At 44.2% G+C, this 72,089-nt stretch overlaps 1 protein-coding gene across 2 annotated transcripts; it reads left to right on the forward strand.

Moving 5' to 3' along the window:
• The first annotated feature begins 5,182 nt into the window (after positions 1-5,182).
• LOC117237685 (LHFPL tetraspan subfamily member 6 protein-like) lies at positions 5,183-33,919 on the forward strand. Of its 2 annotated transcripts, none has more exons than XM_033501935.1 (5): positions 5,183-6,502; positions 14,588-14,706; positions 21,760-21,935; positions 29,249-29,344; positions 30,349-33,919. In XM_033501935.1, the coding sequence occupies exons 1-5, from the start codon at positions 6,413-6,415 to the stop codon at positions 30,480-30,482; spliced, it is 615 nt and encodes a 204-aa protein (XP_033357826.1). In that variant the 5' UTR covers positions 5,183-6,412; the 3' UTR covers positions 30,483-33,919. The 2 variants fall into 2 exon arrangements, with proteins under 2 accessions (XP_033357826.1, XP_033357825.1); XM_033501934.1 differs by having other exon boundaries at positions 5,188-6,502; positions 29,246-29,344.
• Positions 33,920-72,089: the final 38,170 nt, after the last annotated feature.

The following is a 72,089-nucleotide window of genomic DNA, read 5'->3' on the forward strand; positions in this document are numbered from 1 at the left end:
AACATTTAGCTCACCGCGAACCAGCCAGCTACCGCGTCGCTCGTAAATAATCCCTCGCAAGTCTCGTGAAATTTGTCTCTCTCTCTCTCTCCCTTTTATCGAAATTTGTCACCAAAAAGTACAAACTGTAAAAATTCTCTGATTAATCGATCTCAACTATCGAACTTTGTTGACCATTATCGCTAACGTATCTCGCACACATGTATCGTTAAACGTTTCGCTTTTTTCTTTCTTTCTCTCTCTCTCTCTCTTTCTGCTTTCGTCTACTCTCTTCCCCTCCTCTTTTTTCACTTGCTCTCTGAAAACGTTTCGTTTCGCGCTTTCTTGTTTGGTTTTTCATCAGCACCTGCACAGCAGCCAGTTCTCTACCAATTACATCGACACCGTTTCCACGCCGAATTTCGACACTCCAATCGCGAGGCGAAAAAGCTGTGACGCTGTTGGCCGCGCGTGGAACTCGAACCCCCTGTGTTTCGAAAATCCCGCGTAAAAGAGAAGAAAAAAAATACACAGCCGACCAACTTGGACTCGCAGAATAGGTTGCGCCTCTGGTAGGAATCGGTGTTCCACGAAAACTTCAGTTCATCGTCAAGGGGAATAGAGGTTGCACTTCGTATTTCTGTTTTGTCTACACGAACCATCGTCCACGTGCCTTGTGATTTTCCGATTCCAGCGGATCGAATTGCACGGAATATTTTCCTCGTTACTTTGCCTTTGGTCGCTAGTCGCGTGGAATTTCGTCGCGGAGCAAAGAAGTTTGCGCAAAATTCGTAACACTTTACGCGAGCGATAATATTTACCAGTGCGAACCGTAAATGAATTTTGGCGAATTTCAACGAGCGTAGAAAGAACGCCACTTTACTTTTTACACGATAGAACAGAAGAGATGTTTGTTCACAAAAACGTTTACGAATGTTAGGTAAAACGTTTCACGTGTCACGTTACACAGAGATGAAGTATTTGTTTATAAAAAATGTTCATTCACGATGCTAGTTACGCGATTCTCCATCTCGCGAATACGAGACTGTTTGCGTTTGCCCTGTTTATTTACTTATTTCTTATTCATTCCGGCGTATAGCGTGATTGCTCCGAATTGCTCTCAATTCCTCGAGCCACGTCGCAACGTTTCACATGACCCGGTCTAGTGGAGCGTGTGTCGTCTCGCTGCATCGCACCGACGACGTACACCGAGAAAATTCAATTTCATCTTCCCTGTATGCTCGACGAATATACTTCTCCGTTGGGCCACCGCTTCATTTTACACATCTTCAAGGACACGTTGCGCGTGCAGCAAGCAGGTCGACATCGTACGAAATTTTTAACTCCGACAGAGGACGACGGGGCGTTTGTTGGAAGCCGATTTCTGATCGTGAAACCAACGCGTTCGGTCTTTGTCGTTAAAAAGAAAGTTTTTGGCGCACGTGCCTTCCAGATGACTCGAGGCGAACACAGCGGGAGAGAAAAATGCACGTCTGCTTGTTGATAAATATTATCGTAGTCTCCGAGTGTTGGGAACAAGGATATTGCCAGGGGATAGTAGGAAAATAAGATGCTGCTCCATTTGTTCCATCCTCGTGCCCTTTACTTCTACGCAAACAGTTTAGAAGTTCAGACGTTATACGTATACAGCCAACAAATACAAATACGAATGCTATATGGGATCGAGACGTTTGTGGAAACTTAACGTATTTTAGATTCGCGTTAACGTATTTCAGCTTTTTAACCGAACTTCTGTTACGGAATTGTTGTTGTGAATTGTCAAAGCGAATGCGTCTCTTTTGTGTAATTTAATTTTGTCACCTTTGTGCAATTTAAGTCTTAACAGCTTGACAACAGATTCGGACAAACCGATAGAAACGTGCCGAATTAATCGGTTTATACGTATGAAATATTTCTCGGAAGGTTTGATTTTACGGGACGTTGCCAACTGTTAAAATCCTGTCACTCGATTATCAATTACACTGAAGAGGAATGAAGCTGTACATTGCATTCGTCGCGTCTACATTTTTAAGGAGATTCATGACGAAGGTATCGACATTTCGTTACTGATCGTCACCGACAATTAGACTATTGACGAATATCGGAGAAGTGTCGTGAAAATTGTTGCGAATATTTAACGTTTGCAGGAGATTAACATATTCTCTGTCGCCTTAGGTAATTTCTCAATGCGCAAGCTATTTCAAAAGAGTCTGCAAATGAAACACGAACTAACTTCGCTCCAAGAATTTTTTAATTCTAAAATCTACACGAATTAAAACGAAATAATCGTTACGAGTCTGGAACAACAAAGTTGTTTGATAATTGTAAAATTACATACACCGCGCGAAACGTATTTTATCAAATATACCTTTCCAACAAACTACGCGCAGTTAAAAATTCATCCGGAAAAGAACGACGCTACCGTTTCGTATGTTTCAGCTTAACGTTTACACGTTATAGTTTCTTCTTGAAAAATTCTACCAAATGTCCAAATAGGACAAATTATGAATGTAAACAACTAAATAAAAAAAAAAATCTTCTTGAACCACAGTTAAGTTGATATTTATCTTACGATCACAGCTCTATACCGCAATAGTATTAGTTTGTCCGAAAAGTGTCTTTCGTTTTATGAAGAAATAATAAACGCGCAACGTTCTTTGTTTTATATTATTTCGTCGAATTACGTGTACGATCCATTTTGTTCTGTTGAGATAAATACCGCGACGTTTCACAGACTTGGTTTCACGTTTGTTGCACTGTTGTAAAAAACACGTTTGTGAAAGAAAGACGCTTTTCGGACAACCGAATACTAAAAACTGGGATAAATTATTCTGCCACTTGTAACTTATTTCCTGTATCGCTGATAAAATTTGCACGTTTTTCCCAGTAAAGAAGTTAGTTCGTCAATGTTTCAGCCGTAAACGCATCTATTACATTTTTAGCACATCACGCACAGACGCGGGAAATTCAGTTAACCGTATTATTTCTGAATCTGAACGATGCGTGACATTCGCCTGGTCGGAAATAGCGAGGGCGTGACGTGTCGCGTTTAACGTAGCGCATCCCACCATCGTTAAACAATACAGTCATTAGCAACTGTAACGTTGACGCTAATTATTCGCCACAATTTCGGCTTTTTCATCCAACCTGGTGCAACGAATGTGCCGAAAGTACGCTCCGAGTGGCTGTTTAGATTACACCGCTGCACTCTGCACCCCTCTCGCATGAACGATTGCAAATTATGTAGCGAACGAACGACTGCGAATCAACGTTAACGAGTTGTTTCACCGAATTTTGTTAATAGCCGTTGCTAGCCTTTTGACCATACACCGTTGTAAATTCATCTAAATTTATCGTGCGAGTAAAATCGGCGAGATTCTACGGTTCGATGCAAGTCGAAAATAAAGTATAACGAAACTACATCGAAGGTTTCTCGTTTTTTAAGGAAACGCAGTCTAAAAATTTGTACAGTGATGGAATATATGGCCGTGGATTTGATTAATTCTCCATTGAATAACGGACAATCGATACGTTATTATGTACGAATATATAAAGGAAAAACATGATAACTCGCATTTCGTGTTTCCTTTTTACAAGAAAATATATTTAAAATTCAGCACGTTGTTAATTAATCCCATGTCCGTTTATTGGATTTTGGGGAAAAATTCTGCGAAACGTGAAAAACATAACGTTGCTTCTCGTAACACGAAAGTATTAAAAAATATTAAAATGTCGGGTTAAGCTTGGTTGGCTATGTCTCTGCTACTTTTAGCAGTTTTATATTCTTTGTGTTTAAATATTCCCTTTTAGTCATAAAGTACGATTAAAATAAAAGATTCAACAAAGACGCGCTTTTGTCATCTTCCTGTGAACTTCACACGTGAAAATAAGTCGTGAAACGTAATATAACATTTTCTCCTTTCGAGTCTCGTTTTTCAGAAAATCCACTTTCAAAGTTTGTCATGTATACGTGTATCGCCGACCTAATTCTCGATTAAACATATTTAACCTCCAGTTTCTTCAAAATGAAGTTTTAAACTGCAAGATTTTATTGTACGTTTTGGACTTGCTTTCGAATCCACTGCGTCGTGTAATAAGTTCGTTCATCTCGGCGTTACGTTCTGAAAGTATTATAGAAATATTCTGTTACGGAAAATATCGTTTGCAATTGAATAATTTGACGACAAGCGGAGCGAATATCGCGAGTATTTCATAAAAGAATCGTCCTTCGGTACCCAATAAATTAACTTGCAGATTTCTTTCGTAACAGGCCAGAAATTATTGCAATTTCATTCGAGTTTACGACATTGAAGATTATTGGAATATTATCTGCACCATCGATATCGAAACATCGGTTACTAAACATCGCGCAAAGAATATGAGAGAAAGTCAAGTACACAAATTGAAATTTTCTGACAAGATGATCACAGCCTTTGGAACGACGTAAAAATTACTTGATTCGTTTCCACAGAAGAATAGAACAAAATAACGCGTACACATCATTGATTATAAATAGTTCTTTTCTAAAAAGAAACGCGGACGAGAATAACTCGCTATCGATCCTTTTCTTCTGACGAGTTCGCAATTAAACTTAAACACGCTGGCTAACTTTTTCTCAGAAATGAAATCTCCGACTCAATTTCCTTATTTTTCATTCTCCCCCTGTTTCGAACCACACGCTCTCCCTGACTTTACTCGTACGAATTTAGACCTACGACGTATGGATCGCGAGAAACTGAACCCTCCAACCTCACAAATAAATTAAACTTTCCTAACAACGTAATTAGAGCGAAGATCGACGTTCGCAGGCACCGAGCGACACTGCCCTGAGGAAGTCGAACGAACAAAATCCGGCGGTGGTCTCACGGGATTTCAGGCTGGTGCAAATGAACCGGTGGATAACAAACGAAAAGTTTGTCGCGGTGATAATGCAAGAAAGCCATCAACAGGTAGCCAGAAGCAGAAGGCTAGATGGAACTAGTTGGCCACCTTAATTACAAATTTCTTCTTTTTTTTTTTTTTTTTCTACTTTGGAAAGTGTTAAGGAAAGGCGAAAGGAAGACGAAAGTACGGCGAAGAACGGGTATCGGTAGGGTTTGGCGGGGGTCGGAGGAGCCGCTGCGGTCACAGCACGCGCACACATGTTCGCCAGTCGGCATGGGGGCAGAGGGTGGACGAGTGGGAGAGCGGAGCGCGCGCCTTGGCACTCGGCGAGGCGGCGCGCACCGCGACAGACCGACAGAAGCGGTGGAAAGCGGAGCTCGGCTGAAGCGAGTCGAGGCTCAGTCGCAGTCACGAAGCGGCGCCGAGCACCTCCACTCGGTTGGCCAGTCGTCCCTCGCTATCCGCCTCTTTCCTGTCTCTCTTTCTCTCTGTTTCGTGTCGGCTTCCCTCGATAATTTCTCCAACGTGGAGAAAAAAAAACCACCAAGAGCCTGTCGCGTGTTTATAATTAAACGATTGCATCGACCAAAGTGTCCGCAAGAAACGTTACTCCCTTTTTACCTCTCCGTCGATCCTCTTTTTCCTATTTTTCTCTCGTCACGTTCCGTTCTTCTTTCATCCTGATACCCGAAGGCGGATCTCGCGCGCGCGCGCGCGACCTAACGACGCGATGAATTTCTCTCGAGAGCCGACGAACGCACGGCGTGGCTGCATGCGCTTCGCCGCGCCTCGCTCCGGCTATAATTAACAAAACCGCTCTCGTACTGCCGAGAGAAACTGTTCCCTTGTAACGTGCTGACGCTCGCGATCATGCCGCCTCCCGACGAACCTGTGCTTTAATCGTTTTTACTTTCCACCGATTCGACGACAAATCGATCAACAGTGTATCGTAGGTGGTGAGAGACTGTAGCCGAACAGATGGATCGTCGTTAGAAGCTGGGAAGAGAGGCGAAACTGTGTCCAGGGCACGCGAACGCGAGCAAACACGGCCACCGCGAACCTTGACCGTGAGTCTCTGTTCAGGTCTTTCCGTGGAACGACCGACCTATTAACCGATCTATTCTCATCTCTGGCGGCGTACTCGACGCGCGACCGCCTTCCAAACGCGACGTTTCTCCGCGTTCGCGTCTCTCAGTGTAAAAAGTGAGTTCGCGCGGCATCGGGAAGATCTTCGCCCAGCCTTTCTGCGATCAGGCTCGACAATTCCGTTGCCAGTGTACGCCAGGAAAGAGCGCAGCTGGAAGAACTGGCGAGGTTTCGAACAACCGTGACAAGTGGATTTCGCGAGTGTCGAGAAAGAACGAGCTTCGAAGACGTCGGTGTGTGAAGCGGAATCCTCTCCCGGATCGCGACGGCTGCCACGTTTCGAATAGCAGTTTCGTTGGCGATGCGCGAGTAGGATAGAGGAGAAGAGAGCGGCCGAGAGACGGAGAGAGACAGCGAGGAACCAGCGGCGAAGACAGAGGAGAGACGCTTTTAAACTGATGAGATGACAGTGCTGTGCGTGTTGTGGGCGACTCTGTCCACCGTAGCATCGATTCTCGCCTGCTCCGGATTTTACCTGCCTTACTGGATTCAGGTGAGTCGACGCCTTTTCCACCTCCGTCTTTGAGAGTTTTCCACGAGTCGCGAGGAAAAACCTAACTGTGTTTCAATCGCCAATCTCGCTTAACTGTGTTCATATAGTTCGCGTGATAGACGAACGCGTGTCAACGCAAAGAATTACAACGTTATAACTTGCGAAATGTTTGTTCATGTCAATTTACGAACTGAAGTTAGTTCAAGTTTGAAATTAGTTTCGTAAAATCTCGTGAAATATGTCGAGTCGTTCCATACGTAACGCGGTTTGTCTGACAGTTGAGTTTAAAATCGTAACGATGAGACTTTTATCGAGAAGAGAATAACAAACTGTCGATGGACAGATGATAAATAATCGTAGAAACGAAAGAAAGCATGCCTCTGATTAATTAGAAACGAACAGTCGTTTATTTCTTACCTAATGCACATAGCTGTTCATTTTATTTACGAGATGTCGCGATGTATGCTTTGGACGTTTGCTCGTTTTTACGATCCTACAAAGGACGAATGTCTTTTTCGTCGCAGTTATAAATTCGCAGAGCCGTTAATGTAGAATTTCCTATAAGCGTCAGACGCGTAAGTACGTCTGATGCAAATGCGCTAGTTGAAGATCGTTTACGCGTATGCTCGTTCCATGTATTATAACGTAAGCGTCTCACAACGACAGCAAATCTATACGTTTGTTCGGACTTACGCTTACAGAAAGATCCACTTTTAGCTCTTTGTTCCGTGTCGTAGCACTGAAAAGAGTCGACGATAATCTCCTTTCTTCCAGCTCTGCGACGGTTGGATCGCGGATATTTCTACAAATTAATATTCCAAATAGGCTTCTCGCGGTTCCATTCCCTCGCGATTCGCGTCTTACTGCTCGCTGCGGCGACAGACCGGCTACGAGGTGGCCAGCGACTCGTAACGCGATGACGGATCGATCATTTTCGCAAATTTATCGCCTTTCGGAACGAACCGAGTCCACGGAATCGTTTCGTCGCCTCGTAACTCACCGGCTAAGAGCCGAACAGTGTCCGTCAATGCTGCAAGTCAACGTTCCAAATTCTTCTTTCTCAGCCGTTGCGAGATTTACGCGATCGTCGATTGAACGTCGTCGCGATCGTCCGCAGCAAATAAACACGTAATTGCAGCGTCGAGCGAAAGAACGACCAGAGGATCGGTCATGATTTTGTCTCTGATAGGTTATCGAGTCGGCGAGATATCAGTTGCGTTCGACATCGATCGATTCGTATCGCTGACAACGGGTTTCGTAAATTAAACATCGTCGTTGAATTAATAAATACCGGCCCGGTAGATTGTCCCGCCGAGCGCAAAGTGAAACGAGCGTAATTCCGATTCATAACGTTGCGTCGCCAGTTATCGAGCAACCAGCTTCGTTTTCACACGCATCTCTATAATCCGATGTTGATAAACTTGGGTTTTCGACGACCCACGGTTTCGTTAGGTGTCGGTTCGTCGTGATACGACGCAACGCGATTGTAACTATTTATTGGAGACGCGAATGAATCACTTGCCCCGATATTTTATAGTAAGAACCGCGACACTCTGCCTCGTTATCGACATAGAATAAATCTTGATAGAAATTTCTTCAGCGTTACATCGAATTCCATGATCCGGAAGGTGACAACTCTTGACGAATAAGTACTTGTTAAACATCGTACACGCAGACGACTTAGAATAAAACCCTCGTCGAATTCCATCACCGAGACTCTAACGGGTGACGGTAAATAAATACGTACCTACTTGTAAACATCGCGTTTATATTTATTATTGTTATCGTTCCTCACGGTTGATCGTCGAAAACAGTTGCAGGAAGGACGTCCGCCGCATCCTGTCGTCTTGCTCGTTTTTTCTCTCTGTCGGTTGGTAGCAGGCGGTGTGCGAAGAACGCCGCCTGGAAAAAAGAAGAAGAACGCCTATTTAAAGCACCTGGGCGGAGGATACGAGCTTTCTGTCTCTGGTGAAAGAAGTCGTTAAAAAGACGTCGACGTTTGCCGATGTTCTTTGATACTATCGAGCTTTCATCGGACCGTTAGCTTTGCTACATAGTCACGAAAGCGTACAACGTCGTTTTTGTTCAACGACGAACGCGTCTCAACGAACAGAGAAAGAGAACGTTAGATTTTAATGTTCCACGATGCCGGACGTTGGATGACATATTTGTGGTTCTTCGGCTTCTCTTCATCCTGTTTTCGATAGTACGTTGCGCTTTCTTCTCGCGAACACTGCAACGTACCGTTGAAGTACTCGTAGCGTAGGTTGACTTTCTCACAGTTTGTTTACTATTTTCACGATACGTTGTTTGCTGTGTTATCTTTACGCCATTCAATGTTTGACAAGCCTAGTCTTACCGTGGTGAAGATATTCACCTTTAACGTTGAAATCTCAACGCGTAATCCTCGTTACGAGCCGCTGCAGAAATGACTTTTCGCATTTTTAATTTTCGCGTGTTGTTTTTTTAATTCCAACCATTTTACCGAAGAAAGTCTGCTTGTGAATCGGTTGATAACGTAAAAGATACGAACAGCCAAGAAATGAGCGAATCTCAGAAACGCGCGAGGGACGTAGCTTTCGAGTCTCGTGTCTTGCTTTCGCGCGATATCGTCGCTCTACGAATACCTCGAAACCTGATCGGTAAGCCGAACAATCACAAATACATCAGAGAAGGATTAGTCGCGTGTTTTCACGTACGAGAAAGTACGTCGAACGGCTCAGAAGACGTAACCGGTGGAAGTTAGGAAACGAAAATCATTCTGTCGATCGTGGGGGCATTAAATTGCCGCGTAGCTCTGACAATTTCGAGCTGCGAAACCTGCAGCACGCGACACGTCGAACTACCCGTCCAACTTGCTTGGGAACTCTATCGCTAGCGACAAGCCATATTAATGTCTCCGGGGATGCGAAGACGTTGCTCGGAAAACAAAGATCCAAAGAAACCGTAGTAGGTTCGCAACTTTTCTCTTCGCTGCTCTGTGGTGTTCTCGAGTTAGACACGCGAGCTTTCGTCGCGCATTAACGGTCCTCGACTTGTCCATCAGATGGTCTACTAAAAAGTTGTGACAGTTTTCGACGATTGTTCGTCGCGACCGACTGGGCTTCGTGTGGTGCAAATAGTAGCCGGGTACATCGAACGTTTAGGATCAATGTAATTAAACGATCTTATTCTTTGAATATTCGTTTAATCGCGTTTACGTTTATTTAGAGACACGCGTTTGATCCGATTTACGCGCGTGTTCCGAGTGTTTGTCCATCGTATGATGTTGAAAAACAGTTGGATAAATCGAACGTACCGGGCAAATACAGCGTGTTGGCAACGATCGCTTTGGCAAAGTTGCGATAGCGATTAAATTATTACGTTATTTGCCCTTTTGAACAAATACGATAAACGCGGATACGGATGGAGGCGGGGATTACACGTGTAACGCGACCGAAACTTTCTCGATATTACGTCGCTGTTAAATAGCGAGCAACTTTCCGCTTTCCGACTCGGGCGCGCCAAACGAAACGACGAAACTTGGAAACGCGAAATTCAAGACTTCCCGTCGAACCTCGTTAACCTCGGCCCGTCCCTTCTACGGTAAACGGTTCGCTAATTCTCTTCATTAGCTGTTGATTCTGCCGGTATAACGAAGTGCGATGCAATTATATGCCAGTCGATATAAATTTCGACGAACTGACACGAGTCGGACGATTCTCTGGCGAGAAAGCTTCGTCAAAACCGCATTCATCGGTGTTAGATAATAATAATTCTTACCGTGAAACGCTTAGCAAATAAAACTCGCTAGAGATAAACGCGACAAGTCCACTTTTCCAAGTCATTTTTATTTATTCGAAGTTTGACAGTTTTCTGTTCGTTGCTTTCTTTATTCGACACGCGCGAGCTTTCGTCTCTCATCGGCAGCCTTCCACGTGTCTGTCAAATTGTCTAGCGAAAAACAGCGGCAATTTGCTTTCGTTTAACGTTATTCCTCGTACATAGTTCGTAGCGGTAATACTCCTGCAGCCTTGAGATGCATAGTAAACGGAACACGTAAATTTGCTCGATGAAAATTTGCGAATAAAACCGATCTCCTCCTTTGGAAGATTAATCTGGACGAGGGAAGATGGTTGCTGCAGTCGATGCTGAATTCTCAAGCAAGTATTTTCAATTGAGAGTCTTGGCTGGACCGAAAGCCAAAAGCCGGGGGATACGTGTGCCAGCGGTGCATTAGCATACCGATGAGCTCCGAAATTGGCGAATTACAGATTTTGCACGAAATTGTTTAGCGGCGACGTTACGCGTGGGAGGAAAATGCTGTTCCCGGGCAACGTGATTACGAGATGTAACGAACCGTGTGGATGGGTTGACAACAAACGAGTTCAACAAGTGCACCAGATTCCTACTCGAACGATGGAATTTATTCGGTCGAAAGAAATGTAAATGCAGCGTGGATGGAATGTTTGATGCGAGCGCTCCGTGTCGTGTAATTTTATTACATCTTGTCTAATGAATCGTGCAACATTTATCGCGATAGCATGTAACGGACGAAACAAATTTCTACCCAGAATCTATTTCGTTGGTTATACGTTCGGTTATGCTGGTAAAAGTAAAACATTACGCAAACTTTACAGTTACACGAACATACGCGCCATTGATTTTAAGGAGACTACTCTACGTATGAAATATTCATTAGCTGGAGATATTGGCATCTGCAAAAGTGAGATAAGTCGTTCTGCGTCAGTGTCTAAGACACAGGTCAGACAAAAATGGTCCTAACATTTTTAAATAAAAAACCACCAAATATACAGGTCGACGAAATCGCCAATTTTTAAAGAAACGATTTACATCCGTTACTCGATGATTTAAGACATTAGTTTCTCCTTAATTTACACGTATTCTATTAACGTCCACGCGCAGTTACTGTAATCGATTGAAGCGTCGATGCGTGTGCTGGCCATAAAAATAATAAAAACTACTCGGAAGGATCAAGCAAACAGAGAAATCAGAAATGTTTGCTGGGACATATATGTTCTGCAGGGTCAAATGGGTTAAATCATAAAGTTTCTATGTTGCTCGGAGATACTGTGTCACGCGTTCGTGTACTAAAACCGACAAACTAACCCGCAAAGACCAAAGAGGGATGAAAACTCGCGAGGCACGGTTCGTTACGGGAGAAATGGGATTCGGGTCGGTGACGAGGCCACGGGTTGACTGTAGGTACCGGAACTTTGCAACTCGTAGGAATTGTTGGGCGTTACCTGGCCAATGCCAGACTCCTTTCAAGACGACTGAATTAGATTGCAAACGAACTCCCCTTGTCAGAGGGTCATGCGACGTCACCGGGATCTCGCGATCGCGTCCCAACGGGACGTAGACCGACTCCACTTAACTCGGCTACGGACGGAGGAACGACGCTTGTTTCGCAAATTGGGCTCGAGTACTGGCTCTTGAAAGGAGCTAGGGATATTCTTGCAGGCTCCCTGTGGCCCGGATTCGCCCAACTTTCCAGAAAAACTCGTTCGCGTCGACGTTTCTCTTTTAACGCTCCTGCGAGTCTCCCCTCTCCGTTTCTCGAATTTCTCGCCGAGTTTCTATCTTCTCCTTCTTCTTTGCTGCCAATTATTCCGTTCGTGGATATCCCGTGCAATTCTTTCGCCCCAGCGAAGAAACAGTCGAGACGCGTACAACTTGCCTCGCCGATGCTTTGGAACAAAATTACGAGAAAGATTGCTTTGTGAACCGTGCAATAAGTGAAGTAATAAAGCATTTTCCGAGCTGCCGTACAAACTTGCCGCGTGAACCGCACCCTTTCCCTCTCTTTCTGCTCTGATACACGGACTTCATCGGAAACGATCGTATCCACCTCGTATTTCTCTTGCCGGTTCTTACAACAGATTAACGTTACGGCGTTCCTTTCGGCTGAAAGTGTCCAAGTACAGTTCGTGGCTTCGATCAACCGAAGTTTCCACCGATTATCCGCGGTTTCCACCGATTTCGGTTATCCGGATCTTTGATCGTCCGACGTAGATGCCATACGCGATACAATCCTTTTTTGAGTCACCTGGTTAGTTCCTGAAGCGTTGGCGATAGTTTTTGAACGTACGAGAGAATACGGACAAAGAACCGGATAAGTCGCATTTTCCATGTTTTATAGGGGAAATTTCAAAATCCATTACGTTGAACAGTTTCGCGTTAACAAAATTGTTCGCTTTTTAAGGTTAAATACGTCGGTATTTCCATATTTTACAAAGGAATAACTTTAAAGTTCAATATATTGCCAATCAACTGCGTGTTATCAACATTGTTTTCCTCTTTGATTTCCAAGCCAAGCATGTGCTTGTCCACCCTCCTCGTAATTTTAAATACGTTGCTTGTTTTACCACATATACGTGTAGAAATATCGAAGGTATTAAAACATTCTTTTTTCTAGCATTTGTATCTTTGGTTCTTCTACGGTGAGCTAAGATTTTCAAAATTCATTTCCTGTAAAAATCTTTCAAGGCGACCGAACTGTGTCTCGAACTAAAAGGCCATTTTGGATTCTAAAATCGCCCTCGTCGAACACGAGAAACAAAAGACGCGACTTCTCCTGCACGCAGAATGTACACCAGACAGCAACGAGTTACAAGTTTCAGCTAACGTTGCGTGATTAACTGTAGCTCTGGATTTATCTCGAAGCCAGTTTTAATCGACGTTCCAGTGTACCCATTCGGTGTATGAATGAATGGAAAGTACAGGGCGAAATTGGAGCAAATTGTTCGTGAAATTAGCGGAGCTGCGCTAGGTCCGAGACGTTCTTCTCGAAGCGACTCGTCGTTAAGCCGACACGAGGAACGGCCGGAAAAAGCAGTCGATGAATAATTTCGACGTCAACATGCCGTGCACGAGTGTCCCTTCGAAACGTATATATCCTCCTTGAGCAGCGAAACGCAGAAGGAGGCTCTAAATGGCTTAGAAAATACTCGAGTAGCGAGATGAATAAATGCATAAGTGAATTTACATTTGCTTTGCTGCGCTCGCGTCTTCGCACGCAGTCGAAGAAGCAGTCGGATCTGTTCGTTTCAGCAGAAATCTCGCTAGACGAAGCGTGGCGAAGCGCGTGCGATTAGAAGACGGATCTGGCGCTTCGTTTCGCTTTTTGCGTTTTTCTGTAGCTGCAGAAAACACGATCTGACGAGACAATTCGTACACGTCGGTCGTTTTCGATGGCGCGAATTATCTTTGGTGCGAGGACCTCTAGAAGCTTTCTCTGTATCGTTGTGGACATTGAACGAAGGGCGTAAGGTCGAAGGGAGAAGTCGGTTCGAAGAGCCGCTTCACGGCGAACAATCGAATTTCCCACTGCTTCGACCAAGAATAATATCCCAGGAAATGCTGTCCGACTTTTAGCCGCTTGTTCCACTGCGAAGCGAAACGGCGCGCGGTTTTACGATGCTTCGCGAGGCAAGAAAAACGTCCAAGATACGACGCGCAGGACACCGCTGCAAAACTTAATCTCTCGCCGAAGAAACTACTTGGCACCGGGTCAACGATTTCGCTCGTGAATCGAGTTCTAATACAAAACCATGGCGAATCTCGTGTAAAGAGTAAGAGGGTATAAGTGTAAGAGTAACGATCTCTTCTGCGCTCCTTCTCCCTTGTCTCGGCGAGTTGTTTTCCTTCAGCGCCGAGCACCATTAACCCGGCCAAGATCCACTGGAAAATGCAAGCGCGAAAGTAACCGATTCGAAGTACGCGATTTTCTCGTGAAATTCAAACGCGCTACGTTGCCTCCACTTTGACTCGAAATCGGTCGTCGAGCCAACTCTTAAACGAGCTTCCGCGCGAGTAAAGTCTTCTGGAGACGAAAATAGTTGGAAATACGCGTGTGGCAGAACACGCAAACAGTATTCTCCGCGAAATTAGTAATATATTTGTGCGAGAACGTTTAACCTTGACGCCATTGCGTCGACCTCGCCTCTTTGGTACTCGTGGAAATTCGCGAAGATCGTAAAAGGGTCTGCAACGAATCACGAGATGCTTTAACATAGTTGAAGCGCCTCGCGTTCAAACTCTTGCTCGGCCTGTCTGTTTGTACGCGTGTGTTCCGCATTTCAGGGACGACTGCTAGGAAAGGCAGACGCGTACTTTAGTTCCTTTCGACGCTGCAACTATCCACGGCTCAGGACGACGAACGCCCCTCCCGAAATAGTTTACGAGTGCGCCAGATACTCCAGGTATGTATATATGTATACTTGATTCTTCCTCGAAGAAACCCACGCTTACGAAAATCTTTCGCAGACTGTTGATGTTCTGTGAAACGTTCGTCGTACGAAACACGGGCAACGGGGCTCGATATTAAACGCGTATGGAAAACTTGTAGAAAATCTTAAGGTTCCGTAATTGTTAATTATAAAATTGTAATAGCTACAGTATATTAATTAAGCATAATTATATACAGGGTGGTTGGTAACTGGTGGTACAAGCGGAAAGGGAGTGATTCTACGCGAAAAAATAAGTCGAAAATATAGAATAAAAACTTTTCGTTTGAGGCTTCGTTTTCGAGAAAATCGACTTTGAATTTTCGCTCGGTACGCGTGCGGTACGTTATAACGGATCTCACTGTAGATCGTTGTCTCGATGGAAAAATTAAAAAAGAAATTTTTATTCTATATTTTCGACTTCTTTCTTCGCGCAGAATCACCCCCTTTCCGCTTGTACCACCAGTTACCAACCACCCTGTATAAATAATAGTTTTGCATTCATAATGACTAGCCAAACATATTGGCAGAATTATTCGGTTTTCCCGAGAACGATAATTCACTGCCGAGTGCAGATGTTTTACAGCGTAACGACCTATTGACGGACACTAGGACACGATGAAAAGTAACCGTCAAACGTGGGCCAATGTTTTTCTTAATTAGTCACAGAGTTAAGTACGATACACGGTTTTTGTACGAATAGCCCATAACGGACGAGATAAACGTAGAGAACGAGTTATGCCTCGTATAAGCGCTTTTCGAGGTAAGTTTAGAGGGAATTTAGAGCGGCCGTATCTCTGAAACAAGAAGTTGGCTGGCCCGCGATTATTAAGCCTTTTTTATTGCTTCTGAAGTGCGCGATATAAATTCCCGGAGCCGCTTAAGGAATAGCCGGAATTTCGCGTGTTCTCATTCGCAACGAGCTACTTTTCGACGAAACGAGACCGGTGAAACTTCAAGTGGCCATATCTTGGAAACAAGAACTTGGCGGAGTTGTGTTTATTAAGAGGCGCTCGGGAGCACGGGCGATATGAATTCTCCGACGTCGGTCTTCGCGACCCTTCGCTCGTCGACCTCGTTCGAGTCTCTTTCGAGGTGTCGCGCCGCGGATTATTCGAACCCAGCCACGCGGAAAACTTCAATTTCCTCGCGAGTTCGAAGGTGTCACCCGATATCCCCGGCATCTCGCCAGCTCGCAGACACCGGCCAACAATCGGCGAGTTAATTTCGCTTGGCGAAGACGTAAGAGGTCGTATAATTCGCACCAGAGGGTTGGGATAATTCCGCGGGGCGACAACTTGGAAAAACTTTGTTCGCTAGAGCGTTAGGAGCTTAGCCTCCTGCTCGCCGCCTTTCGGCTAAATCGTTGACCCTGACAGCTCACGGAGACGCAACGCGGTTCGCTATTGAGGAGAGGAAAATTATAGGCGAAGCCGATCCGCCAAATCGTGGTAATTTAGGAATTTAAGATTTAACTCTTTATACCCTGCGTACCGAAACAACCAACACACCCTGAGAATTATTTTTACTCCTCGCGAAATATTTGCCAATTAATTTAATATGAAATATATTTTTTCGCTGGTCTGAGCTGAACACTGGCGCGATATTACAACGCTCGAACATCGCTAAAACGCTATTAAAATTCAGTAGTAGAAGTGTCAGTTGTTCGAAGAAGGAATATAACGCTATTTACAGATGTGAAAAGAGGATTGTCGACAAGCACTTTCGCATAAATTTACAAAGTACGAAATCTTACGTGTACTCTTATTCTTACGATTTCGTTTCACTGCAGCTCAATTCTTCCGTTTGTAATTTTTCTAGAATGAAATACTCCGTTATGCTGGTTCCGTAAGTACGAAAGAAGAATAAACTTGCTTTGTATCGTTTCTTTTTCCACTGAGTATAATCCTTTTTTTTCTTTTCTTTTTTTTCGAAAAAATAACATAAGTCGTTTCTTAGTTACGATATCAGATAACGACGTGCTGCGTCGCTCGTGATACGAGCGATAAACAGTTGTGAAAATTGAAAATGTTTGTGTGCTTTCGTCGTTATAACGCGTAGCCCGCTCGTTTTTATTTACTTATATGTATAAATTATTTATATTGCGCGATCAATTGCCACGTTCTTCAACGAATCGTTCTCGACGCGTTTTGCGGTCGATCGGTTACGAAACTGGGATTAAAACGTAATTTCCTGTAAATATGGTTGCGCTTGTTGCGGAGCGTTGCTTTCGTTATTTTCCTCGAATTTGCCAGCGAAATTTGTTTTTCAAATACACAGCGGAATTGTTGCTATGCTATTTACCAAATTTTCTCAACGTCGAATTCATCTAACTCGCTGTTTTTTTATGGTTCGCTACGAAGCTAACTCGGTAGCGTAACAATCGCTAGATACAGATCGACGCCCTTGAAACTAGTTTGTCATATTTTCATTATCGAGTGGTACGCGTTTGATGGAGAACATGACGAGGATCTGTAGCTCTCGACGATGTCAAAAATAATCATTTCTCATGGGATTTTTGGCGGATTCGTTGCCGCAACGAGCCAGCTAAACGTCGAAATCCAAATCGGTATAAATATCGTGCTCCACTTCAATCCGATATTTTTGTTCGTTCGTGATCCGAATACACGTGGCTGTTTCAAAAGGTCAAACTTCTTCAGCGTGTAACAGCATCTTCAGATTGTTTAGTTTTTATATCATAACGCAGATTAAGTAGAATTCCCGAAATCCAGAGGAAGATCCTCGGTGTCGATAGAACCAGTGATATTTAAAAATATCCAACGTGTATACGTACGTATCATACTTGACGAATAGTAAAACATTTTGCTACCCGTATTTTGACTAGATCATTCGGATTTCCAACGTGGTAATTAACGATTCATCGTTAATTTGAATGCTCTATGGGAAAATCCGCATGCTGTTATAATATCGAAAAGTTTCTTTCGTTTTATGAGGATACGGTAGACGCGCAACCTTTTTATTTTATATTATTTTGTCGAACTACGTACGATCCATTTTGCTCTGTTGAGACAAACACCGCGATATTTCACAGATTTGATTTCACGTTTGTACGAAGGTGCATTGTTGTAGAAAACACGTTTGCAAAAGGAAGACACTTTCCGGACAACCTAATACATCAAAGCAAATGAGAAGTTCGATGGAAAAGGACATCCAATCTGTAAAAACTATTCTAAATATTAATACGTTTGATGCTAATAAAATATATCTGTATTTACCTATCTCATTCCTGCAACTGCACATTCTTTTCACGAGAAATGCTGTTTTTATTTCTTTATTTAGAGATAGGATCATATTATTTTATTCTTTGGATAAATCTATCACATTGTTCTGAGCCGAAAAACCTTTGTTGCACCTTTTTACAAGGATAAAAACAAAAGAACGTCTTAAACTATCTTTGTTAAGTCTTACTGCGTACCCTCAATAGTCTTAGGGACCCATCGTAAATCTCAGGAATTTTCTAGCTAAGGTCCTTCAGACGGAACAAATATCTTTTTTCTAAAGATTATTGTCTACTACGGCTTGACGCGGGAAGTTAGTTTTTCTCGCGTACGATGCTACCCACTAGCAACTTTCTATCGAGGGCGGCTAAGACCCTGCCTAGTCTACCAACTTTCTTATTATCCAGTCAGAAGCAATGTCTGTCGCCCTCACTTTCCTAACCAAAATTGTCATCAACAAATCCGATGGTCCCGTGCGCTGGACATACCCATCATTGGCTTTCCTCCGACACAGCATCGTCACTGAACTTCACTTATTCTTCATCGTTAGAATAGTCAACGTGTCATTACCGGGTTTCTATCCTTAAATCAATCACTAACTTAACTTACACATACGCATCAGTGTAACTCTTAAGAGTTGGAAATATAAATTTTATAATTCTGTTAATCGTAGAGTTATACCACCTCAACCACTACTATTATGTCAACGGAAATCAGGGGATCGATTTATTCGCGGCGTCGATTATTATAATCGTAACGGAAATTTACGACTCCCGTTGACGTGTTTCTTAGTTACTATTTATTGTAATTAACGCATCTGCATATGGATTTGCGAATTCACGTTGTCATTTTCAACAAATGCCTTTAACACGTTGACTGCCACGCGTGTTTTCAAAGAAATCTCCGTCAGGCCACGCGTACAGCAGTACCAAGCGTTCTCTTCTAGGTGCTCCCATCGATATTTTAGTGATGCGAATCGCTCAAGTGCTGGTCTCAAGAATGATCTTTCGTTTCGTTTGTTCGCAACGTTAAAAGCACTAGCTGTTGTCGAATAGAACGAAGGAAAGTGTGCTATAGATTATTCCGACCAAATGGTTTCTTATGCCACCACAATTAGAAGAGGAATCAAATGGTACAGAGAACTTGGCATTCGATTCTTTCTGGGAATTTCTGTTGTAAACGCTTTGACGGTTTACAAAATTGCAACGAGAAAAAATATAAATATTAGAATATTTAGACAATTATTAGTTGCAAAATTATTAGGGTTGTCTGAATATACAAAGATCCTTGTCTTCGACGGAGTCAGCATAATATCGCCAATCGAGAAAATGATTCCGGAAGAAGCATTAGACGCGCATGCAAACTATGTTATGCAAATAAAAGACGCCGAATGGACGGAACAAAGGCACAAAAGAATTTGAAGAAAGCAACAACTTGTTGTCCAAATTGTCCCGGCCAACCTCAGTTATGTATAGAATGCTTTAAAGTGTTACATTCTAAATAATTTTTTTAATAAACCATTTCCGTATTTTTATTTTATAACAGTTCAACTATTATTACAATTAATTATTAACTAACAATTTATTATTATGGAATATCTGTTCAAATACCCACGACGATCCTTCGCAAGTAGTCAAATGACCAGAAACTTTGCTGGCACGCGAAAACGGGTGTCGTGGCGTTTAACGTGTTAATAAATCGATGAAAGTGCACGTAGATTTGTGACGGATATCGTTTGCCCTAAACGGAAGCAACGCCTCACCGATGAAAACATCTTACAACTTCGAAACTAATAATGTTTGCATCCGCGTTTATTACGGCTGTTTTGCTTGTTTTGCTGTTATTGCGCGCTTCTAAAGTTCAACCGCATCCTTTCGAAACACTTTTTAGAGAGGTTTGCGAATTACAAATGCGCATAGCGTACAATCCGTGCTAGTTTCCTGCAATCTCGTTTTCAAGCGGCAGAGAGGATGGGGAGAAAAATCACGAGCGAATTTTGCATCGCGATCGAACGAAAGCTCGTGCCGCTTCGGAAATTTTTCGAGTTCGAGATCGTTAATTAAAAGCTGCGCGAGCAGAGGGGAAGAGTTAGTAGGCGGTGCCGCATTTTGACGCGTTTTTCACCTACTGTTTACATTTTATCGGGAAAACCGCGCGTCCTGCGTTTCAGGTCAGTCAATTCAAGCGGAATGCTGCACGTTCAGTAGGCTTTAACGCGACCCAATGCATCGTGCACAATGCCGGAAGCACACGGAACTCGTTTTCCTTCATCGGCGATAGCACGGTCGTTCGTTCGCTCGAGTCGATGAAAGAAGACATTAGCCCGAAGCATTGCGTTTTAAGACGATTTCCCCACCTAAAAGAAGTCGTAATTTTTATCATTTTTTACTTCCAGGATGCGGCGATTATTTATGCGAGTTCGTATTGCTGCGAAAGTAAAGTAATTAAAAGGATGAGACCTGGACAGACGTTTGTTCCGTTTTAGATAAACGTTTTAAAGCACCGTGTGCCGGTGCGTTCTTCTTAAACTCTTGCACCGAGAAGAGAAATTATGCACGTCAGTTTTAATATGCTTCTAGGGCGCGTGTGACGTGCATAGCACGTTGACTGATTTTGAAATAAGTAAATATGGTAGCACTCGCTTAGCAGTAACTGGTTCGGAACGAGTGGGATATTTTTCTACGAGTATTCTACCTACAAAAGGTAAACAAACGAGTGAAAAACAGGTGCAAGGTACGTGCAAAACATAAAAACACAGTGAAAATGCCTGAAAGTGGAAGAAAGGTCTCGCTGCAATGTACCGTGTACTGCACCGTACGATGTTGATCAACAGTTTTTATTTGTCTACTTAGCTAAATACTGTGATTATTATTATACGATACATGTTTATAGCATCTATAGAGATTATATTACAATCAGATTCACCAATATCCGTGAATCAATTTCCCACGCAACGGAATAGTCTTTCCCTTTAGCCCGGTAATTGCATCTCGATTACACTTCGGTTAATTTATCGAAAAATTCAAATTTTATTTTACCAATCCTGATCTTACAGTATCGTGTCTTTTTTTTTTTATCAAAAAGATAGGAAAAAATGTATTTTAAAGTATTTCTACCATCGACTTACGGTCTATAGCAGATAGTTAATATTTATAACAAATGTCTACGACACTACCGTACCACGAAATATGTCGTGTGAATGAACAAGAAACAAAATTGTGGCGGATATTTCGAACCAGTCTACTCGTCGTCTACAGTCAATCGTCGCTTTTGTCGGAACCCATGTCTTTCAGCGCGAACGCAAAACAGAGCGGAAGTCAGTGCGAGCTTGCGACGCAACGCACGCGGGCAGAAATTCTCGCGATAGTTCGTCGACTTTGGCGTGGTTGGCTGGATAAGCTTTTTATCTCGTCCGGTTTCGAAATTTTAACATCCGTTCGCTTTGACCGGCCAATTTCACGAACGTTAGGTAACGGTAAAAAAATAATTGAACTCGTTTCCGCCAGCGATCTTCGTATCCTGAGGTCAGATTTGATCCGACAATTGCAATTAACGCGACGACAAATGAATGACCGCAACCGTGCATACTAGCGTTAGGGAAGGGGGGTGGTGAGGGTGGAGAAGGGGAAACCGGCGGGAAAATCGAGTTTAGCTTTAAATCAAAGTTACGCCCCCGGTGCTCGGCCCGTTAATTTACAACTTGAAATTCAATTTTCTCGGAATTTTGTCAACAATGCAGTTTAACGAGAACGCTGTGCAACGCTACAATAGAGACAATATTTGATTTTAGCTTTTGGGACATTCCGAGCGCCTGGTGGCAGGCGAGCACCGTCACCATGGGAATCGGTGTCGCGATCGCGCTGATCGGCGCGCTCACCCTGTTAGCCGCTGTCACCAGCTTCCTGCCGCACATACTGAAAACGCCTAAGCACACCAGAGTCCTGGGCTCCCTGCAGTTGCTCGCTGGTGAGTACGATCCGCGACTTTTCTTGCGTCTCGTTCTACCTTCTACCATTTTGCTCTCTGTCGCAGTCGAGACATGGACGCAGCATTGACATTAATCTTTAAAACTAGGTCGTCGCTTAAACCGGGAACCTTCCCACCGGAGAACATAGAGTTACGTAGAAATTACGTTTAGGGTAAATCGTAAAGATTTATGAAATTTCCACGAAGAGAAATTATTTCGTTACAACGACCAATAAGGAGACGCCACGATCGTTGGGTCATCGGTTTTGATAAAACTTTTCCTGCCGAATGTAAAGCAAAAATAAGCTGTCCCATATTCGGTGGTTTTTGTGAATATTCGTTATTTGGTAAAATATTTAACATTTTTTGATCTCTAAATTTCAAATGCCCTTCGTGACCGATAACTGTGTGCTGTTTTGTATTTTCTCGTTTTATTTGTTTTTTTATAGATCCATCTGTATATCTTTATAGAATATTTTTTTCAATCATTTTTTCATTGCTTTCATTAATTTTTCCCCTTTGTCTATTTTTTTTTAATCTGCTGTAATTGCGTTATATAATTTACGATATATAGAGTGCTACATATCGTAAAAATACGAAAAATACTAGTATTTTCAACAAAACGAACATTCGATGAAAGCGGACGAGTTACAAGAGCGCTATCTGGGAAATTTCAATTGAATTTTGTCGCGTATCAAGAATATTTAATCGTGTCTTTAAAAAATTCTGCAAATAACCGATGATGAATTAAAGAATGTATCTTTACTTGGCGGTGAAAGTAAGCGTCACAGGTTTACCAATAGCCAGTACAATATGGCGGAATAACGTTCAACGTCGATGTACAATTTCCATCGTGATTTATAAAAATTCTATTAAAGTAACCAAGATCTGTTTGTAATCGGAATTACTAGGAATTTATTGTTCCTACAACATAGACTGAATATATTTAATATCTTTGTTAAATAACTAGAATTTACCAAAAAAAAAAAAAAGAAAGAACGACAGAATACGGGTCGGCTTGTTTTTCCTCTAAATTCAATCAGAAAAAGGTTTATCAAAATCGATGACCCAACGATTGTGACATCTCCTCCTAAGTTTATCGCACGGATAATATATATAGATGGTCTAGAAGGCCTCTTACCTTCGATGACGTTGACGACCTTAAATACTGACAACGATATTGATCGTTCGAACGTTCCCATAAATGGAGATGCTTGGAATTTCGTATTTATTATACCGATACGAAGTGAACGCAAAAGAATCTATCATCCACAGCCAATCGTTCTACGCTGTTGCAGAATCATTCGCACCTAGACAGTCCTTGAAATCAACGAGAGGTAAGCGAAAATAAAGCAGGCAAACACTGTGCAACCGTGCAATTCGTGATAGATATGTAGCTCTAGCAGTTACGGTTGAACGAAACCCGTGTCCCGTTCGCTCCAGTTTCTCGAAACAATTCCACATTTATTCCCTCTCGTGAAGCATCTTCGCTTTCGTTTAGCCGACTATCGAGCGGAACGCGTCGTTGGAAGCGGTACGCGAGCGGTGGTCGCATCGGACGATTACGTTCCGCGCTCTTGAAGCGGCGGATAAAGCTTGCTCGAGTCGGCCGTTCGCCGTTTTCGCGGATCAATGGAAGCTGGAAAGTATTCGCGTGAAATTGAAAGCAACGTGTCGAGCGATGGAAACGGCCGAGAGCCGAGTCGTCTCGTGGACGATCGTTTCGAACGGTTGCAGGCGCGTGTAACACGTTCAGGGGCGGTTGTAGCGCGGCCGGTTCGCTTTCATTATCGTAAAACTCGCGCGGCCACCGCCAGTCGACCGGATGCTGGTTTTTAATCTCGAGCACCACCGCAACGAACAATGAACGGCGTTCTTTCCCGTGGACTTTATTGCCAGGAGTATCGGGCTCGACGCTGCGGAGGAAGCTCTTTCCGAGGGAAACCGAGCAAATATCTTTTCGCCGCGCGTCAAATATCTGCTGCGTTTCGAGAGCGTGAATCTTGCGATTCTGCCACGGGTAAATGAGTTTCCTCGATGAAGCGCGCGCACGTCACGAGCAACTAGACAAGTCGAATTTTCGGCGAAGAGGCAAAGAATAGTAGAGCTGTTGCCTGCAACATGGTCCGTCTAGTTTTATGTAGCAATAAGGCTCCACTTACAACAATCGCTATAAGCGAGCTTGAAAAATGGAGCACGTAACGGAAAGTGAGAAAACAGAAGATCAGAAGTATACGAGGTTTGAAATATTTAGTTGGAGATGTTCCCAATATTCCAAGCATCGAGATTCTACTTGATTCTAATTACGATAATTGTACGTAATTGAGGTTTACGCAAGTATCGAGACGCTTGCTGGTTCTAAATGGTATCGGAAAATTCTTAAAGTTTCTGCAAATGATCGTCGAGGACGATATATGTACGTAATCCTTAACACGTTGACTGCCACGCGTGTTTTCAAAGAAGTCTCCGTCAGGCCACGCGTACAGCAGTACCAAGCGTTCTCTGCTAGGTGCTCCCATCGATATTTTATTAATGCGAATCGCTCAAGTGCTGGTCTCAAGAATGATCTTTCGTTTCGTTTGTTCGCAACGTTAAAAGCACTAGCTGTTGTCGAATAGAACGAAGGAAAGTGTGGTATAGATTATTCCGACCAAATGGTTTCTTATTCCACCACAATTAGAAAAGGAATCAAATGGTACAGAGAACTTGGCATTCGATTCTTTCTGGGAATTTCTGTTGTAAACGCTTTGTCGGTTTACAAAATTGCAACGAGAAAAAATATAAATATTAGAATATTTAGACAATTATTAGTTGCAAAATTATTAGGGTTGTCTGAATATACAAAGATCCTTGTCTTCGACGGAGTCAGCATAATATCGCCGATCGGGAAAATGATTCCGGAAAAAGCATTAGACGCGCATGCAAACTATGTTATGCAAATAAAAGACGCCGAATGGACGGAACAAAGGCACAAAAGAATTTGAAGAAAGCAACAACTTGTTGTCCAAATTATCCCGGCCAACCTCAGTTATGTATAGAATGCTTTAAAGTGTTACATTCTAAATAATTTTTTTAATAAACCATTTCCGTATTTTTATTTTATAACAGTTCAACTATTATTACAATTAATTATTAACTAACAATTTATTATTATGGAATATCTGTTCAAATACCTACGACGATCCTTCGCAAGTAGTCAAATAAGCGAAACCCGAATATGGGTTACGTGGCCTGACCAGAAACTTTGTGGCAGTCAACGTGTTAACGAATCGCGTCCCTCTTCCACTTTTACAAAGATATCTTGCACTTTCGTAAAACCTTCTTTCGTCGCACCTGTGCAAAGTTTTGATCGATTAACCCTTTCGCTTCGGCAGTCCAGTCCGTCGAAGTATTGTCACTGAACGGAAGCGCGCGCCAGAAATGCGCACATTGTGCGTGGTTGCTACATATACGTTTTCCTAAGTCTTAAATAACGATAATTCTTCTAAAAACCGTATATGAGATACCGTTTTACTGTCAATGAATTTAACAAATTTTTTAGCGCGAAACAATATACGATCGTTTGGATGTTTGAAATATATTGCGTGGAACGTTTTGATGTTATTTCAACAATGAGTAATTTTAAGAAGTGATTAATCCAATATATCAATAAAATCAACAGAAAATGTCCTGCCGATGATGCGCTACCGAACCCAGCATTCGTCGCGTGGTCGCCGCCCATAAGCGGCACTCGAAGCGAAAGGGTAAAAATTTTTCATCGATAATATGACTCAACTATCGCATCTTGTATAAAATCGTTCTAATCCTTGTAAACGAGGCTCCGTATATCGCTGTATATCCGATTCTTGAAGACAGTTGCAAGAAACGATGAATCTAGCGCTGACTACAATGCGAAGCAGACATTGCTACGATTCTTCTCAAGAGCAGCATTGTCCTCGACCGCCATCGTACATCCGGTACGTGTCCTTAACAAGAGCAATGGCGAGCTCCGTTGCGTCCCATCGATCGGCAATAAACGTAAGGCGAAGCTTTAATAACATACGGCTGAGACCACGGTGCGAATCTACTATCCAACTTCATCTTCCGTTTCCTCTCTCCCTTTCTCTTTATCAGGCTATGTCCCGTTCTTTTTTCTCGTGCTCCTCGCTTCGCGGTCTCCCACCGTCCGATGAAAAACTGAAAACAATAACCGCGATCGTGGCGCGCGGTATCGCGAGAAAAATCTGACCGAGCGAATTGACGCACGGCGAACTCAGCTCGATATCCTTAGGCGAACGTAGCCTGTAATTAACATTAGCCAGACAATCATCTCGCGTTGGGTTCGTGATAACGCACGGCGTCTCGCGTCGTTTCTCGACAATGAGCTTTGTAACACGATTCGTAACAAGTTTCGTAATAAGTTCGACACAGGCTTGCAGAATAGCTTGCGTAATAGACTGCACAATAGGTTTTGTGCCAGCATCCCCGACGGACCCGCGCTCCGTGCTACTCCTTACGGGTAAATTGATTCGCGGATTTACGCTAGATTTTGTGGCGAGTTTTACCTCGGATACGCAGAGATGTCTATCTTTCAGTTTCACAAACTTTGAAGCTAGATGAATCGCGTTCAACGTTATAATAGATCTCATAATGCCTGGTAAGGTTTAAAATTCATGCGCAGACGTACCGTGTGCTACTACGGTTTATACAACTAAATTCGTGGTACAAACCGTGTCCGGGAAATTCTATAGCTTAAAATACGATGAAAATCAAGAATAACGCAGTTGCGTCGGGAGCTTCATTTTCGTGAAAATCGTGCTTGGAAAGTCGTCGTGTAGGTACACGCTTATTCGTCTAATTGTCGGTTGTGTATAGGAGTGGAAAGTTGGCAGCAAGTTTTTCCTGTTATATGACGAAATAAGTGGGAACGAGATTTTTTCGCTCGACGCCTCGTGTTTGAGAAGATTCGCTTTGAAAATTTGACGATTAATCGGGCTAATTCTTAACCGAACGCGTTTCAACTTCGTTCCGCGCATCTCGAGCGTATAGTTTCGATCGATGTACACCGTCAACGTTTCTAGATCGTCCAGCGATCCTTGCAGATTAATCGCCAGTCGTAACAGCTATTCGATGAATGAGAAGAGAATGACAAGGCGAGAGAGATAGAACGACAGCACGTAGAAAAAAAAAGTTAATAGAGGAACGTCTACTGTCTGCGAGGCAACGGGAAAACACAACGTTTCACCAGGAACATCTAGACAACGAACTGTCCACAAAGAAAACGGATATTACTCGAATATCATTCTTCTTTGAAACGTTGACACGTTTCATTTTCTCGTTGGTCGCACAGCATGCGTCATGCGCCGTGCATCGTACGCTACTCTCTCGTCTCGTTGCCTTTAAAACGCCTTTCCATCGCGTATCACTTCGACCTCGCTTGTTATTATTAACAAACTCGTGGAAAACCGTAATACGCACGAACAGTAATATTATTTATTAGCTCGCCGGCAGCCATATCATCCGATTTTAATCTCCATCGATTTCCAACGTTCTCTCGCTATCGAATTGTAAATTTCGGCCGCGTTGCTGCCTAAATTTGCAATTTTATCGTTCCTCTCGGGGAAAGGTTCGTCGATACCGAGGACGATTGGCCGGCCGTTCGAAATATCGCCAGCTTGGGCGTCTCGCTCGCGACGAAACGAGAACGCAACCACGGCGAGGTCAAAGGGCAGGGAACAGGGAAGGAAAGAGATTAAAAGGGAATCGCGTGGTTGACCGCGGATCGCAGGCTTTATTTACTCGAATCACGTAAACCGAAACGAGGCTCGAATTACCGGCTCGATTTCGCGGTAACAGAAAGCTGGGATGCTGAGGATACCTGAAATTCCAACCATCTACCAGTTGATGTACCCACCGAGTACGAAAAAGTACCGGGTTCAACTCTTGAGTAGATATCGGGTTGACAGTCTATTCGAGAATCGTGAAATTTATATTTGTTCGAATTGACGTTGCAAATGCGGTTTATTAATTTTTACCGCCGCTTTGAGACCTATTTTATCATCCTGAGCTTTTCAAATTTTGTTTCAAACTTTTCAATCGATACGATTACCCAGTTAACTTCGATACGGTCGTAATATTTCGTTATACGTAAACGCGGTTAATTATGACGAATGGAGTCACGATAGTTCGGTTTCATATGAAATTTTCTGGCCGAAATACGTTTCGTTAAAAAGAAATAATCGATGAGTAAATACGCGGAGTGTTCCAGTGGTGAAAAGGCGAGCCGAAAATACGTAGAAAATCTGTCGCGCGACGCTTCGTTCCGGAGAAAATTGAGTTGGAAAATTTGCCGCCGATATGAAAATATATGTACCTGGCTAGTTTCCGGTTAGTTAATGGACGAGTGTACAACCACTGTGGTGGTGAAAATATAAAATATAAGAAACGTACCGTGTCGGTCTGATTGTTTTTTCATGTAAATTGCGAATTTCACCTATTCGCCTATTAACAACAGAGCTACCATTTTATCGACACGATAATTAAAAGTTTCCCAAGATTTGATATATCGATGTTTCGATTATTTAAGAAACGATATGCGTAATTACGATAGAAATAATGCACGTCTATACTACATTAACCAACAATGGCTGTTTGCAGTACTAGTAATTGCAACGGTTTCAATTTAACAATTGTTTGTAAAACAATGTTAACTGTGTTTGAATTAGGAGAAAGAAAACAGAATTGTTATCGTCCACTCAAGCATGCCGTTATTCGATGACCTATAGCGACTACGAATTTTCACCTCGTGGAATGCTCGATTTATAGCGGCCGTCCAACGTTTTAAATATGTATAAATTTAATGATTTATTTAGCTGATCCGCTACTGCCATGTCTCTCACTCGGTTCCTGCTACCGCGAAACAATATTAATTTCCATCTATTAATCGTGGATTTTTGGTAAATGTAGAAACATCTGTGCGTTAAGGGGTCGAACCCAATAATACACTGTATCATACTACTTCGAATTCCTCTCATTCCTTCCTCTCCCAGACAAATGGCCTGTAATTAAGAGTTAAATTAAAATTGAAGATCCAGCGAATCCAGCGAAGCCTCGCACAGACACGTCGAGTAATTTAGTCGAGTGGCGAGTAATTCGGTAAATTAGTGTGCGGGCACCAAAATTTAGTGGAATATGGTTGCCTGATAGCTCGCTACTGATCGATCGAATCTGTAACTCCACCGAATTAATTTCCCACACTTTCCACACGCTAAATCGTTTAGTGGCAAGGGTTAACTTATTATCATGCATCTTGTACCATTTTCTCGTTACAGCAGTGATGATATGCGGCGGTCTGGTGATGTATCCTATAGGATGGGACAATCGGGAGGTACAGGAGTCCTGCGGGAAGAGCGCCAATGTATACAATCTCGGTGAGTAGCGACGTCAAACTTTTTTCCAAGGAATCGCACGCTCTTCGACTCGTCGTCGATCGACGTCGTCGATCGACGTCGCCGATCTCGACCCGATTTCCAGCAACAAGCTCCATTGTTGAAAACGCGGCTGCGAACGTTAGAGCGGTGTCGTTAGGCGCGATTCTACCTGTAACGAGATATAGAAAGAGCAACGTCACACTGCGCTACATCTCGGGATTATTACTCTTACGAATGTAACGAGATTCTTGGAAGTTTGCACATTTAGGTGGCGAGTCGGCGCGGCGCTGACCCGCAGCCATTCCTGGACCAGCTTACGTAAGCTGCCGCAGACTTATGGCGTCTGTAACCTCGCGAAACTACGAGCCACGTCTACAACGAGTAACTCTTGATTTTCTCTTGATTTAAGCTACCTGCGATCGACGCTCGCCGAGAAAATTTCCGCGCTGGTTAACTCGTCGATTGTACGCCGCTCGAAAAACCATCAGACTCGGCTTCTTCTTCTTTCGGAACAAGCAAATCGTTTCCCGCTTCAAATTTGCTCCCTCTTGTTTAGGAGAACTTCGATTCTGGAAAAGGAGAAGAAATAGGGGACGATCGTTGCGATCGATCGGTCGACCACGATGAAATCATCCGGTCGACCGAGCAATTTCTCGGAGAGCATCGACTCTACGTTAAAGAGACCAGTTCGTAGCGAACAATTTCTGTTATTTTACGAACGTTACACCGACAAATTTCGTAGCCAGTTGCTTTCCAAATTTTGCTCAGCCTCGTTCAAGGAAGCTTTGAATCTGTCCGAAAGAAGAAGCAGCGTACGACGTTCGTGTAGTGGATCGCAGCGTGCACGAAAATCGTACGCACGATGATCGATGGAATAATTTAGCAGAAATCGTGGATCCGATAACGGCGAGATGCTGCGCGATATCGAGTCACAGATCGATATGACAGGTGAGAAGTTCGTGGTACACGCGATTCCGCTGACAGACGTATCGCATCTGTTTCAGGAAAGTGTTCCGTGTCATGGTCGAGCCACTTGCTGGTAGGCTCGGTGGCGCTATTAATGCTGTGCTTCGGGTTGAGCTTCTGCGCCGCACGACACAAGTCATCCAACCCACACACCGATCCTCTGCGCATTTGACAATCGAGATATTCCCAATCGATTCACGCCTATGCCTCGCCGAAGACGACCACCCTCTCTTTCGTCACGGTCTGTTGATCGTGAACCGGACGAGCATCGAGAAACCACCACGAGCCTCTGCGTTCACCTGGGTACGCCACCACACGTCACACACCGCACACCACACGTCACACGTCACACGTCACACGTCACACGCTTGTGCGCGACTGCGTCGATCTCGGCGTCTGTCTAAAGCTGGGATTTCTTATTAGCGTCGGACGCATTTACGCGTCTTTCGGTCGAACGCAACATTTACACGCACACAGATTTCCTATCGGTGTAAAATACTTGTATTATAATACAATGAAGAAGAATATGACAGACAGAAGAGTAACGTACAGTAGAATTTCGTTTGTACGAACGAGTTAACGCTCAGCTTCACGTACGAGCCTCTCGCAAGCTAAACGATCGATCATGTTATTAGGTATCTTTATTATTCGATTCTCAAGGAACAAGTAATTTTTGTGAATTCATTCGTTCGTTGCCAGAAGATAAATAATAGGATAAATTCTGGAGTAAATTTAAAAAGTAGCGTTTTTAAAGTCACACTCTGTTATTCGGTCGAATATAATTTTAATCGTACGCGTATTCTTACAACGACTGTACGCGATCATTTGTGTTGCAAACTAAATTCCCAATGTCGAAGAAGAAATAGTTGAACAGGATACCGAAACCACTGCTTCGCCACAATTCCCGAATATCAACTTGTATCGTTCGAACTAGTCAGACGAGGTGTCTTTTCTCAAACTTTATCGCTAGAATTGCTCGGTTACCCGAACTAACGTGTTCCCCTGTTGAGAAACGAGCTTCTACTGTGCTTCTAAACAATTTTCAACCGTTGCATTTGCATTAGAAACGATGGACGCTTATAGGAAATCCTATCTTAACGCGTCTCGCACTTTACTTACGAACGAATCGTTACGGAATTACCTTGAAACGACCACCGATCGTCTGGTCGATCGACAACGTTTTTTTTATCGACGGTATTTCGCCTGCATCAAACTTCGTAAACGATGTGCACTTACCGACAAGTCGAAGCCATCGACACTGAGTTTCGTCAACGGTATGCAAATCATCAACGCTAGCGTCGTCGTTAGTCAGCTCTCGAATAATACGACAGTGTCTTATTTTTGTTTCTTTCGTAACGCTTCGTCTCGTGATAATTTCTCCAACAAATTTTTTATCAGAGACTGCGTCGTTTGTAAGAAGAATATAGTCGACGATCTCGCGTCGGCGAATGCACACCGTTGACAAAATCCAAAGTCGACGAAAACACTGGCGACGATTTCAATCCGATTAACGCGTGCGTAGCATCGCTGAAGCTCAGTGTCGAGATATTCGTCAATGAAAAATTCGTGAATGATCTTTGGTCATCTAAAGGTAATTTTTATGTGTATAGCATAGCGTTTGCTCCACCGGACGGTGTTTTCGTTCCGTGTTAGACGGTTCGCCTCGACACCCTATCGATACCGCCCCCCTCCCACCGTTAAAAAAAGTTCCGCCGTAAAAAAAAAAAAAGAAAAGAAGAAAAAACGTAGATGCGTGGAATGCAAGAAAATCGTCTACGGTATGTTTCAAGGAAGAGAAATTCCAGGAAGATTCATCGAGGAATAAAACTGGACGCGACTGAAGAAGCGAATGCAGCAGGCAGCGAGCCTAGTTTGCTAATCGATGCGAAGCTTCTGGCAGCGTTAGACCACGCGAGATTCTCGCGTATTTGAACGAATCGTTTCGCGTTACGATCCAGCCGTCGCGGCTAAATTAAATTACGCGCGCACGACCTGACTTTGCAGCGCTCCTCGGCGTCGCAGACAGCGATTAATTTCCATCAGGGAAGTCAAACCCTAGCTAGAATCAGTGACAACGCGGTCGCGTGAAACGACTTTGCTTTCTGGATCCGATGGCACGGCTGTTCCTCTCCTTCGGAAGAGACGAGTTAACTCGAATTGCCAATTTCATGTAATTTGGTTCCTTTACGTCGACGGTTAGTAGCGAGTTGTAGCGCAACTTTATACGAAACAGTTTTGTTTCGTAGGTTTTATACAAAAATAGAGAAATTATCGATCAGGCCATCGGAGCGTTGCTCTCTCGCGCAGGAGACCATAGACGATAGACAATTTTCGTCCTACCACGACGCTTTAATTGGAAATTCTCTGTCTTTTTACGTGTCGTTTACTACGATACCCGTTGCATCTACGCGCGATGAAAGATCGCTGATCCGTATCGGAGTTTAGCCAGGCTCCGACGAAAAAGGGGACGTTCCGGGTAGCAAGAATACTTTAGACAGGTAACGCGAACTCTAGACACCTGTTCGTTGTCGAAAACAAACTCCTCTCGCCTATGTTCTTTATGACCAGCATTTGATATTTGGTATTCGAGCGCTACCAGCTCGGAGTTTGCTTCAGGGAGTTCCGTATCCACCTCTGTATCCAGCTTTCGATTGTTTCTCCAGCGAATTCACTCTTCTCGGAGCTGGATAAGGCTACAGTCACGCTGCGTTGCCTTTTTCACTCCGCCTTTGTTCGCGAGTTCGCCATTCGAAAGACTAAACTTTCCACGTTTAATCCTCGTTGTTTCGAGCGATCGCGGTAAGTAAATTTGGTCGAGCGATGGCGCGTTTCGCCGTCACCGATTATCGGTGAGGAGCATATGGGAAAATTGGAAAAATCGAACGACGGCTGATACGTCGACGATACTCGAACCGCGCTCGAAATTCTATGCCGGAGCTCGTTAGCTGTGCGCCAACAAAAGGGTTAGGTGGCTCGATTCAGCCGGTCCAGTGAAAAGAACGAATCACGACGCGCCATCGACCTCTTTCCTAATTTGCATGGAAGGCGCCCGTCGAATTGCGGTTCGCCGCAATTAAAATTATGCGACCGAAAAGGAAAAAAGGCGGGAAGAGGGGAGAGAGAAGAAACGACGGGAACCAGGGGGAGGACAGCTGTTGGGAGTTTGATTTTCCTGGCGGATTTTCGAGCAGGTACCCTCGAACGCGGCGTTTCACGAAGCCGGCTCGCATTGTGTGGATTAAATCCGCGATGCTCGAAGTGGCGTGGGGGCCGGCTCGTTCTGGTTCCACGCATCGTCGGTTTCTCGCGGTCGCGCTCTCGCGTAAGCTTCGTCCGTGGTCGATCCGGGACCACGGAACATTGGATTCGTCGCGGTTCGGCGGGCCGAACGCGTGGCCAAATCAACGCTCAGTTTCCAAATCTTTGAATTTCACGGACGTTTTGACTTTTCCGTGCACACGAAACTCGTACAAAACCGTACGACAGGGTTAAAGCGTATATTACGCGTTGGTCCTTGCAAAACAGTGGAGGCCGCGAGAAAGGGAAAAGTGACGTAAAGAGAGCGGAAAAAGAGAACTCGATGGGAGGTCACGTGTTACGCGATTTTCCGGCCGCGGCAAAAACAACGGCGCCTTTGAAAAATGTCATAAAATCGCTAAAAGCCACGGTCTCTGTTTCTGTCCGCTTTTTCACCTCCCCTGGTCGTCTCTCGCCCCATCCGCGCCTTGTTTCTTTCTCTCTGTTCCGCTTTGTGCGAAACGAGACACGAAATTTTCGAGTGCACCGCTAGACGGAAAACGTAACTGTAAAACCGTGACTCGCTCGTCCGTGCTTTTTCCTACCATTCCTTAGCCTCGTTAACGACAGGCGTGGACTAATTGCAAAGCGGACTACCACCGCGCCCACAAGCGCGCCCGCGAGCTCGGCAACGCGCAACTTTTCCAGAAACTACCGTTTTATTCGAAACGTCGTGAATTTTATAATTGAAAATACGCCCTGCAACTTCGAAACCGGTTACAATTCGTATCTATGTTTCTTAAGATCTTCTTACCTGTTTTCATAAGTGCTCTCGAAATTCAACCGCAACTTTTTGGAATACCCTGTATACTCTCGTGACGTTCGTTTCACGACGAATCCACAGAGACTACCGTCTTCTTATTAAAATAACATCGAGAAGATTGTATTCGCAAGAAACGGTCGTGGAAGCGCGCAAACTTGCCACGGAGTGTTTCGAACGCGAATCTGTATTTCTTTAGCGTATCGCGGAAAGTATATGAAACTCGGCGGAGCGGTTTAAACGAACGGTAATTTAAATGGTAATCGAGGCAGACGGTATCGCGCGGCCATTCTAACCTAAATTTAAAACGTCAAAACTTACTCGCTTCTCGTTCCTATCGTCGGAGGAATCAATTGCGGTGTTTCCTCGTCGCGTTAACGCGAAAGTTGTTCGCGCGGAAACGGCGAAGAAGAGGGACCGCCGACGAAAGATTTACCGCGCGAGGAACCGGTGTAAAAGAAAAGTGACAGAGTGAAACAATCGAACGAGGTACACGTGGCGTTAGCCCGCCTCGAGTTGTTCTCTTTTCGCTCCTTGTCCTCGACTTTGCGCTTTCTTCGTCCTCCAGCCGTTCGACCAACATACGTCGTAACGTGTCCTCGGAGTTACGCCGTTACACCCCGTGGAAATTATTACGCTCGATTTCCCATTTTTAACGTCCCTTTCGCCGCCCTCTTTCGGTTCACCCTTCCCCGCCATTTTCTCGAGGACAGTTTCTCTCGGTGGGCTGAACACGGTTGCCTCTTCGCCAGGAACAAGGAGGACCGCTGAGCGATCGATCGACATGTTCGGTTCGAGCTGTCCGAATCAGGGCCCAGGATCCAGGCAAACTTCCCTTCTAAATCCAGACTTGTCCACGAGGCCGTGTCTCTCGCACGATTTCCTCTTCTTGCTATCTTTCTTCTCACCATCCCCTTTTTGCCTCTTATCGACTTTCGGCATTCTCGCACAGAATCGTTTCTCTTCGCTCCGCGAACGAATCACCGAAGAACACCTCGCACAGTGCTTAGTCGCGAGCTAGGGACACGAAAGCGGCGAGAGGCAGAGAGTCTGTTCTCCTGACCGATCGAGCTATCGTGACACGAGAAACGAGGGTCGAAAGGTTAGATTTTCTACGGATAAGCGTCGAACGTGTGAGTGTTTAACGCGTTGACCGCCACGTCAACGTGCACGTCCATGACCCAAATTTTCCTCGGTTACTACATTTTTTAGAACGATGAAGTAAGATTCTGCGTTATGCGCGCACAGGCAGACCGTGGATTTTTATACATTTTTCGAAGATTTAATTTCGCGCAAACGCACACGGTACATATAGCGCGTATAATATAGGAAAACATACGAAATAGCGAAAGTACTCTTTGCAATTTATAATTACAAATGTTACAAAACAGTGTTCCGTTTATCGGTCCATTTTTTAAAATACATTCGCAGGAACATTCGCGGTCTGTTTGCAACAGTCTACGTATTTAATTTCTCCGTGTACGTGCTTGATGGAACGACGATCTGTCGGAACACGAATTCGCTCTAACCGTAAGCATCGGACGTAAACGTGTGACGCCCGTAGGAAATCTCGCTCGAAGAGTCCGATCGATCAGCGTATCGATCGGCGACTAAAGTTCAGCCATCGTTCGGATCTCCGCGAGCGTGCAACGGAAAAAGGAGCCGCGGCTGCTAGCGAAAAGGTACGAGTTTGCGTTTATATAAAGCCACCGCATCGGGCGGAGTTCCATTAAGAGAGAAACGAGCGCGACTTCCGTTCCAGTCCGATGCACAGGGTCGACGTTGGTGTGTGCCGACGTACCTATTGACTTTTCCATCGAACGATCTCCGGTAGCGGCCACGCGAGTAAACCAAAAGCGCGAGACGAGGAAACAGAGAAGATTACCGTTACTATTCGCGACGTGTATGCCACGACGTGCATTGGAACGCGGGATACACGGGGAAAAACGAGAGTAGCCAAAGCCCGGATATCCCGCGGCAAGTTATCGATGCAAGTCGGATGAAACAAAAGTTGGGCGACTCGTTCGCTTAAGAGTTTACGCCTCGAGGATGCCGCGATACGTCGCGGCTTACCAATCCTCGATCCTTGTTCGTACGCTCGCGATCGAATTTTCCCTTCGATTTCCAACGATCCGCGACCTGTTGCGAGAACGCAAGCTTGTGTTTCTCCTTGTTCCACGTTTCTCGATCCACATTGCTTGTCCTCTATTCAGGCAGACTGAAACGCAAGTGGAATTATTCGAAGAAACGTTAATTTTGTCGTGTTTTGTACTTTGTTGCGCTCTGGTCTCCTTCAGGGAAAAAACATTAATTAAAACGTTGACTGCGACAGTGGCTATCGAGGTTCCACGTTTTATCAAATTTTCTCGAACGATCAAGCTATGATAAATTTCTGGACTTAGGATATCGAACAACGATTTAGACGGCATTGTCAGAAAAAAGTATAATATTTTGCAAAAATTCGGTATTACCATATACTCCCACAGCAAAGTATATGAGTAGCGGATAACAGAAAGTTGTCTCACCCTATGGATTTTAGTAACATTGTATTAGAAATTGTTTATAGCGGCGGTAGCAGTCATATTAAATTTATTCGTTGCTCTTACTAAATCCATAGGTCCGCTGCCTAAAATTACAGCGTTTTCTCGTGTTTCTTATTTCGTGAACTTCTTTCTGTCTGTCATTATATTTGCGCCGCAGTCAACGTGTTGATACTACGTACGGGGTTTGAACAAAATAATTGAAACACCCCTTATACGTCATATATATATGTCGACCTCTCATTGCGGTTAGGGGCGTGTAACGAATCTTCATTTGGATCATCCATTGTCCTCATACGATATGGATGATATTTACTGGTGCAAATATAATTAGTGGCGATTAGATACTCGAGATGTTAATGACAATAATCTTAAGTTCAATAACGAATCCACGGTCAACGGGATAGCAAATGCGTTTTCTTCCAAAGGCTAAGTCGAACTGAATTTACTTGTCCACAATTCAAGTGTAACTCAACTTACTTGTTCACAGTACAAATAGAACTCAACTAACTCTGTCAGTCCAAGTGGAACTGCACTTAAATACTGTGTACCTCTTTGTATCTCTCGGATCAACTATATCTTTAAAAAGAACTATACAACTACTCCATATCTCTGTTTGGCAAAAACGTCCATCCCGTGACCGTGGCTACGTTCAGCGACCAGTTGTGTCACTTCGAGTCCAAGCCTATTGTCATAATTTTCGGGCAAACATAATCAGATTAAATTATAAACAACTACTTCTAAGTTTTATTATCTATGTACAGCTATAACAAAAAGTCTAGACTAAAGTATTGGGGATCTTCCTAAAAATTCAAAAAGAAAGGCCCCGATGTCCTTTCATCTCCGACATATACAGGGTGGTTGGTAACTGGTGCTATAATCGAAAAGGGAGGTGAAAAAAATTTCTTTTTCAATTTTTCCATCGAGACAACGATCTACAGTGAGATCCGTCATAACGAGACGCGATAAAGTGCACGCGTACCGAGCGAAAACTCAAAGTCGATTTTCTCGAAAACAAAGCCTCAAACGAAAAATTTTTATTCTATATTTTCGACTTCACCCCCTTTCCGCTTGTACCACCGGTTACCAACCACCTTGTATAATACAAGATATAAGAGGTGTTTCTATTATTCCGTGCAATCCCTGTAAAACGTTACCAAACGATATTTTCACAATCACCGATAACGCAAAGAAATTTCCATGAAATATAAAACAGAATCGAACGTCGATAAATGGAATCTGAAGGGAAGAGCTGAAATCTTCTTTCCCTGCGTACTCGAGGTTCAAAGCAGCGGTTTAAGTCGCGTTTCCTTCCTATCGCACGACACGGAACTTTCAACGAGGGAACGAAACGCGGCCCAAAAAGGCTTGCGATAATCGGAATTCCTGAGGGGTATTTTGCGACCTCGTTTTTCCGCGCGGTGCCGCGCGTAGCACGCGCGAAGTACGAACCAGACGCAAGTGGAACCATCCTCATCGGGATATACGTATATCGCGTGCCAACTAAACGCAATTTCGGAATAGTTTCCCTCGGCGCGCGGATTAAATTTTCCTTTGTTCGCGTTATGGAGTCGGGCCGCGTTCGTCTCGTCTCGTCTCGCCTCGCTTCGCCTCCCATTGCCGCGTTTCTCGGCCAAGCCGACTGTTCGCCGTGCTTTCACCCATACCAGCAATTAAATCGACTACCCTAGGCGTGTACTTTAACTTTGCGGCCTTTCGGAAACGCGCGCGAAGCATCGCTGCAATTTTCTACGCGCCGAAACATTTCCTCCAAACAGATAATTCTGACGCAGAAAGATGGAACTGTTGGAAGAGTTTAAGAGCGAGATTTTGAAGAAATTTGAAGGTATCGTTGGTATAAACCGGGAATATTTACGCAGGCCGAAATATGCAAATGTGGGTGGAAAATATGCAAAGTATGTTGGCGATATATGTTGGCTGTACTTTTTATATATTAAATGTCATCTGAATGATGGGATATTTAGCAAGATATTCGGCAATACTCTGCTCAAATATCCGCTCGTTAAGCGACCATGTTTCCTCGTAAAATATATTACCCGGTGATTTTTTGAAATATTCGTTTTTAGCAGAATTTGAGAAAACTCGTGGCGCGTTTGCTTCTCGTACGATTCACGTTGCGGGTAATGACGCGATGAGTTTAATTAAACCAAACTATTCCGTAATAATTCGAAACATAAACCACGTCCTACGCTTAGCCAACCATTCAAAATCGCAACTGTACGACGTGGTCTATATTTGACATTAGAGCTTCGAATCGAGTCGTGAGGCACAGTCGGACACGTAATGTTACGTTGAAGGATACGGAATGATCGTTGGAAACTAGAAAGTCACTAAACCAGGAGGACACGAATTAAAACGATATATACGAATACGTATATTTTTGTGTATTTTCCTGAAATAATCCAGATCAGAACGGGATATATCATCAACTACGCTACGAACTTTTCCAACAGCTTGATAACTCCACGTCAAAGCAACACTCGTCGCGTTCGATTTTCGTCCAATGTACTTCGACAATTCGTGAATCCGCTGGATAAGAGGTTACGCGTAATCGTCGATGTGCCTGAAAGCGCTTTAACGATTCGTGAAATAATTAAAGCGAATCCCCTGGCTCTGGATTCGTCGGTTCGGACGAGAGGCAGCAGCAAGAGTCGAAGACGAAACGATGTTCAATTAGTTGGGTCGGGGGTGGATCGAAGTAGAAAAACGAGTTCCTAGCGATTGCGTAACTTGCAAAGCTCTGCTGGATGTAAAAGGACAAGGTAGGAAAGAACAGCAGGGTCATTGGCTCTAGCTTCGGTTGGCAGCAACGCGAAATCACGATCGACTCTGTTCAAAGCACAATCGTTTTCGCAAACTCGTGCCTCCCTTTGATGAGCCGAGTAAACGGTAACTCGATCGCGACGGATTTGTAACCGTTCCCCAGACCCCTTGCTGCTTATTTGCATGCAAATTGCCAGCCTTTCACAGACACGATAAAAAGACAGAGGGAAAAAGGCGAAGAAAATAGCATCGCAAGCGCCTGCGAAAGCAAGCAGCGTGTCCTCGCGTGGTACGAAAATGCAGGATGATCTTCTTGCTGGTTAACTCTCGTCGAGTTACTCGAAAGAAGAACGATAGCGACGGTAGAATGCTAATTTCTCTTCTATTAACTTCCATTAATTGACCCTTAACGATCGATAGTTTGTTTCACGGTTTTCACGAAGACGAGGGAAAATTGGCTAAACCACAGCCATCGTAAACAGATAGAAACGAAGATGAAATAATTTATACACCGCCGGCCACAAGTATTCCAACACCTACGCGTTACATTTTACTTCCCCTAGCGTTTTGCGCTACAAGACGCGCGTAATATCGCGATCTAATGACAAATTACTTTGAAAATTGAAACGGTGGAAAGCGTACAATTTGCATTAAATATCAGCTGCTGTGTTAACACGCACGTGTCAACTTCACGGCTGTCCTGTGCGTAAGTACTAGCTTATGGTGGGCAATTTATGTTTGCAAATGCAACGGCGTAATCTTTTGATCGTTAGGGTTTAATGGCACGAAAATCCAGCACAGATTCGATCTCAACCCGATTGCCTGTATTTTTCCAACCGTCGATGTCCTCCTATCTTGGATGCCGTGTCGAAAGCGAAAATTTTTAACACTCGAGAAAAACGCGATCAGGTAGAAGACGAGTCAAAGAACGCGGCAGGTGTAAGCAATAAGAGAATCACCTTGTGTCTCTTGCATATTCAGCCATTCGAACAAACTCGACTTGACAAACTCGAGAGGAAGAACGTTCCACGATCAATCGAGGAAACCGTGGAGAAAAAGTGTACGTGTAAATAACGATAACGCGACCGCGTTGCTCAGACGCAGATATAAATTCCATTTGATGTGCCATCGACCGAGGAAAACGAAGACCAGGCATCATCGACGCGTGAAACGTAGCGATATTTTTTCGGGAAAAGTCAAACGTTTCGACGTGAAAACGTTCTTTAATCGACCGCACCCTTTCCACTTGCTCCTGGCGCGCTGCACGGTCTACGTTCGACGATTCAACGTTTTCACGAGTTTTATCGTAGCTCGCAAATGCGTTTGAACGACGAGAATATTCGGAGATCCGTAGAATCATAATACGTGGAAGTTGAAAGTTGTGGCCTGCGTAACTGTACGACGAGGCGCTAGTAATCGTCATCACCCTGTATTCCAAGCGGGTGAAAATTCATCTTCTCTGACGACAGCCCGTCGAAATCTTCGCGAATGCGAATCGCGTAGCACTTTACTTATTGTACATACTATACATATGCATATAGTACGTGAATATTCGATATGGCGTAAATGTTACGTATTATTATATTTTATAATAAAACTGGAATAAACGAACGTCTGTTTGTGTTTTCTTTGCCCCTCTGAAGTGCGTCTTCCTTCAAAAGTCTTACATACACAACGGAACTACGACGAATACGAAAATATACGAAGAAATATTTATCCGCGGTTTAATATTCCTGTTGGGAATTTTGGATCTTAATTGCCGAAATAATGTTATAGGAGCACTAAATTTACACTTGGAGTTAATATTAGAATAGTTATATATTTATTTTATGGACGATTTCTAAGATATTCATCGATACACATTTGCACGCGTCTCAGCACCTCCTTCCCTACCCGACTGTTAACCGACTGAACAGTTTACGCTCCTTTGTTTTCGAGACGCCGCGCACACACGTACTTCCACACACTGATATTCACATACGTGTATCACTGCTACGCAGCTAATCTAGTCTAGCGCATAAAATTATACATATCTCAATAATTCCATACGCTGACGAAGATATACGACGCTGAAATATATACAGGGTGGTTGGTAACTGGTGGTACAAGCGGAAAGGGGGCGATTCTACGCGAAAAAAGAAGTCGAAGATATAGAATAAAAATTTTTCGTTCGTCTCGTTATAACGGATCTCACTGTAGATCGTTGTCTCGATGGAAAAATTTAAAAAAGAAAAAGAAAATTTTATTCTATATTTTCGACTTCTTTTTTCGCGTAGAATCACCCCCTTCCCGCTTGTACCACCAGTTATCAACCAGCCTGTATATCGACAATTTTATTGAAAGAATACAGACAATTTCTAAGTCACGCTTACCTTAAACGTAGACGAGTGAAGACTTATCACAGGTATTATCAAGGAATTATGGCAGAGCGTGTCGATGATCTCAACCGTTTTCGTCCGAAGGAAAATGTGTTTTTAATTCTTAAGCAAAGCCGCGTAACCAGGAGTGCAGGTCAAACAATATACGGGTATCGGTGTAGTAAAAATTGCAGAAATCGAAGGTACGAACAGATTTAACGCGCGAGAAAATCCTATTCTTCCAATATAGTTCTAAGGTCTAAACCCTAAATAACGATTTTTTTTAAATCGTCGCTTAATTTCGAATACGCGGAACGATTGAGCCTCGGTGAAGCGAGCCAGTATCGTTAATTGCCGAGAAATGAATTAATTAGCGGCAAGGTCGGCCCGGCGCCTTGGCCCAAGTCAACGGCTCCTGACCGCAACGAACGAGAACGCGGTGAAGCGTTCGACACGAATCGAACGGGATCGAGACGCTGTTAATTCGCGACAATGCGTCGTTCGCGTTCGAAACAAAAGGTATTCGATTCGAAACCGGGAGAAATTAATTGGCTGCCGCGTCGTCACACCGATAGCCAGGGTCCAGTTAACGCGAGTTTCCACGAAAACCAGTACTTTTTCCATTTGTCGGAGCCATTGTCTTCGAAATTCGCCGAGAAGAGTTTCCCATTGATCGGCTCGGATCGAGAGCAACTATTATTTCGTTGAATCGCGGTCATCGCCCCCTCTTTTCTCTCCTCTTCCTCCTTTTCTCTCTCTATTTTTCCTTTTTTCTTTTTTTTTTCATTCTCGATGCGCGTTTAATTGGAATCCGTCCTCGACGCGTTGCATTCAATGGACGGCGCAAACATGGTGGACAAACGAACGCGTTTTTTCGCGCGAGAACCAACTTTGCAATCGGTAATCCGAACGTGCGATCCGATTTTTCGGCAGCGGCGTTAAATCTGACCGTGGTCGTCGAACAAAAACGATCGCAAGAATAGCGGCCGATCGGTACGCGTTTAACGCGGTTTTCGAGAGCCGCGTGGGGACCCGGTTGTTCCAGACGGATAGAAAAAGAGAATGGAAGAGAGAAACGGGATTTCCAACTCGAGATTCTTCTTCGAGTTACCTCCGAATGGACTCTCCACGGTTTCCACAGGGGAAAGCTCCTTGGCCGCTCTTCTTCGCTCCCTTTGTGAATACTCGAACACTTGGAGAGTATCCTCGAAGGGGAAGCCTTTGTCCTACTCCATTCGCGAGCGTATTTACGATCCTCCTTGTCGACGATTTCTTCTCCCGCGACGATTTTCGTCTCGTATATCCCTGCCAACCGATTTTACCTATATTTTTACATTATGCGTGTCCTGTTCTCTGTTTCGTTTCGTTTGCGCGAAAATTTATGCAATTTCACGCGTACGCCACGAGAAAACACGGGTAAACGCGAACGCTGGGAAATCTGTTTTATTAATCGCGATGTAAATCATCCCGTCCGGTTTCCACCGTATATTTCGACCTTTAGTAGACGCGGGACGTTTCTCGGTTGGCTGGAAAAGAATGGCGACTGTATTTCGTCATTTCCAGTCGTCGATACGATACGCGTTGTCCCGTTATTCACAATCGACACCGTAAGTATCTTCGTCCGATCATACTCGGCAAAAACAAGCGTCGCGCAGATCGTTAAAAATACAGCTAGCGAAGGACGTGTCGGAGCAAGAAGTGTTCTCCGTCCGCTCCATCTTCGACGCTCGCGAAACCTCCTCTTTCGCTGCCTAGAAGCGAGCAAAATTTGTGCATCTTATCTACAAGCAATTTGCAAATGAAACATTCCGGCTACGAGTTCTTTCCTTCTCATCGCGTGTCAAGCTACCAGCGTTGATGCTTCGAAATGCAACTTTGTACTGCGATGGAACCGTTCGTATACAAAGTAAATCTATTTCGAATAGTTCGGACAATTGCTAAGAATTGCCAGATTTCACAAGCACACTAATGCGATGTTCCGACGATTTTTCCTTCGAAACGTACCGTACAATTAAACGTTATTCGTCTGCAGAAATTGTTTACCTTCAAGCCTGGAACAAAGCCTGGTATTTTCATAGAACAAGCAACGCGATATTTCCACGAGTGTTGCACAAAGCAACGAAAGATAGTGCCGTGTCGGAATATTAATGCGAGCAGTTGTACGTTTACGACGCCATAACCAATCAAACTCACATTCTGCCACTAACCACCTTCTCATCTTCGTACTGAGGTAGCGTCGATCTCTGATATTCGGCTTGGGGCTACGGCTTCCGTCTTGGAGGGTCGAACGCGGTGTGGTTGCCGTCGCGAGATATCGGCGGGCGGGGCTCTCCTTTTGGCCCGACGATAAATTTCTCCCGGCGGCAGGCATGGAAAAAGCGCGTCGAACGAAAGAACGGGCTGACGTGCGGCGATACATTCAAAAAATTGCTACCACGATAAGAAGCAGCTAGGTCGGGGAGAAAGGATGACGTGGATGAAGAGGCGAGCGAGCGCAGACGGACATGGATTACCAACCGATCCGATGGCTACCTCCTCGGCAAAGATTTTCCTCGTAATAAAAACGCGACCGATCTACGCGATTTTGGCTATCGTTGCCAATTAGGGGCAGGGTTACCACATTAACACTTTGACTGACACGCCGAAATCACATGTTTCGCTGAGGACGCCACGGGAGTATTTTTATTGTTCAAAGCATATAATGGCAAAATAATAATAAATTGACGATGTAAGACAACATTCTTCCCCAATGGACCGTTTATCTTATTGGTGGTCACGGGTGACCACGGTGGCGCCTTGGTAACAGTTCATAGCGACGTATTATAACAAGGCTTCGTTTATTTCAACAAACCATTAGCGTTCGTTATTTCGTCGTAAGCAAAACGTGCAGAATATATTGTTGAAACGTGTAGAAGATATTGGTAAACGGTATTTGCTCGTTCTATATGTAATAGTAAGGTATGTTCACGCTTCTAACTTCAATTATATGATTATAAAGCAGCATTTACGATTATTTTCTAAGCTGTGTTTATAATAATATTCGTAGATTACCCTTCAAAGATATGGATGCAAACACAGTGCACCGTTAGATGCAAGATTTGTTCTCATTTTCTTTTTATGGATGTTCTAATAAAAATGTTTAATCGTTCAATGGGGCACTTTTTATTTCAAAGTATCTTCTGTTTGTCGGTTATATTCAAAATGCCCTAACTGTCAATTTTCATACAATTTTTACAATTGTAAGAAGTTCGAGCGCTCCGGTCACCAATGACCACCGTGGCGTCACAGGAGAAACCGTGGCCGGTCATATCTGACCCACGTGGCAGTCATAGTGTTAAACAGCAAGACCAACAGGAAATAATTCGTCTGACTCTGTAATTTTTTGGAAATGAATTTACATTAGGTGCTTTTAATCAATTAGGATGATCGAATTCTACGATAATTTATTAAAATTAATTTATATTATTGAATTCACTTTGTACGATTCCACCTTTGGTGGAATAGTTGCGAGGTATTTCCTTTCCCGCTGTATAAAATCAATTCATATTATATTATTGAATTCTGCTGGATTCCCGTCGCAATTATGAAAAAGGATTCCAAGGATTCGTTCGATATTCTCTCCGTTATAATCCGTCTAAATCCTACAGTTTCATGAAATTTGACGAGATCGGGGTATCTTACGATTCTGCGACGATGCTATTTTTCTACCAGTTGCACGTACAAATTCTTTTTCCACCTCTGATTTATGCAATAGCCTGCTACCGTATCGTTTTTATTATTCCAATACGCTTTCCGTAACTTCATAAAACGATAATTTTCTCTGCTTACGTTTCTGTATAATCTCGCATTTAAGCAACCTTAACGCATCGTTTCACCGCTCGATTCTCGATAGATTAACGAGCTTAATCAAATATGAATTAATAGAAGATATCAACGTTCCGGTCGAATTGCAGATGCACAAAGAAGCAAAGCGGAGGTTCCGGTCGCCAGATTCGACGACCGGAGTACAACTTAATTTACCTTGCTATCTGATTTCTATTTCTCAACGATTAGTTTCGCGAGATATTCATCGATCGACGCGGATTATGAGGGAAACAGGCGTGGCTGCAGAGCTATCGGTGTCCAAGGTAACTTCTTCCACGCGACTATACACGATATTCGCATTATCAGGGAACTAACAGTCGAAACACGGGTTTTAGCGAAGGACGGGACGAGCATCGACCAACGTCGATATCCAGACCCGTCAGGACAATCCGGTATCTCTACTTTATTCTGTCTAAGTTTGCGCAACGGCCTGGAACGATTCGCAACTATCTGCAACTATCTGCAACTACCTGCAACAACCGTACAGGTTCTACCACAGTTTTCATCGTTCATAGTTCCTGAAGAGCAGTTTCGTTGATAGCGCGTCGCCTGTTTAGCAGCTAGCTTTCTCAGTTTTGTTCTTCTCGCTCGGTTTACCCGTGTTATCTACTCACACACTCGTCCCACGCTCCTCGCGTGTTTGTATGTGTTTTTTTTTCCTATTCAAATAGAGCCGTCTGAGAACCAAGCCGCGCCACTACTTTCCTCTTTGATCCTCTTCCGAGGCAGCTCTACCGCTTTAAGCTTTCCTTGGGCGTTTCCATTTATTTATGATTCTTTCTACCGATAAGATCGAGACGCGAGAAGAATAGCGAGGGAGAAGCGCAGTATCGAGAAGGTAATTGGACGTACAGTTCTCGATCATCGAGTTATTGGATTGGCAACTGAGTGATTGCGGATTTTGTCAATACCACCTAATGACAAAATCCGCAATCACTTAGTTGCCAACCCAATAGACGCAGAAATATCAATTGTTCTAACGCGAAGCTACGTTCTCGATATTTAGATTTCTCGAAACTCGAAGAAATTGAAATATTTAACGCCAATACGATAAATAATATTTTTCAAATCGTAGAAAGCTTCCCTGTATCTCTGACTCGTGTAATGTTCTTTAGAACTTTCGAACTCCTAGTAAACTCGAAATGTTCCTAGTTTACGGTATTGGTAATGGCTATTGGAAATGTCAATTTATGAATTGTTAGAAGTAAATGACCTTTTTCCTATATCTCGCGTTCTTCGTCAATAACAAAATATATAGTTACATCTTCATGCAATTAAAATGATTGTGTGCCCGTTTGGCTACGTGGGTTTGATCAAGTAGGAAATTCATCTTAATACGATTCTTGCGATTAATAATAATTTTTGAATAACATCCACGTTACTACGTTTACTACTTTACCAGGTTTTCCACTGTTTGGTCCTTAATGGACGAAGAACTGTGTCGTAAAATTCGCTCGTGCCTTTGGTTTTTTCTAAAAAAGTGAAAAATGTCCAAATTATCGGATGGTCGTGATTCAATGAGCAAGCGTAGCGACACAGCGAGAAATATAGGAGAGAACGAAGATCTAGCGCGGAGGTCATCAAGAACGTGCTCGACTTGCCAACTTCGGCGTAAATTTCCCAACCTGCACGTATCGCTGATCGCCCGGTCAATGCGGTGAACCGTTCGTTAAACGCCAACGCTGGAAAACTGGTTTTCTGCTTGAATCCTGAAATTTCCTGGAATCCAAGGAAATCTTCTGGAATCGTCTCGATGTCCTGAAATGGTCTCGGCTAACGGGGTGCAACGTCTGCCAGACTTCCGGCGAGAGAATGCGATTCGTCGGTGGCCATGTGTCGATTTCGAGGAATCTCGAGACGACTCTCAAAAATTAAACGCCTCTTGCTGCCGATTGCTACGGTTGCCGCTGGCAAGGCGAATGAACGAAACGTATGTTCCGTGACAAGTCTGTCCTGAAGAACGAGCGAATTGGAATGTTCGCGAAACGTCGAAGCAACGCGCAACGTGCTAGTAAAAACACGATCGAAATCCGAAGGATCTCGATAACGAGCAAAGGTGCAGATGGTTGAAAATATTCTGCGATCGAAGTTTATCACATACACGCAACATATACGTTACATATATGCAAGACATTGACAAATGGTGGTGTAAATGGAAAAAGATTATCAATAACGAGGAGAAATAAAGCTGTATCGAGCCTATACGTTTTTACCAAAACACAAGTTATTTGACACAAATAACATTTAATGCAATATCTTCTTTCCGATAAGAAAAATTGATAGCGATATTACGGTCCGACGAGAAATAGTTGATTGAATGCAAAATTTAAAGTTCTTTCTTCATCAGGGAAGAACGTTATAACCTCTCGTATGATTTTGATCTGGCCACCAGGGAAATCTTCGGAACTACGCGTACGATTTTCTTGAAATTTTGAAGCAATATCCCGCGTAAGGTGGTATTCTAATTGTAGAATATACCGTAGAATATACCATAGGATTTTTCCATTTTCCAATTTTCTAGAAACATTTCAAAGTTGAATATTTTATTATACGCGGTTTTGTTATCTTTAAACCGATGTCATTCTTAGGATCGTTAATATTCGTGAAAAATTCTACGCTATATCGTCAACACCAGATTGTAGTTCGCCGAAGAAAAAGAATTTTCTATTTGAAAGCTTGCTCTGAGAGTAACGACCAGCAGATAGGTTTCGCAGTAACGAACAACATTTCCATTTTGAAACAATTTTTCCCTCGAAAGGGATGAAAGGTAAGACTCTTATCTGCATTAATATCGCACGAAAATGTCCGAACTTTTCATTTTGTGATTATGTACTTATGAAAAAAGTTGCCAAACTTCGCTTATTTTTAGACTCCCTTAAGCTCGCTCTACGCGATTAAGTTTCTCGATTACTTTGAAGTAGTTTTAATTTTAGAAGAAAAGAACATTCTTTAATATCCATTCGCCGACGAGATAACAAATTTCCCGAGTACATCGTATCGTACGAAATATTTTGTAATTTTATCCCAACAAAACGTTACCATCGTCAAACCAATTGAATTCAAATCTACGTAATTTCACGTCGTAAACGTTAAAACGTTAAAATTCATTTACCATCGCGGTATATCTCTTGCGCCTAACGTACCACTCGGTATCCTAACTTGCAAATACAGGACACTCCCTATCCCTTTTCCCGCGGGTTGAATAAATCTGTCGCAGTCTTCCTGTTGATCTTGGTCACTTTCCAACGCGAGATGGACTTTTATCGTGCAACAAGACAGTCAGTCCGTCAGGCCACTTAGCTGTAAATCGTCAAGATCGCGGTCACTTGGTATTCCGTTTCCGTGACCAGTCTCCGCTTTCTCGACTAGCAAGACTCTCGTAAACCTACCGAAAACGTCGCAGGAAAACCTGCAAGAGAGCGTTTTAGTCGTCTTTTCTTGCTCTCGCCGCGGGACCGATAAATTCCATTTAGAGGCCGAGGAACCGAGCCGCGATGCGGCCAAGCTCTCATGTACCGTAAAACGATGCAAAGCGGCGAATCCCGGTGGCGAAATCGGCCGATGCAAAGCGGAAGCTCGACGACCGTACCGCACCTCCCGGGCCGATCCCACGTTGCATCGCTAAGGAGATTCCGAGCTGGAATCTACGTGCGAAGTAGCACTTGTCGTTCGAGATCTAGTCCCTCCCTCGTCCTTTTCCACTCTTTCTCTTCCACCCATCCCTTCTTATCTTCTCACCTTTTTCGTTTGCGTTTCAATCTGCTTTCATCCTTCTCAGTGTTCCCCCTTTCGCTCCTCTTCACCCCTTTTCATTCGCTTTGTACTTCGTGCGTTCCTTTCTTTCTCTCCCCATTTCCTCCCAGTTTTCTCTTCTGCTTTATCCATTCTCCTTTTGATTCGGCCGTTTCTTTGTCCGCTTTCTCCTCTCAGTTTGTCGTAATGAAATCTGTGCGCGTGGCGAGTCGTTTGGCGAAAACGAGTGACCGACGACAGGCAGGCAGATCGGCAGCAGGATATAACGCAGTAGCATTGGACGAAATAAAACGGCGAAGTAACTGTTTCGCACTTTAAAATTTAAATTACGAGGATTTACGTCGGCTGCTGATGAAATATGATAACCAGGCCGCCAGCAGAGCAGCAACTCGCTTCAACCGTATTTTTTCCCCGTTCTTGCAGATATTGTTTCGCTGTACACGAAGCCACGTCCATCCTATACCAAGGTTTTACGATGTTGCTTTGATGGTAGGATTTGCTAAGTCATCGAGACGCGTCCCTCTACCTCCCGTCGCCGATGGAAATCCAGTCCAGTTGCTTGATTTATCTGGTTTCTGTTTGCGCTCGAATTTAAGCTCTCTGCTCGATGAAACCGCTTTAATCCGTGAGTCAACTGACAAATAGCCTGTTAACGACCTACGAATCAATTGGAAAACGGAGCGCGAATATCGAGACGTAAATCAATCTTCGGAGAAGCAATTTCTTCGCTCTTCGTGTCTTCGCTAGACGAATAACCCAGAAACAACCCTTTCCCGTATCTCTTGGTCCGATTCCACTGCACGTCGTCCCACCAGCCTTTCGAATAGTCTCCGTATCCAATAAAATATTCTACGTTCCGATCGAACGAACGCACCGCGAGTTCCTGATATTTATTTCTCGAGTACTAGGTTGCCGAATGCACAGATATGTTTCTAACTACGAGCCAACTATCGCGTCGTTTTAACGCGCCAAATGGAAAATGATAAAATTGACGTTGAACTTTGCGAGACACAGGCGCGCTCGATGAATCATTTGTTGTACGGTGTAAAAACGTTTGTTTTCTTTCGCTTGCTATCTTGCGTTTTGCGTGTTGTTGTTTCAAAAATGCAAAGTATAACGCCAGAATCGGAAATTAGCCGAGAAACAATTTCGCTAAAACCCAAATTTAATGCGGTAAAATATTTATTTTTATTCGTCGACAGACAAATGGGACGTAAACTTCAACGTGAATTAATCAAATTTTTCCCGTTTTCGTTTCGCGTTGTTTAATGCATTTAATTTAAACTTTAACTTAATTGAATTTAAACGGAAAACCTTAACGGACAACGGCTAGCGAAAGGTGCGTTTCACATGCATAGAGCCGTAAAAAAATTTGCGATAGCGCGTCGTACAAATGGAATTGCATTCGCTGTTGTCACTATCGTAAAAGTTTCGTCCGCGAGGATATAACGAGAAACAGGAGATTTGCGATCGGCTGGAGCGATCGAAACTATCGCTTTCGCCCTTTCTGTCGCTGAATGAAACCGGAACAGCAACGGTGTACAGCCGCCTTTATCCGGTTCCCGAGATCGTCCCAATGTCTCGTTACGTCTGTTATCGCAATTCCGCTATTCACGCGCCACTCGATCTCTTTGCAAATACACTACGAGATCACGTAACTGTTTTATAATGTGTACCGTAACTTTTTGCAACTTTTTCTAACGTTTTGTAGCGTTTTTCAGCGTTTTGTAACTGTTTGCAACGTTGTATAACGGAACGATGCTCGCGTTCGACTCTTTGTATCGAGTAGTTGCGCTATGTCACGCGGCAACGTTCCAATGGAACTTTCGGACGAATAAAATTCAACTGTTTACAAAGTTTAGCCTAAAGGAATTATACAGGCTGCTTCACGCGACTGGGACAAGTTACAGCTTCGAAACGAGTTGTAAATCTCCGTAGCTAGAAAACGAGAAAGTCGCCATTAAACGAAGTCAAGTGGTTTTATGATCTCGTCCGACGTAAACGAATCGCGGATACGCGATAACGCGTAGTTCTTTGCTCGAGAAACCGTAAAAACAGACTAGAAATTAAACAACCCTCGGCCGAGTCTTTCCTTAATCGCCGTGGTGTGTACTAAATTGCGTTGCTTACGGACTAGAGTTAAGGGAATTAAAAGGGAGGAAAAACGTCAGGCGCAGAATTCGAGTAAAATTAATTAGAATCGCAAATGTCTGGACGAGAATCGCGAAGCTCGGATGTTTCTGAAAACGATAAGTGTCCTGCAAGCCTGTTAGAAGTTAGAACTAGAATTATGGCTCTCGAGAGCTCGAGTCTTAGCGATCTCGGCAGTTTAATAGCTACAGCTTGCCATAAACTACGTAGCTGCCAAACATGGTGAAAGCGACGCACTTGAACAAGAAAAACACTTGCCGGTAAGTTGGTGAACCAGGTCAGGAAAATCTCTTCCGCTGTCGAATCTCTCGCGTCTACCTTGGAAACAGTCGAAATGCTTCTCGTTCTGGTAAAGAAGGAAGCGAGCAAACACAATGGTTTCTTGAAGACATCGAGAAAGCAGGTAGGTTGCGTTATCCTTTGAACCAGGTTAAACAAGGCAAGTTGCGCTTGGAAGGCTTCCTTTGACCGTAGAACGGGATATACATAACTCTCGCTTTGTAGTTTTATGTAATATCCTTAGAGAAAGAAAGAGAGAAATAGACAGCTTTTTCAATAGCTGACGTTTAATTTTGTTGGATTTAATTACCAGTAGTAGGAAAAAATGTTGTCGTTGATCTAACAATGGGCGTTGTTCTAGCACCAACCATATACGTATCTCGAATAAATACCTACGTCTTGCATCGATATATGGCTCTCGTCACCAGTTTCCGAAAGTTCTCTACACATATCCATCATACCTCTATAGCACCTATCCGTCAAAATCGTCTGGAATATCCGTCGCGTGGTAGAATCTTCCGAACGATGACATAATTTGTAAAGCAGGTGCGGGAAGCACGGCAATTTCCCGTTACCAAGTGTAGTCGTATAGACTCGAGTACTTGGCAAGCTGGTGTACAGATAGCGATTCGTTCCAACATCGAAAAGTACGTGTAAGTAGATTGCAACGAACGAACTATTATTTGCTATTTTTCATCAAAAATTGCTATTTCTACCAAGCTAATTGATCATATGAAATCGAAGTTATTGGATTCATCCAACGAATATCGTAACAAGTACTACCCCGTGCTTTGAATATTTTGTATATTTTTCCAAGATATTTGCGTTTTTACAATTTTTAATTTTTAATTTATGAAGCGAACCTTGGCAACGCAATGTAGTATCTTAAATAGTCTAGAGTAAGGACAAGAAAGGATGTTCTATTTGAAGAGAAGTTTAGTTTTATTTTAATAAGCAATACCCAAAGCAAAAACTGACTGCAATATCTTCGTACACACCTCAAAAATGGATAGAAGACTGAAAAAGAAAACACCCAGCAGACCTCACAAAGGACTCAACCTAACAAACACGAAGATGGTATCCCACTGGGGGTAGCCACCCACATGATAATCAAACAGCTAAAAAATTCTACCAAATGTCCAAACTGGACAAATTGTGAATGTAAAGAATTAAATAAAAAAAAAATATCTTCCTACGTCTTATTTTCCCACTCGGTTCACAACGTCTGTCTTCCAAGGTCAAAAAATGCTGACCCTCAACCCTCGCACCCTTCTCCCACCTACTCATTTAGCTTTGACGTGACCAAGGCATACACTCTTACATACTCTCTCTCTCTCTCTCTTTCTCTCTTCCCCAGCACTCTTACTATTCTTAGTTTATACCTTAAATTTACAACTTATACTATCCCGAGAAAACTCGAGCTTAAATATATGATAGACAAAGCGCATACTTTTTTTGATATTACAGCAATATGTTGCGCTTGATACGGATTTACATAAGTACACGCACATACTCAGCTCGACCCCGTCGCTAAGAGTGAAAAGAGGAGAAGCAGGTGGCAGAAGCGTCCGATTGACCGAAGAAAAATCACGAGGATACGTCGCTCGAAAGGCGAAACCCTGTAGCGACGAGATCCTGTAACCTCGGCGATAGTGTTTTGACTTTAGACTCCGGAGGATGAATATTTGTTGAACTCGCCCCTCTGTGGCTGCGGACCGTGCGCCTCTATGTTGGCTATAAATACTGTTTTGTATGCATGCTGGGCTGAGCGGACCGCCAAGCACAGATAATAGGAAGGAAACCCCGGAGAAGCTACTTTGTCTAGCTCCTTCTCCTCGCCGCGTCACCCACCTCCGCCTCCACCCTTCTTCCAGCCTTCCTGGCCTGTCCCTTTCCTCTTATCCTAGCGGCGGTGCATCCTAATAGCGGTGGACCGCACTCCGCCTCGTAACAGCTATTGCGTTTCCAAGAATAATTACTAACGTAACGACGAGCAAGTCGAGTAACTCGCCGAGCAGAAATCGTTTCCAAGCTTCCGGAAACTCGGCAAGTTCGCCTCGATCGGATGGCTGGCCATGGGTAGGCGAAATCGGTCGGTGAACTTGCGAATCGAGAAGGTGAAACGCGAAACGGAACTCGACCCGTTCCCTTCCCGCTTTGTTTCGCATAGTCGAACAACGGTATTGATAGTTTTCACCGAGAGAAGGCGAGCACTGTCGCCGCGGTCGAGTAGGATTTCGACAGAGACGATGAAAATTTCATCGAACTCTTGGAATCTTGCGTTCGGCCTCGTACGAGGATTTATGATACGCTTCGAGACGATTACTTTTCAGCTTTTCCATCGATGGGCCACCTCGAATTTTCCAAGTCGCGAACTACGAAGTAACCTTGCGCGATATTAACAAGTTCAGACGAACGAAATTTTGCAAGTACTTACCGTGAATTGTACATTAATCGATTCTATCCTACTCGATGGGAAATTCGAAAAGAGAATTTTAAAATCTATAACGAACATCGATCGTACATGTACGTGTTGCCTATAGAAGCATTTATACATCGATTTCCTCGAAACAAAGTGCCGCGGTACTCGTTTTACGTATTTTAGATTTATCGATCACCAACGACTGATGTTTCATAGAATCGACCGGCGAAACGTAACAACAAATTGTTTCGTTCGCACTGAATTCACAGTGCCGTTCAATTTACTCGATTCTCCCTTGTGTTAACCTGCCGCTGTTTTGGTCGTACACCGACTCGCGCGTACGTCTTCGAACTTTTCCGAACGCAACGTTTTCGACGACGTTTGCATCTCCACCAACTTCAGGCATCGATGACGACGAGAACACGAAGCAGAGTTAGAGGAATGGCCAAAGTCCAGCGGTGATCCGAAGACGAGCACGGGCCTCCAGTTGGTCCGAATTGGAGATTGCTCGTCGAGGCTTTAGCGTAACCTCGTCGAACCGCTTTCCAAGTAGTTCATGTAACTGGTTGGCCGGAGCGCTCCAAGAATAATTAGTGACTGCGGCAACAGCAGCGAAGGAAACTAAGCTGTAGGAGGAGCAGGCAACGTGATGCGAAGAAGGTTGTGCGAAAAGGAAGGCGAGGGACAGAAACGCGTTGCAACGTGTGCCGCTATGTATCGAATCGGATTGCGTCGAATCGAATGGAACGCCAGTCTGTAAACACTCGATCGTCTTTGTCGCATCGTCTTCCATCGGGCGACGAGGAAAATTGCTCCGTCGTCGCGACGGAATTTAAGCTCTTTCGTTCGAGCCGTCCGGTTGGCCGCGGACTCGAATTGACGCAATATCGCTTACGACTCGCATCCAAAGAGCTTTATCTCGTAGCATACGGAGAGCGTGGTAACTGTGCCGACGAGCTCCAACAGACTGCACACTTACACGCTACGAGATACGCCGCTTCCACTGGTAATATCTGTCGCGTCTGTCTCCGATACCTTTTTTACGACGATATGAACTCGAATAGGTATTATTATATATGTTATATATATATTGGCAATTTCTAAAATAGCGAAAAATACACCGTATCGTTGCTAGAGTTTTGTACGGTTACAGGTAGCCGAGAAGCACGTTGTATGGCTGGCGCGAATAGCTCGCGATCTTTAACCCTTTGCGCTCCAAATTTTCTTTCGATTTCGTTACCAACAGCTACCAACGCTTTTAAGTGTTTTATTTGAAGTGTATGATATATGTTGAAAGAATTTCCAGGATGCAATGCTGCTTTTCTTTCGCGCGTTTCACAAAAAAAGGTGCGACACGACAAAGGAGCTCCTGAGATAAAAACTGATGTCGAGTCACACTCGACATAGCAGTGCAAAGGGCTAAGATAGCAAAAGGTGATCTATGACTTGCTGAAGTTTTCTGCGATCGCAACGATCCACGAGTAACCTACCGTATGGCGGATGTTGGTATTAGGTTGTCCGAAACCTAACGTTTTATAAGGAAATAATACACGCACAATGTTTCTTGTTTTATATTAATTTATTGAATTATGCACGAATATAGTAATAGAAATAGAACGAAATGGATCATACCAAATTCAATAAAATAATATAAAACAGAAATCGTTGCTCGTCTGTTATCACCTTATGGAACAAAAGAAACTTTTTGGACAACCTAATTTATAAATTACGAATGATTCTGTCGAATTAACGATGGAAAATGCAAACTGCATAAAATATCGAAAGTAGAGTACTCGTTGTAACGTTTAACCAATGAAAGAATAGAAAATTGCGTGAGAACCCGCTGTCTAATGGTCATTGGCGCTAATACCCTAAAGTTTCTTCTGAAAAATACTCTTTGCTCGGGATTGTGTTACGAAGTTTGCCAACGAAGACCTGACGCGTTCTTTCCATATATTCGAAAAAGGGAAGGATATCGTCCGCTTGGAAAGCTCGGGTCGAACGACCCAATCGATTCGATCCACCTGGAAGGAACAATTAAACTTTGCTTTCGACTTGACGGAGAAAGTCGCGATAAGTAAAAGTTTTTCACGACTTTCCACCGCCTCTTCGACGGAGACGGATTGCTAATTCGGTCTTTAAGACGACAAGCCGAAACCGAAGGTTGCTTTCAATGGGGAGAGGATCGGCGCGAGTAAAAACGTCTCGCTGGCTGGCGGGGCGTCGCGTCGAGTCAAGGCGAGAGTATGATTAATGGGATTTTGATGCAAGCAACGGGAACGTTGAACGCCGCGAACGAACAGATACGAGCCACGTCCTCGCGTTTCTCCCGGCACCGACACTCGCTAATGTCTCCTTTGCTCGCGTGCTTTGCCACTGCTATCCTCGGCAATTACGCGAATTCTTTCACCTTTCGCCGACAGAATTTTCCCTCGTCCAACTTCGAGCAGAGAGAGAGAGAGAGAGAGAGAGAAATTTTCAAAGGAGACAAGCTACAACCGGCGAGAGAGATTTTTTTAATAAAAGCATACCGAGAATTACGAATTGCGCGGCAAGCGAAAGCGGACAGAGCGCAGCGCGCGAATGGAGAACACGCGGCGGCGCGTGACGACCCGGCGTCCACAAAGGAATCGGTGAAACGATCGCCTGCTATCCGCTCGAATTCCATCGGGAAAATTTGAATTCGATGCTTGGGAACGACCAACGGTCCAACAGGTAGAATTCTTTCCTCCCTCTCGTCCACATTGTCGACATTCTAACGCGCCATTCCGCACGAGATCGTTGTTCGACGCCTTCCGAAAATCATACAGATATCTTCGGATTCGTACGTTCTCCCCTCGCTACCTTCCTCCCATCCGACCTTTCACACGCGCTCCAATCGTTCACGAAGGCGATTTCCTAACCAATTTCCAGCCGCAGGATTTGCATTGCGTTGGGCCGACGCAGCCAACCAATCAACGTGCAAATACGGATAAGCTGATGATGTTTTTTCGAAAGTCCCATCCTCCTCTCGCCAAGCTCACAGCATTCCTTCATTTTCGAACACAAATTATATTTTCCACGTTCGTGAGCTACGGCTCTGTTTGTTCTCCCTCTTTTCCCGTTAAATTATCTACCACCGCTACGGCCATAGCTAACAAGAATTCCTTCGTAAATCCAGACGCCAGACGGTCAGCTTTTCCTTTCCTAGAGAAGCGCGTGGATCAGCTCGTTCCGAGGCGGAATGTCCGTTCGATGGATCAATTAGGTAGAGGCGGACGTGGTGCGGTATCTCTGGAAATTCTCTCGAGGTCGAAAATCCCGCTAAAACTTGCCTCGTATCAGCCGCTCGTTTATTTTCATATATCGCGTGTGAAATCGATTCGTTCCACTTGTTGGTTTCTTTTTCTCGTTGCCGCCGCGAGATTCGGCGGTTTATTCGACAGAACCGTTTCCAATCGGCCACCAACGACAGCTTTTTCTCTCTTTTCCACGATCCCGTAGCCCGGCTGCCGTCTCGTTCACGTCGCGTCCTCGTCGCGTTAACCGACGCGCGAAAGAGGCCGGATTTATTTCAAATTAAAATCAATATCCATCACGAGCCACCCTTAACCGTGCTGCGGGTCCGGTTTATTGAAACTCCGTGGCTTTCGTGCAATTTCGCAGAGCTTTGCTTTAATCCCGCAGGACATGTCTTTGGCCCCTCGACGGTCCGCCCCTAAAAGCTTCGTCTCTGTCGCGCTCGTTTGTCCTTTTTCCGTTCCTCTCGGCAACGTTCTCTCATCTGCCTTTCGGAGTTGGCCGTACGCCGCCGCGATGCACGCTTTCCCGAGCCCACCGGCGTTGCTCATTTCCATTCCATCATCGCGCGATCATGCTCGCGTTTTGGAAAATTCCCCGGCAAATTAGACGACGGTCGAGCGACGCTCCAGAGAGCCGAGCCAGCGTTTCCAGAGCGACTCGTGCGGAATACAAAGTGCCTTCGTGAAATCGAACTCGATTTTCGAGCGAGATACCTTCAAGTATCGATTATGATAGTGCGTCGAGCTGACATACGCGAATAAAGTGGTACACGAACAACGGATCGATTGTACGATTAGCCGTACGATTTTGCTCATTTTGGAAATATCGCGAATGACGAGAAAGATGAATAAAATTGTGAATCGAACGTTGTTACGACGCATTAAACATTTTACGATCTTCTTGTTTCACTGAAACGATATTATTGATAGGGGAATTTCCTATTCGTGAGAAATTTACATTACGGGAGAGACGGAGAAATGCAGAATGCGCTCGCTACGCACACCTATGTAAAATATCCAGAATACAGTGCTGGTTGTAATATTTAGCAAGTAGCGTTCGCTTACGTAAATTTCATTTTTTCAATTATATCCGTGGAAATAGGAATTTGCATAAATAGCCGCGCGTCACTCGAAGCTATCCGAACGATATACAGTCAGTCGCAGAAGTCTACATGCGCTCCTCGAGTGCCGTTTAAATGCTTCTAATATTAAATACGCCTCGAACCTTTCGTATACTTTTGCCTATTACGTGCATTCCGTGCATTCTGTGCATTCTTTGGCCGCCAAATTTCCCATAAAGGCACAAAAATCCACAATCCTGTTATGAGGTAGAATCGTATTATGTATGCGTATAGTAGCTCTGCTTGCTGCGAGACCACGCCACGTATGGCTGAAGGTTGCAAGGGTTAGAACGATCGTCGAGTAGGTTACGAAGGTACGGTCGAGTAATTTTGATTTACGAATTCGAATACGAAAGATAAGATTGATGGTGGACTTGGATCGGGATGGGAGTTTTTTCGTGTACAAAGTACAGTGATTCGAGAGAACCAGCTTGTCCGTGTCCCGTGGAAACGAAAATGACACGCAACGGCAGAAATTGTGAAACGAAAATCAGCGGAATTTCTGTCTCTTTGAGCGGAGAAGCACGCTACGGGTCGGTTGCGTCCGTTTAACGACCGTCTAATCGAGTCCCTTCATCGAGTAATCTCTCGCTTGTCTCTGTAGAAGATGTAGTATCCCAGAATCCCTAGATTTCATCTCCTGTCCTCGACGTAGTTAACCCTCCAGCTTGCAGTGTCGCATCGGCACGATACTTGCTTTGATACCTAACTTCTTTCGCCGAGTTACTTTATTTCACTTTAGTTTCACCGTGTTCTGTTCGATCGATGATAAGATAGATCTCTACGTCTCGCTGATTACGCGCCTAGAAGTCACCGTACTGACTCAGCCGTACACGAAGAATCAAAGCTTCGAAGACGAGCCTTGTAAAGTTGCTACAGAAATACAGACAAGTGGATGACAGGTGACGAGCGTTAAATCATCCAGAGTCCCGCGTCGAGTCGAGCGTACGACTTGCCAGGACGATACTTATCTGGCTATGCTTTTCCGATTGCGAGAGACGTCGGTCGAGAGAGGCACGCACTCGGGACTTTCGTCGGATAGGATAAGATCGCGAAGACTTGGCGGTATGTCACGGTTGAAATTCCAACCGGCGAGTGCTTTTTGCTCGGAGTCTGAAACGCCTCGACTTGCTTTATCGCGGTAACTTTCTCGAGAACTTGGGCAAACTCGTTACGATTTCCTTTCTTCGAATATTTCCTTTTGACACCGCGAATTTCTCCTTAGCCGGTCTTCCGCTCGCCTCAACGACCATCATATTTCTCGCTTCCTTTTTCCACCATGGTTTGCCATCGTGCTCGACCGACGACTTCCGCGACCCTTTATCTTTCAAACGTTCGTCGGATTCTCGTACCAACCAGCTTGCTCCTTTAACGTTACGCAAATGGTTAGCAAGTAGCCGCGCCCGTTCTCGCCTCTACCTGCGACGACGATGTCTTATTTGGCCGTGTTCCAGGTGCTAGACGAGACGTCACGAGAGCCACCGGCGATGAGAAAAGAAGGAAGAAAACGGCGCAAGAAGGAGCCGTGTTTTACGTCCAGTCGATTCCAGCGTCGCGATCGTTTTCTCTCCCCCTATGTACATCAGCGGCGTGCGTCGTCCGGAAAGTTTGCGCGCCGGAAGCTCGTGTACCGGACGAGCAAGTTCTCTCTCGCGAAACAAAAGCCATCCAAGCGCGACGCTAAATTCCTGGTAATCGCGCTAGAATAAACACCGATCGAGCTCATCCACTTTGCCCGGCCAGCCAATTTCTTTGTGAAATATTAAATTTCTATTCCGCTCGCTTTGTGCCTCCGCGTCCAACTTGCAGACCCGTTCCGGGAATCGCTATCGACAACTTTGCCGACGTTTCATTCCCTTTTCGCCAAGCTAACTTATTACGAACGCGGAGCTGCGCCTCCGTTGCTTTATCAACGAATTAGCAGCGTCTGAATTTCTCTTTTTTCTCTTCGAATCGAGCTGATTTTAACCCTTAACGCTTCGGCTTTTAGAATTGCGAATATCGATCGACGACTCCAACTTATTCTCATCAAACTTCGACTCGCAAGTTTTTAAGTGTCAGATTTTAAACGCCACAACGACGTGTAAATAATAATATTAAAGTCATTCGAAGCAATATTTATTCATCTCGGAAGTAATATAATTTTGATTACGATATCTATATTAATTATAATTGAGTAACGTGTGGAATTTTTTTAAAACATTCATTGGGATGCAAGCCGGGTTTGCGTTCACAGGTCTCACAGCACTCGCTGAGGAGTATTATTTTTTATTTGTAAACAATTACCGATAACGATCCAAAAATACGCAAAAATAAAAATCGATGGTGTTTGAAAGGCACATTTGGAACGAAATGACAGACGAGAAACCGGATAACGAAAGAACCGAGCGAGACAAGCAGGTCAGAGATCGCGCTTTTCCAAAGTCTAATTAGGTCTACGATTAATCCTTTAGCAGCATAGCTGTATGAACAGTGTTTCTCGCGAGAAACTCGGCCAAGATATCCAATATCGTAAATTTCACGTCTTAATTACCGTTGTACTAAGTGCAACGGTTAATAATCGAAAATTATGAGAAGCAAGTACATTTTCTATTTTTACGTTGCTTCGTGATTGCCGATGATTATTATTTTATTTTAAAATCTCCGATGTTTTAACGTCTTTCGATAGCATTACGACGAGCGATATTTTAGTTGATACAAAGAGGATGGAAAAATACATGTTCTACTCTCGAATTAAATAAAAAGACAATTTTTCGACGAGGTAAACGTAATATCGACGGACGTGCTGAATTTTAAAGCCATCGTTCTGTAAAAATGGAAATTACGACGTATCGTATTCATTTCCTACAGCCTTCGTTCCTCGCTTGTAAACAGTTGAAAATATATATTTTCTAAATACGATTCCAAAAGTGCTCTTGAGAATGGAATAAATCTAGGGACTGTTGGCTCGTTATACGAATTTGTAACAACGATATCCAATTAAAAAAAAAGAAAACTGTAATACTATCGTGAAAGATAAGTACGATATATAAAAAATTGTAACAATTGACCAAGTAAAATATAAATTGATTTAGTCGAAGCAAGTGGAAAGACGGTATATGTGTATATATTCATAGCCGTTTTTAATAAAAACATACTTCTATATTTATTGTACCGAGGGTTTATCTTTTGCTTGGAATGTGATCTTTCCCGCTGTGATAACTAGAACGATTTCTATGCTGTTTTCGTTTAAACCACCGGTCACATCACAATTCTTTCGTTGTATTCTAGCGCCTCTACGACGCTCCAATTTTCATATTTCGATCAAATTCTCATTGTCACGAAGAAAAAGAATCGATGATTTAAGAAAATGTTGGACACAAAATTGACACCAATAAACGTAACTATAGGGATATTGTTTCGAAACTGAAAATATTTTTCAACGTTGCAAATACGTAATTGGATCGTAAATGATGGAAGACGATGTCAATTAATCTAAGGACAAATGAAAATGTATAGATGGTTCACGTTATGTAGAAATATCCATCTCTGCCAGACTTGCCCTACAAAACGATCGCCTACTGTTTATTCCAGGCTGATAATTCCATGTACAAGACGTCTTTTGCAAATAGAAGGAAACCCGTTTATAGCAGCATCGACTGTTATTTATCGTTGCACGCATCGCTGGCCAACGCGATTTTTTTGTTTCGCCTTCGACTTTCTTGTCGGTTTTGGTTCCGTGCCGGATCCTGGCGGACAGAATCCGCGAACTATTTGTAATTTTCCGCTCGGTATGCCCCAGGAACTCCAACATTTTCTGCCTCGCGTTCCCCGCGGCCGTCGACGTGGAAAACGCCGACGCGTTCAAGATAAATCGTGGACAGTCTGCCGTTTCCCAGAAAAAGAAACGCCCGTCTTTTCCGTTCCTCGATCTCCCGGGAGACACTGCCGCCTCCGCGATCGTGCGACATGGACGATAAGTCATCGACATCGATGACGGAAATCTCGCGTTATTGCACGATCAAAAAGGAACCGGTTCCTCGATACGGGCGAGGTATTTTCGCTTCGAATTTCGTTCGTCGACGAGCTACGCGTCTCGTCGTCGCGACCTATCGAGACGATCGTCCGATCTTAATCGACGATCGTCGACTTAACGTACCTACACCCGTCACCGTACGAATCGCTAAAAGCAGATAAAACCGAGACGAAGAATCGTGCTAGTTGCTTCGTTGGCTCGAATTCCATTCCGACAACGGCCAATATCGTTCGAACCTCGTTTCCCGTCGAGGAAATTCAAGAGTACACTGGCGTTCAACGATCGGTGGATGCGTTGTCGTTGGAAAATTCGCGGCGGAAGGGATTAATTCGGCGAAGGTGTTAGCGCGGTCGATGCTCTCCTCCGTCATTTCCGGCTCCACCGACAACCACCGGATATTAAAGTTTCAACGGGTCGAATTTATAATCGGCGAAATGTAATTGCTCGAAAATAAAAACGGGAAGCCGGAGATCGAAGAGGAGGCTCCGGTTCTTTGACCCGAACGCGTCAACGTCAGACTCTGACATCGTCGCGACGTTGTCGCCGATTTCTCTCCGCTCTCTGTGTACCGGCTGCTCGTTAATTATTCAACGACGTCGCTGAATCGCACCAGATCCGTATAACGGAAACGGCCAAGACCGAATTGCAACCGTCTGCTCGGATCGTCTTTAAACTGTCCGACAAACGAGCCAATCTGTCCCGGACGAACCGATATCGAACCGGCAACTTTCGTCTCGTTTTCTTCCACCTTCCCTGTTTGATCCATTAGAAAGAGCCCGTCGTTATCGCGCGATCGTCTCCGGAAGGAAAAAAGTTTCGTCGCGATTTTTCTCGTTGTCGATGCTCGGTCATTTTACGAGCAGTGTGCGCCTCGTCGATCGTCGTGCCATATGCCATCGACTCGTTATCGCTGACTCGGCAGGGATCGTGCACGTACATAGTGCCTCGTCGTATTATTCCTTGTCCTACTAAGCGGAATATTCGCGAGAAAAAGAAACGCCGCCCGATCGACGCGCGAAAATGTACCCACTGCTCACGGTTTACCACAGATGCAGGCAACGTAACGATAGGATCGGCCGATCGAGAGGGAAATTAAATCTTTTTCTAGCCGAAGATCGAAATCTTTTCTCTTCCACTCGGTCGGATTCCAGGGTACCGACAATTTTTCAACGGCACGATCGCGCCAACATCCAATCCCGCGCCAACATTCTTTGATATTGGAGGTTCTTGGAAATCTCGAATGCCTCGCCAGTTCTCCAACCAAGTACATATCGAAAGTTCCAAGGAAGGTATTATCCAAGGCGAAGCTGCTGGTTACCGATTAAAATTGTCTTCCGAACCTTTCGACTTTGCTCCCTGTAATCTTATGCGGTACGTTCCAGTCGACATTGAGTGACGTTCACGGTGTTTGAGAGACTTTGGACGAGGCGTTCCCCTGGAGACTTTCGCCAACTCCCTACCGCGAACAATATTCAAAACGACTGGAAACTTTGCTCGCCAGGTGCGACTCATCGTTCCAAGCGAACGGGCAACCACGTCCCCGTTAATCAGCCAGTCGTTTGCATCGATCCTACCGCGTATGCCCTTCGCGAAAATTCCCGAGGAACTTGCTACTTCGGATTCCGGGAACACGTGCGGCAAGTAACGCGGTTTATAGGAGGTGGTTCGCGTATAAACGCGTCACGGCCAGGGCAGCCAAATTAAACTGTCTTTCGCCCGTTTCCAATTGGTTTGCGCTCAGACGCTCGGCTGTTTTAAAGAATTTCCAGACCGGAAACTCCGATCGCCACGAGCGTTGCTAACGAAATCACGAAAGCATGGATTTTTTCATTTCGATTTCTTTCTCGCCACTGGACGATGCGTTGGTTGCGCGTGTCAGCTGGACGAAACTATTCTTTTATATTTGTCAAATTCACGTGTGATTTAAAAAATCGAATATACGCGTGCCTCTTTCGTTTTTTCTTCTTCTCTGTTTCTTCTAGTTTCTTCGACAGAGAGCGTAATTCTCGTGGAGAGGAGAAAACCTCGGAGGAAATTCTAGAAGCAGAGTGCCGCGATTTTCTACCGTTGCTCGTTAAAGAACACGCTGTGCGCTCTTTCTTAATACAACGAAATTAAAAGTTTCGTTTATTCGCTGAAAAATTGTAGAATCGAAGCAAATTTTGCAACTGGCGAAAGATTCTCGATATTAAAGAAGTTTCGAACGAATTAGAGAGCAACGAAAGAATCTTTCGACAAACTACACTCTTGCCAGCTACGATTCGCATAATTGCAAATAAAAGTTGGCGAGACAAAGCGTTGGAAACGATGGAGTATAAAATAGGATCCCATCTGCCGCGCCATTAACGATTCCGAAGACAAACAATCGGCGAATGAAAATTTCTGTTGATTAATTCACTCGAGTTAATTACTTTCGACGTTACTAGGTATCGGCACGAGCAACGTTTATTCCACAGTTAAACATGTCGCTACGTTCGCCGTGAATTAACGAGGAGGGAGCATTCACGTGCGATTTTAACGAGCTTCAGAACGAAACGATCGGATTCGGTGCAACGACGTTGGCGCGCGTAACCGAAGCGTGGGTAAGTAACTACCAACCGTGGCTCGACCTCCCGTGCACGCCAATTTCTACGATTATTCCACTCCGCGAAGACATTAATCGTGGGAGAAACGATCATCAGTTGCCGAGTAAAAAGCAGGTGGCGCATTAGAACGACGTTTAACCGATCATTTCGCCGTCAGCCAGGCCATTCGTTGCTCGGCAATTGCCAGCGCGAGGTCTGCGCCGCTTTTACCCTGTTCCCGATCGACGTTAAATCATTCGAGGCTGCACATCGGCTCTTACTTAACCCGGTGGTAACGTGCCACCGAGGCGACGATCGTAGAACGGAGGTTCTCGATTAAACGCGGATGCGTCGTCTTAACGGTTTTCTTCGATCCAGGCTCGAGTTCTCGAGGGATCAGACAAGGCCGTAGAAAGTGACGGAACATCCGTGGAAGATCTAATTTTCTCATTGAAAGGGCGCGAAACGTTAATGGGATATCTCCGGCCGTACTCTCGAGTGCCGAGTTCCAACAGCTAGAACGATACATCGTATCTATAGAGTACGGTAGAATCGTTCTATAACGCGGAGGATAGATTTCCAGTTAGACGAATTTCGTTACGTTACGCGAGACCAACCGTGCAAGGGGTAGAACCAGCTTTTTTTTAAAACGATACGATTAATTTTGTACGAAAATATGAGCAGTATCGTGAGCTGTTGCTTAGGACTGTAGATGTCGCTGCTGGGTACGGCCGCTTTTCTTCTCATTCTTTGTATCGTGGAAGAAAAATCGGAACTCCGGTCGCCGGGATTCGAACCCGGATTCCAAAACGTTTGCAACCTAAGGTGCTAACCACTGCGCTGCCGTCGTCCGACAGGAATTAGTGTCGAGTGGTGGCATTTGCTATCGAGTGTCGCCACAGGCCTTTTTTCCACGATACTACATACCTAATGCGTTTCTTGTCGTGCGAAGGTCAATGCATAGCTTTGATATCCAAGGTAATTAAAAAATGCATAGGTTCGCGCGCGGCGAATGAGTCGAGTTTGCAACAAACCGCAAGAGAAAAACGCGTCAAAGCAACGAGATGTACATTCGCTTTCGCACTTTCCGCGTTTGCTGCCACGTACACGTACATTTGTCCTTTTTAAGCAATTTTATAATCGCGTTATAGGAAGGCGCGATAGCAATTTTCCCATTGTACTTGTACCGGGTGTCTCTAATTTTAATGTCGGAGCTTTGGCAGTGTGCATGGACTAGGGAAAAAGTCCTTGGGAAATTTGCTCCGTTTAGAAGAAAATCGTATTTACGATCGAATCGTAGTTGCAATTAGAGCGGTCAGTGTCAGACGAAATTTTTTTCGCTCCTTTCGACTTTTTCCTAAAACGGAGCAAACACGAGCAGATCTCTGACACTTTTTTCGTAGTTTATCGGTTCTCTCTACACGCTCCAAAAGTTTTGGACCTAAATCGGGGACACCGTGTATATGTACGTACACGTGGAGAGAAACCACGAGCGCCACGATTCGAATCAGCTTTCCAAGGCGAGCTTCGCTTTTCCTAGAATTCGATTACACGATCCACTCATGCAAATTGACTGTAAGGTAAATCAATTTTTAATCTATCCCGCGTGAAATTTCCAGTGGCTACTTCTTTCCTCTCTATCTGTCTTCCCATCGTCGAATAGCTTTCGGATTTTCAGGTTTATTCCGGCGAAAACTTCTTTCGACTTTTCCGGCCGATTTACCGACGGCGTTTCATCGATCGTCGCGTCACGTTGCCACGATCGACGGGGCATCGCGTTTCATATCGAAACAACGTATCGGGCAAACGGGATTTTCCGCTTCGCTTTGCTTCCATATCACATTCCTTATTCGGACACGCTAACGACGCAAACGAAAAATATCCTCGACTAGTCCGCGACCTTTTCCTATGTCCTTTGTCGTTTGTACGTCTCACCGCGAAAAGGTAGAAAACCATCTGCAACGTCTCAGAGATCAAGCGGCTCGTTCTCGGTCGTATCCGTTTCACATTTTTCTTTCCTCCTGGCTAGTAATAGAGTGCCTCTTTTGATACGTCTTCGTTCGATATTCTTTTATTGTATCCTCGGTGCACGTACCGCGAGTCTCAAGATTTTCGTTCTTTCCACCCACCTCCCTCTTCCCGACTTTTCATTTCCTCGTTTCTCGATAGTACGATACGCTTCGGTAGCGACGATACCAAAAGATGGACGAAGACAGGCGTCATCTTTGTTCTTCGATTTTTAACGCTCTACGCAGAATTTGATTTTCCTACGTCTCGTGTTCGAATGTTAAGCCGAACAGCTGTTCTTTGCAAAACGCAAGACAGCTCGTGGTATCGGATTTCTCTGTATCCACTGTATCCTACTTATCGCAATTTCTTCCCTGAATCCGCCAGTGACGGTATAACAAAATTTATAAAGAGGGTTAGGAAGAGAGATTTACTTTTCAAGCTGTAAACAATCTACATTTTACGCTAGAAGGGTAACTTGCGAATCTCACCTAGTCAGGCTTTATTATCCGAAGCTTAGCCTTCTCGAACCGACGAATCTTTGTACAGTTTCGCAGAAACTCGATCGAAGAAAAAGAAGGCGTAACCGATTATAAGCCAGGTAACTTCATCGATAAACTTTGTAACAAATTATCCTAATCCCCATATAAAGGTGTGCTTTATCGGCGAAACCACCATTAATCACTGCCCTGATTGAAACCCATAAATTGCTAATTTATTCCACAAGCGTGCGATGTTGCGACGCGTGTCACGGTCATCGGAAAAGTCACGGCAATCGGGACGAAAATATTACAGGATCGTAATACCGCGGTTTCCGTGGCGAGTTGGCAAAGGAATATGCAAATGAAGGCTTAACGCGGCGACATTCTCGACAACGGCGAACTCGGTTAGAAATTAATTCCATCCAACAAAATGGTGCTGCTGGATGAAAGCCTGGCGCGGATTTCGTCGGCGTAACGAGCAGCCGGATAGATAGCGATTTCAAGGTCGACGAGTCGGAGATTATTCCCACAGGAGGGCTGCTTGAGTCTGGAAGACGTTACGCGAGGGAGTTTCGCAACTGAGAGCGTCAGCCGACCGACGGCTTACGTTTGATTATACGTGGTTGATTGTGCTCGCTTAGAGGAGCCCTCGGTCCCCGAGAGCCAGTCAGTCTGGGGCTGATCTTTTGTGGCAGCGTGAAATTGCCAATCAAATATTCAAGCCGCTTGTTTAACTGTCGCAATAAAGAACAGACGGCGAGCCATCAGCCATTCGCACGGACGCTTTACAGCATCTTTTCAGGCCCGGAGCCTACAACGCTGAAAGCTGCAGGAGGCGCGAGTGTTTACACGAAATCAACCGCGACGCTGGATATTTTCCATCGTTTAATGCCACGACAAGGGGTTTTAGCCTAGCGCTGCAATCCTTGGCGATCGCGAATTTCGGGATCCCTTCCACGTTGCTGGATCTGGTTGGTTCGATCTTCGATTGCGTTTTCTCGGAAGAAGCACGTGGATGTGTTGTTACTTTTACGAAATCTATTCGATCGCAGAGTAATTTGCTTATCCTGTTTCTCCATCACTGGCGTATTCGAACGAGTTGCTGGCACCTCGTCTCCGAACTTTCAATAGCAACGACCAGACTGCGGATATTTACGCAAGTTTATATCTTTCTGGAACGCGAGTAGAGGAACGAAAATTTGATAGAAATTTGGCTTTAGTTTTCAACGTATAACGATAGAAAGGGTATTAAAAGCCGCTGTGAAAATGTCGTAATTGTAAGAACGGAAGGTATCTACCGCAGGAACGCGTGAAGAATTCCGTTTTCGCTTCTGTTCATTCATCGTTGCCATAGTTTAGCCAACGTGCTGTCGTCCGAAAGACGCGTACCGCGAAACGAACCGGCGATCGTTAAGGGTTGGGAAAGCAATTGGAAGATTATAAATATGTGTTCTTTATTCGATATCGATCGCATAACGCGCGTTGATATAACCAGCGTATAGTATAGAGCATTATGCGAATTTCTGCAATCTTCGAATCATTAAACACGATATCGCAACAGCGAGCGTTAACGTACGTATTACGCGCGATTCGAGGAGAATCTGGAACATCGACCAGCCTCGATGAGAGGTCGGTGCCGTGATTTTAATAAAACAACCCCCAGCCGTTTGAACGCGTAAGCGAGATTCCGAGGACTTTGAAATTTAGTTTAATTAAAGTTGGTCGCTGGCTGGCGCGCGACGCTGGAAGCGTCTTGGTTTATTCTTTAAGAAGAGTCGGGGATTTAATCCTCGCCGAATCGGCCGCCTCCACGCCAGGACCCATCCAAATCGGATTCCTTTTAATCCTGGCTTCCGTGGCCGGCGCGAAGTAAATTCATCTGGCAAGCTGAGCAGCAAGATTCCAGTTTACTTCGAATTAAATAATAATAGTACGCGCGGTCGTGCCGAGGGACGTTAATTTACCGACGATTGGACTTACCGCTGTGTCTCGATTTACCGCTACGTGCACCGAAACGTGCGTCTTCTCCGCGCGCGACTCGTTCACCTATCGATTGAATTTCTCGCATATATCGGGTGTTTCCAGCTCTTTTACCTGCCAACGTGTACAACGATAGACGCACGATGGTTTTCGTGGAAGCTTAAGCGAACGCGCGAATAATCCTTAGAAACGTTAGATCATGAAAGAGCCATATATTCGATAGCGTAATAGTAATCTCGTCGTCGATTTGATACATCGTCGTTTATATCAAGGACGCATTGTTATTAGGTTGTTTTTCTTTTACAGACCCGTCTTTTACAACGATGCTAATCTGTCGAACGTTGTGATCTTGATTTTGATAGAACAAAATGGATCATAGGTAATTCGATAAAATAACATACAAGGAAAAATATTGTGCGTCCATTATTTCCTTATAAAACGAATGAAACTTATCGGACTACTTAATTACTTAGCTCCATGCATACTGATTTTACGATACGGTTCTAGATTTTTATCTTCTGCTGCAAGAAGATATTTTTTTACTACGTTTAGTAGCTGTCTTATGTACAGGTAGGCTTTCTCGGAATATGTGGAATTTTTGTTAAAAAACGCGAGAGTATGGTCGTGTAAAAGACATCTTTGCTACAGATCGAAATCGATTCGAACGAAACGATGGAACAACGAGAATAATGGACGAGAAATCTTGCACGAGGCGCACGAACTCGCCAGGAGGTCTAATTAGAATAGCGGATCATCTTTAATTCAAGAAAATAATCCCTGCCGTCGGCTAACCGAAATAAAACTAGTCTGAGAGTAATTTGATTCTTTAACCGTCTTCGGGTTCAACTTTCTTCTCCCGTTTTCCTCGCTCTCTCCCTTTCTATTCTCGTTTCGCCCGCTGCTCCTCGTGTTTCTCTCCGTCTTGTCTCTAATTTGTCAAGTTTCGCGAATCGAGGAATTAGTAACCCGCTTCTCTCCAATGTTCTGTCTCGTTATAAACACGAATCCCTATGAAAGGCTTGGAACTCGAGTCGCTTTAGGTTGCGCGTGGATCGGCCATGCCGAGCGAACACGGTTCGCGCGAAATCCATACCAACTACGAGCCTGCCTCGTTAATTTTCATCGAACGAGATGCCGATTGAACGCATTCGAACTCGCGGAAGCGAAAAATTTCTAGGTTACGATGAGTTTCTTCTTTCTTCTCCACGCCACTCGACCACCGCGAGTTTCATGAACAAAAAAGAAAAAAAAAAAAAAGAGGAGAAAAGAAAATACTCGTTTCGGCGTAAATCATAATTCACTCGCTCGTTAACGCAAGGAAGAGACTCTTGGCAACGATGTCGAAGAGACTGTGATATTCTTCGATCGCGATCGCTTTTTCTTGCTAGACGATGAAACGAGCCTCCTCGTTATTTCGTCTTACGCATATCCGACTTTCACTCCCGAGAGGAATTTTATCGACATTTTCGTCGTTGGAAATAGGCATCTTCGTTATTCCGTGAATTTGGACACTTACATCGTATGAAACTTGTATGCTTTTCTGATTCTTCCCGGAAGCCGATTGGATGAGAGGAAGAAAAGCACCGAAGTCGCATTCTCTCGAACGCTTTCGCGTAACTTCATCGCCTTAAACATGCCGTCTGCTTTTGTTCGTACGACAAGAGGCAGAAGAGCGTCTGTCAAAAAGATACACGAATTTCCATTGCCTTTCTTCCTTCGCTTTGATCAAATTCCACCCCGTTCCGCTAAATTTGTAACAAACGTATTCCAAGTCGGGTTTGTCGACCCAGAATCGGCCGGCATCAAACGCGCAGAATTTTCCATACGATAAAGTCGAGTAAACCGAATCATACACGTAGATGGGAGGAATGAAAAATAGGACGATCGAAAAGCTTTAGGGAATTTTATTACGAGCCATCTAACGAGACCGCGCCATTCTTTTGACGCGCGACCGACAAAAAGTCAAAGGGAGAGATTTACAGAGAGAAAACAGACAAAGAAAGAGAGAGAGAGAGAGAGAGAGAATCATCGAGAGATTTCGAGACGGTGCCAGGGGGATAAACATTTGTTGTGTTAATTCCACGCGACGAGGGTTAATTTAAAAAGCAATTATTCGAGTTGA

The sequence above is a fragment of the Bombus vosnesenskii genome, unplaced genomic scaffold (genome assembly GCF_011952255.1).
Source record: "Bombus vosnesenskii isolate JDL3184/JDL3185 unplaced genomic scaffold, Bvos_JDL3184-5_v1.1 scf7180000013397, whole genome shotgun sequence".
Lineage (NCBI taxonomy): Eukaryota > Metazoa > Arthropoda > Insecta > Hymenoptera > Apidae > Bombus > Bombus vosnesenskii.

What these genes read in the sequence shown, in the direction of transcription:
- LOC117237685 (XM_033501934.1), top strand. Translation starts at nt 6,413, where the DNA reads ATGACAGTGCTGTGCGTGTTGTGGGCGACTCTGTCCACCGTAGCATCG. An exon ending in CTCCCTGCAGTTGCTCGCTG is followed by an intron (nt 21,936 to 29,245) that starts GTGAGTACGATC and finishes TTCTCGTTACAG; the next exon opens with CAGTGATGATATGCGGCGGT. An exon ending in CGCCAATGTATACAATCTCG is followed by an intron (nt 29,345 to 30,348) that starts GTGAGTAGCGAC and finishes CATCTGTTTCAG; the next exon opens with GAAAGTGTTCCGTGTCATGG.